The sequence below is a fragment of the Rhinoderma darwinii genome, chromosome 8 (genome assembly GCF_050947455.1).
Source record: "Rhinoderma darwinii isolate aRhiDar2 chromosome 8, aRhiDar2.hap1, whole genome shotgun sequence".
NCBI classification, from domain to species: Eukaryota; Metazoa; Chordata; class Amphibia; order Anura; family Rhinodermatidae; genus Rhinoderma; species Rhinoderma darwinii.
In genome coordinates this window covers 27257528-27329616 of record NC_134694.1, presented here as the reverse complement: position 1 = coordinate 27329616, position 72089 = coordinate 27257528, and the positions used below count along the sequence as shown (strand labels likewise).

At 43.5% G+C, this 72089-nt stretch overlaps 1 protein-coding gene across 1 annotated transcript; it reads left to right on the top strand.

Annotated features, from left to right (window-relative positions):
• The first annotated feature begins 44043 nt into the window (after positions 1-44043).
• Positions 44044-51006, top strand: PDCL (phosducin like). Its single transcript, XM_075834229.1, has 4 exons — positions 44044-44186; positions 46744-46931; positions 48435-48616; positions 50331-51006. The coding sequence occupies exons 2-4, from the start codon at positions 46778-46780 to the stop codon at positions 50877-50879; spliced, it is 885 nt and encodes a 294-aa protein (XP_075690344.1). The 5' UTR covers positions 44044-44186; positions 46744-46777; the 3' UTR covers positions 50880-51006.
• Positions 51007-72089: the final 21083 nt, after the last annotated feature.

Here is a 72089-nt window from a genome sequence, read left to right as displayed (position 1 = left end):
GAGATGAGGCTAGTCGACGTCAGTCACTGTCCAGGGTGCTGAAAGAGTTAACTGATCGGCAGTAACTCTTTCAGCACCCTCGACAGTGAATTCCGATCACCATATCGAGTAACCTGTTTAAAAAAAAAGAGGTTCGTACTTACCGAGAACTTCCCGGCCGTTGCCTTGGTGACGCGTCCTTGGTGACGCGTCCTTGGTGACGCGCCTCTCTTGACATCTGGCCCCACCTCCCTGGATGACGCGGCAGTCCATGTGACCGCTGCAACCTGTGCTTGGCTTGTGATTGGCTGCAGCTGTCACTTGGACTGAATTGTCATCCCGGGAGGTCAGACTGGAGGAAGAAGCCGGGAGTTATCGGTAAGTCAGAACTTTTTTTTTTTTTACACGTTCACGTATATTGGGATCGGAAGTCACTGTCCAGGGTGCTGAACCAGTTTAACTCTTTCAGCACCCTGGACAGTGACTGTCTCCTGCCGGGTTCGGTCCAAACGAGTTTGGCCGAACCCGGTGAAGTTCGGTTCGCTCATCTCTAAGACACTCCGTTCAGATGTTTGTAAACAGAAAAGCACGTGGTGCTTTTCTGTTTACATTCAGTTTGACAACTCTTGCGCGAATCACGCAGTTCGCACGGAAGTGCTTCCGTGCGACCTTCGTGGTTTTCCCGCACCCATTGACTTCAATGGGTGCATGATGCACGAAAAACGCACAATTATAGAACATGTCGTGAGTTTTACGCAACGCACTCGCGCTGCGCAAAAATCACGCATTGTCTGCACTGCCCCATAGAGTAATATAGGTGCGTACGACACGCGTGAAAAGCACGCGCGTCGCACGCGCGTATATTACGCTCGTGTAAATGAGGCCTTACATCTATTTCTGTATTCCATTATCCACCTACAGCCTTGACTATTTATTTGATACATTACACACGTGTGAGTCAGGAGGGTGAATGATGGGATACAGGTATTTGTGGAACGGTGTATGCATGCTCCGATGTTATTAATATTTTTTGGGAATTGGTTTGTATATGCATGTGTATGAATAACTTGTGTATATATGTATGTTTAGTAACACTTTTAATGAATAATGGTGGTCTAATGATGGATTGTTTTTGATAATAAATCAGCATAAATTTAATCGGCGGGGAAATGTAACCAACAATGATGGTGCCGAAGTTCCTATTTTCATTTGGGTTTCCTTTGAGGATATCATGGTGGAGAATTAGCTATTTAACTTATTCCATGTACGTAATTCCTCTTATACTAATTAAACTTATGTAGCGATCGTGCGCATGCGCGCTGTTACACTTACCTGTTTCAGGCCGGAAGCTGTCAGATAACGGCGGACATCGTATGTGTGCGATGCTCACAGCGGTGGACGTCATGACGCTGACTGAATGAATTGGGGGGGGTGTGCAGTGCGGCATGCGCCATTGGCCATTGCTCTTCTTAACACACTATTTAAAACTGGGTCTCAGAGCGGTTTATACACCTCCTGACGAAGGTTGCGAAACGCGCGTCGAGGTGCTTTGTTCCCAGGTGTCTGATCTCTTTACCATCATGTCCTCTACAGGTATGTTCTAATACACATGTATGTAATTATGGGGACTTTTTGATATCATGTACCATTATCTAAGCAGTATAACCAATACTCCATTTGTATCTATTATAGGTATCCTGTAGGATATCTAAACTGTATTTTGCGTAATATATATATTGCTAATTGTGAGGATTGGTATTAATAGCTAGAAGTTTGACTTAAAATGGTATGACACCTGGCTGATTTTATTGTATTGTTTTTAAATGTTGGAAGTATATACTTGTAGGGGGGTAATTTTTGTACTATGTGTACCAATAAAATTCTATTTTATAATTGAAACAGTGTGAAATCAAGATGTTTCTTTTTGCTTTAATTCCTATTTGGGTTGAAGACTCTTCCTTTGCCAGGTTGCCCTTCCCTAGGAATGTCACCAGCAAAGCTAGGTCAAGTGTGAGATTGGTGCCAGCACAAGATTGAAGCGGGCAAGGGAGCAGAAAGCCAAAAAGGCTCACATTCAGCAGCCAGACACTGCCTGACCAGTCCCGAGAGTCAAGAGTGGAGCTCGGGTGAAGTGGATACTGAGTTACAGGAAGTCATAGTCTGTCTGAGACTTCCAGACATAAGTGGCAAATCACACTCAGTCCGAAGTCATGCGCCCAAAACCACATCCGCGCTTTACCCATGTTGGCGTGTATTTGCATATGCCAGTTTTGGGGTATTTTTATTGTGATTTGCACAAAACTGCAGCAAAAAACAAACAAACATAAAACCGGAATGTGTGAATACACCCTGATCCTGGCCAGTATTTTTAGGTGGAAAATGTGGCAACACTCTCCGTGACCCAATATGGGCACAATATGGGATCACATTGCAGTTTTGCCTACAATTTGATTTATGTCCATAAATTCACCATCTGTAGCACTACCTAATGCTTATGCTCGCTTGTTTTACTTGAGGACATTCATCCAGGTTTTCTTGAGCCTCATTTGTATGCTGTGAAATTGCTCACGTACAGAAGATTGATAAAAACTGTTGTTTGGTTCAGATGAAGTCAGAAAATTATTCCATAAGTGGTAAATGATTGCCATCTAGTGGCAAAACAGTGTGAAGCAACATAGAAATGTGCAGGGAGAGGAGCTTATCGTTTTGCCATATATACGTTATTAACTTGCTTGAAACAATTTAAATATCTCAAGCGTAAACTTCCTATACTACTTCATAGGTGCTTTTGTAAGGTCAGGACATTCAAGATTTACGTTGCCTTAGTATTAGTATAATTTTGCTATAGCTGCTATACATACTGCTGTTAATTGTGTAAATGAGAAAATGTCAGAGGTGTAACCTGGTTATTTGTGGCTCATATTTGGATATTTTATTTTTATATACCTTAGTAAAGGACGTACACTACAACACATCAGTGCTAGCATCTATAGCACTCAATAAGGCTAGGTTCACACTAAAACGGTGTCAAATCTGGTATGTTGAGAAAGTAGCTGAAAATATTAGAAAACAAACAAGCGATTCACAATCCTGGTGCTATGAGATACCGTTTGTTTGGCGAGCTTCTTTAACCCGAAAAACAAGAAAACAAAAACTACTCTTCTAGGACATATCCAGCACATGTCAGGGTAGACAAATATATATATTTATTTATAGTTTAATTGGTAAGAAAAAGTGAAAACCATTCCCCAGGGTATTGCCCAAAGAGGTAATATAAACAAACATTTAAAATAGCACCCGGCCAGGTATATAATACAATTAGAATACCAACATATATATATATATATATATCACAGAAAAATATCACATAGGATCCTATATACATGTCAATAGAATCACTTGCAACATCAGATACGATAAATGACAGAACAGATGGAAAAAATTTCAGTGGGAAAGAGCAATCTCTACATGAGACTCTAGTTTGGAGATTGGCTATGAAGGTATAGGCTAATATACAAAGCTCCATAACAGTGGTGTGACTACCGCTGTAGCAGCCATATCGGCTGCTACGGGGCCCGTGGCATGAGGGGGTCCGTGGCGTCATGCCCCCCCCCCCCCCATGCTCCTCAGATACTATTGAAAGCTCCCTGCTCTGCATTTACTAGGCTATAGGGCCACGTTCAGCCTGCAGACTATCAGGCGCAGAGATGGGATCCCTGTGCAGGCCGACGTGATGATGTCACTGGATCATGCCGGCCTACGCAAGGATCCCGGCTGCGTTGATTTGCTCCGTTCATTGCAGGAACGGGGCCTTGGTGAGTATGACGTTTTTTGGTTTTATTTGTTTGGGGGTCGCTATATGGCGCTAACTACAGGAGAGGGGGGGTCGCTATATGGCGCTATCTACAGGAGGCCTGGCACTATCTGCAGACGGGGGGTGCTATATATGCGCTATCTACAGTGCAGGGGGCTGTAATGTGCTATCTATGGGGGGTTGCATGGCGCTATCTACAGGGGGAGCTGAATGGCGCTATCTACAGAGGGGGTGTATGGCGCTATCTACAGGGGGCATATGGCGCTATCTACAGGGGGGCTTTATAACACTATCTATAGGGGGGCTGTATGGCACAATCTACAGGGGAGCACTATCTACAGGGGGCACTATCTATAGGGAGAGCTGTGTGTGGCACTGAGGGGAGGGGGGACCCAGTCAAAAGTTTGGGTGTTTCCTAGTTACGCCCCTGTTCCATAACCATATAATATACCCAATCTGAATACTTATGTGTATCTTTCTTGCAATAAACTGGTTCCAAAAGGAAGTCAAGAGCAGTCCTCATAGCATAATGGACCAATGTTCTCCATTATTTAGATAAAATATATTGCAATTTATTCAAAAAAGAGGAAGAAGTAATGAGCAAGAAAAAAGTCCCGCTTATACTCATCTGTTGATGGCTTTATATTTCAATTATTCCATGCCTTTTTTCCATTTTTTATAAACAGGTTCAATGGAAAAAGGCATCGCGTCCCTCCATTGTCGTGCAGTCCGGCCTCTTGTGATTGGTTGCAGCAGTCACATGGGATGAAATGTCATCCCAGTAGACCAGCCTGGAAGAAGAACAGAAAAAAGTGTCACGATCACAACGTGGTAAGTATAAGCTTTTTTTATTCATTTTAAACCAAAAAAAGCTTCTTCTTTTTTTACAGCACACCACACCCACAGTTTAAATGGGTAAAGCGCGGGTGTGGTTTTGGGCGCATGACTTCGCACTGAGTGTTGTTTTACCACTTATGTCTGGAAGTCTCAGACAGACTATGACTTCCTGTAACTTAGTATCTACTTCCCACGAACTCCACTCTTGACTCTCGGGCCTGGGCAGGCAGTGTCCAGTTGCTGAATGTGAGCCTTTCTGGCTTTCTGCACCCTTGCCCGCTGCAATCTCGTGCTGGCACCAATCTCACACTTGACCTTGCTGTAAACCCCCACCGATCTAGCATTTATCACCTATCCGCTTCATATTATTTGCTTGTATTCCTGTATGGATTCAGGATAATAAAAAACACAGATCAGGTCAGATGCCGTTTATATATCGGTCCGAGTTCTCCCTTGAATTCAGTGCTTCTGGAAGAAAACTCGATCCATGGAACAGAACCTCACAAGTGGCCACAATACGGGTCAGTTTTGCAAACCCTATTAAGCTCGTGTGCCTTATTCTATAACGCATTAATCCAACTAAAAATGGGTATTTATTGTCCTCTCAAACACAAATTTCAAAGTTGCATGTAAGGCTTTGTTCACATCTGCGTCGGGACTCTTTTCATGGGTTCCATCGGAGCTTTAAGTCAGGGGAACTCATGAACGGAATCCGAACTGAAACAAACGGAAACCATAGGTTTCCGTTTGCATCACCATTGATTTCAATGGTTGGATCCGGTGAAAATGGTTTCTGTTTGTCACCGTTGAGAAAGGGTTCCGTCGTTTTGACGGAATCAATACCATAGTCAACTACGCTATTCATTCCGTCAAAACGACGGAACCCTTACACAACGGTGACAAATGAAAAACATATGCACCGGATACGTCACCATTGAAATAAGTGGTGATGCAAATGGAAACCTATGGTTTCCGTTTGTTTCAGTTTGGATTCTGGTTATGGATTCCCCTGACGGAAAGCTCAGACGGAAGCCGTGACCGGAGTCCCAATGCAGATGTGAACGAAGCCTAACTCAAAATCAAACTTTAGCTGGCACGCCAATATACATTTATCGAGGACCAAAGTATTTAACTGTATGCCTATGCAGTTGTATATGCCATTGACTTCCGTTTATCAACAAAAAAAAGTGCTGCGTTGTATATAAGGCCCTGACGTTGCTCAGCATCAATATGTTGTATGAGCCGCAGCATGCTCAGGGGACCCGGAGGGTAAAAACAGAGAGGAGCAGTGAGGTGAGCATCCATTTTTTTTAAATTACTTTTACTTTTACTTCAGCGAAGCAGAAAGCTAAGACTGGCATATAAAACGCCAGTAGATAATTTGGTGTGCTTTCTTTTTACAGCTCAAAACAATTGCATCTACTATCACAGTCAGCGAGTACAGGGTATATGGTGCCAGCTCTGGTGTTACTCCAGGTCACCCATGCTCTGGATGCCACTCACTGTATCGGAGCTGCTGGGTCTTACCAGATTAACGCTGATAATCACAAAACAGGGGCTTTAACTGCATCTGCTCAAGTTAGAGAGTGAAACTGCAGTGTAAACATGAAAGAAAAAATTCTAGCGCTCGAGTCCAAAATAAAAAAACTAAAAGAAAATAGAGAAGCAGAAGAAAAAAAAAAGGAAAAATACCACCAAACAAATCCAATCCTTAGCCGTCGCCAGAACGCATGCACACAAGTGGGGTCAAACATAGTCCAAAATATCTCATTACAAACTGTTATCAGCACAATAATGTAAATTAAAATTAGAACCTGAACCTTGAAGTGTTTACATGAATTTCACAATTTCTTACTATTTGATATGACACCCTTTTGCTATGATAAAAGTGTGCGCTCGAGCTGGCCTGGATGCAAAAAGTTTGTGCAAAACCTGATGATCTCTGTTATCCCTCAATGATTAGAGAATGTTCCAAAGTCTATTTTATGATGTTACTGAATGCCTCGCTTTCTGACTCTTCGACTGCCCCCATAAATGTTCAATGGGGTTGAGGTCAGATCATTGTGGGGTAAAGTTTATGAAGGTCAGCATTCCTTGCTCTTGTTTTGCCTTCAGATGGTTCTTGCACAGCTTATGGCTTTGTTCACATCTGCATCAGGGCTCCGTTCAGGGGTCCCGTCTGAGCTTTCTTCAGGGGATCCCGTGAACGGAACCCTGACTCAAACAAACGGAAACCATAGGTTTCCCTTTGCATCACCATTAATTTCAATGGTGACGGATAGCTGCCACCATACAGTATAGTGCCCCATAGATGCACCCATACAGTATAAAGCCAACACAGATGCCCACATATAGTATAATGCCCACATTAATGCCCCCATACAGTATAATGCCCACACAGATTCTCCCATGCAGTATAATGCCCATAAATATGCCCCCATGCAGTATCATGCCCATACAAATGTCCCCATGCAGTATAATGCCCAAACAAATCCCCCCATACAGCATAATGCCCCAGCGCTGAGCTATGCTGTTTCCGTAAGTCCCTTAGATCTGAATGGTAGTTACGGAAAATGAATGTGGGACCCGCATCTATCTGACATTTATGACATATCCTGTGGATATGTCATAAATGTCTCTGATGGGAAAACCCCTTTAAAAAAACATTGAAGTTGCAAAGATGCCGCAATTTTACTGCAACTTGCTGAATACGACGTGTTGCTTTAGAGCCCCAGCCTTAAAGTGGCTCTGTCACCGCATTATCAGTGCCCTCTCTCCTACATAATCTGATCGGCGCTTTGATATAGATAACAACAGTGGTTTTTATTTTGAAAAACCATCATTTCTGAGCAAGTTATGAGCTATTTTAGATTTATGCTAATTAGTTTCTTAATAGACAACTGGGCGTGTTTTTACTTTTTACCAACTGGGTGTTGTGAAGAGAAGTGTATGAGGCTGACCAATCAGTGACCAATCAGTGACCAATCAGTGACCAATCAGCGTCATACACTTCTCATTGTTCCAGCCCAGCTTCTTTCACTGCACAATCACACTGTAACAATGGCTGGAACAATGAGAAGTGTATGACGCTGATTGGTCACTGACTGGTCAGCGTCATACACTCCTCTGTACAACACCCAGTTGGTAAAAAGTAAAAACACCCCCAGTTGTCTATTAAGAAATTAATTAAAATAAATCTAAAATAGGTCATAACTTGCTCAAAAATGGTTGTTTTTCAAAATAAAAACCACTGCTGTTATCTACATTACAGCGCCGATCAGATTATGTAGGAGATAGGGCACTTATAATCTGGTGACAGAGCCTCTTTAAGCAAGCCTAAAGATTTCTGTAGTAGTTGTTGGAAACAGGATACAAGACTCAAATACAAAACAGTAAAAAATTAGTGCATATTAGAAAAAAAGTTTGTTAGATATTTGTAATGCCAGGGGAGGGGCGCTCATATTTATATATATATATATATATATATATATATATATATATATATATATATATATATATACACTACCATTCAAAAGTCTAGGGTCACTTAGAAATTTACTTATTTTTGAAAGAAAAGCACAGTTTATTTCAATGAAGATAACATTAAATTAATCAGAAATACACTCTATACATTGTTAATGTGCTAAATGACTATTCTAGCTGCAAACGTCTGGGTTTTAATGCAATATCTACATAGGTGTATAGAGGCCCATTTCCAGCAACCATCACTCCGGTGTTCTAATGGTACATTGTGTTTGCTAACTGTGTTAGAAGGCTAATGGATGATTAGAAAACACTTGAAAACCCTTGTGCAATTATGTTAGCACCGCTGTAAACAGTTTTGCTGTTTAGAGGAGCTATAAAACTGACCTTCCTTTGTGCTAGTTGAGAATCTGGAGCGTTACATTTGTGGGTTCGATTAAACTCTCCAAATGGCTAGAAAAAGAGAGCTTTCATGTGAAACTCGACAGTCTATTCTTGTTCTTAGAAGTGAAGGCTATTTCATGCGAGAAATTGCCAAGAAACTGAAGATTTCCTACAACGGTGTGTACTACTCCCTTCAGAGGACAGCACAAACAGGCTCTAACCAGAGTAGAAAGAGAAGTGGGAGGCCCCGCTGCACAACTGAGCAACAAGACAAGTACATTAGAGTCTCTAGTTTGAGAAATAGACGCCTCACAGGTCCTCAACTGGCAGCTTTATTAAATAGTACCCGCAAAACGCCAGTGTCAACGTCTACAGTGATGAGGGAGATTTGTACAAGGTAATAGGGATTTTGAATAAGGAAGGCTATAACTCCATTTTGCAACGCCATGCCATCCCCTGTGGACAGCGCTTGATTGGAGCCAATTTCATCCTACAACAGGACAATGACCCAAAGCACACCTCCAAATTATGCAAGAACTATTTAGGGAAGAAGCAGGCAGCTGGTATTCTATCTGTAATGGAGTGGCCAGCGCAGTCATCAGATCTCAACCCCATAGAGCTGTTGTGGGAGCAGCTTGACCGTATGGTACGCAAGAAGTGCCCATCAAGCCAATCCAACTTGTGGGAGGGGCTTCTGGAAGCATGGGGTGAAATTTCTCCCGATTACCTCAGCAAATTAACAGCTAGAATGCCAAAGGTCTGCAATGCTGTAATTGCTGCAAATGGAGCATTCTTTGACGAAAGCAAAGTTTGAAGGAGAAAATTATTATTTCAAATAAAAATCATTATTTCTAACCTTGTCAATGTCTTGACTATATTTTCTAGTCATTTTGCAACTCATTTGATAAATATAAGTGTGAGTTTTCATGGAAAACGCAAAATTGTCTGGGTGACCCCAAACTTTTTAACGGTAGTGTATATATACACATATATATATATATATATATATATATATATATATATATATATATATATACGGTACATATATATATATATATATATATATACATATAAATATACACTAATTCATTTTATGCTATTTTGGAATGTGACCAGTTTTTATATCTAGACACGTGTATACTTTTTTGTAGCCTTGATGCCAGAGAGCAATAGCTGCATTAGTGCTTCTAATAAAGACACTGCCCATCGTCTAACATACCGAATGTCTCGGGTGGCCAATTACCACGACATGTTGTTTTGCATCAGTGTGTTATTTCCAGATATACACGCAGTTATTATGTCTTTGTGTAAACATCTGTACCCGTGTGTTTGCCAGTAATATCTGTAGTGTCCATATTGATCCAAGTTAAGTTTCAGCAATTTATTGTTTAATTTTTGCATAATTAGAAACAATATAATTTTCCAATATATTTTTGGTATTAACTCCTCACGTTTTTTTCAAGATCTCTGTTGTAGTTCAGCAGGAACATTCATTCTTTACTTTCAGCAGATTCAATTCTGTCCATGGTCATGTGATGGACACACAGGTGCTGGAATCGTTACAGTTACAGTATGTGTATCAGAGCCATGTCTTCATTGTGGTGCAGTTTTTCGGGTGGGATGTCCGCTGTAGAAAACAGCAGGTTAAAAAAGAAAGGTTAAACTTACCCGTAGTCATGGCGACGCGTCCCTCTGATGTCTTGCTGCCCGGCCTCCTGGGATGACGTTTCCTCCCATGTGACTGCTGCAGCCTGTGATTGGAGGCCTGGGTAAGTATAACCTTTTTTTTTTCTTTTTCTTCTGAGTTGCGATTTTTGTGGCAGAATGGCAGCTTTTCCGTCGCAAAAATCGCAACATTTGCGGGTATTAAATTCAATGGGGAAAACCTGCAACAGAAAACCAGTGATTCCACAGCATAAATTGACATTCTGCAGATTAAAAAAACGTGCCGCAGGTCAATTTATGAACAGTTTTTCTGCAGTTTTTTTAAACAGTGCGTGGATGAGATTTGTTAAAAAAAAACGCCGCGAAAACCGCTTTCTCTGCCTCCTGTTGATGTCAGTGGGAGGTCAGGGACGGAAACTCCTGATGAAAGGGCATGACGCTTCTTTTTCCCTCTAATTTTTTTTTTTCCGTGTGAACAGGGCCTAAGACTGGCGTGTGAAATGACAGTTTTAATAAATCTGGGCCATAATGTCGGGAATATTTCCTGGCATATATTCATCACACCCACAGACTTTCATTATGCAAACGTAGGCCAAAAGAGTGTCCTTTTGCCATATATTAGGCAGATATACGTCTTTTTTTAACTGTATTGATAAGCATGGTCGACGACACTTCAAAGTAAACAGTGAGACATAGGGATTTTTTTTACAATTGGAGTCAGAGGCAGACGTAGGAAACTATTGAACATACAATAGTAATAGCAGGGAAAAAGGAAAAGGGAGGAAACCTCCAGCTCACCAGCTTCACACTCCTGTGTTAGATATCGCCCGGATCAGCCGCCACGGCTCGCGGCAAGAAACAATAGCAACGAAGAGAAAGGATCCAGCGATGTATAATGTAGATAAGGGAAAACTGGGTTCCCACTTTATTGGAAAATAATCCACGAACAATGACACAAAGTAACGGAAACACCAGGAGGGTAACAAGGTGGTGGAATGGCAAAAAAAGAAGAGAAGCCTACGCGTTTCAAGCACTGACTGTGCTCTTAGTCATGGCTCAGACGAATGAGCTGCTGCAAGGCGTCAAGGTAAATATATCCTGGAAAGGTGGAAGGAAGTACCTGGAACGTAACAACGCCCTCTAATATGGTAATTTAGGATCCAGGAAACTAGATCAATAAGTAGGTATGAATAAAATATAACCTGAATATAGCTAATGTACACGGAGGAAAACTAAAATAGAATATAAACGTGAATTGTATACTGTTGGTAGAAAAAATAAAAAATGAATGTATAGCTGGAATGTCCATATATTTAGCACTTGCAGAGCGTCATAAGTCGAAGTTATATATATCAGAACAGAGGAATAGAAAAATTTATATACAATGTACATAACATAAACCAATAAATATGCACAGTGAAGAAAATAATACATAACATAATAAGAAAAAAAGGAATATATAAACATATAATTTACTGACCGGAACAGTAAAGTCGGCAAATGAGAGCCATAACTGATAACAAATTTATACATTTACATAAGGATTTAAATATATTGTTTGTAATGGTATATATTACCACAGTTACTAATGACATAAATAATATTGTAACTCACATCGGCCAAAATATATAGAAATACATATAAATTGAATGAATGACATATTAATAGAAACAAAATCCATAAGGGAGATATTTATAAAGATAAAATGTAAGACATAAAAACGGAATATCTTGAGACCAAGATATTAACCACAATTGTAAAATTGTGATGAAATGGATAAACACAGACACGAAGATATCAAAAAGATGGAAATTACAAAATTCACATAAATAAATGAGTATAATCTCATAATTGGACTTTGTTTGCTAATATTAATAGAATATGGAATAAGATAATGATTTAAAGAAATGCACATAAATGCAGCAGCAGTAATGTACAGATCATAATCATAAGAAGCTAAATAATGTGAAAATATCAATAATGGAACATCAATTCTTTACGGAGGTTAAGACCATATGGAAATCTAGTATTTAAATGATAAATCCAAAATGCCTCCCGAGTTTGTAACCTGTGTTTAAGATCGCCTCCTCTATGAGTTTTAATCATTTTTTCTATAGCATATATCCGAAAATAATTGATGTTTCGATCATGACAGGAAATAAAATGCCTACTTGCGTTGGAAATATTGACTATGGCCGGATTCCTGATATAGCTAAGATGTTCTAGTATCCTCACCTTTAGTCTCCTTGTGGTACAACCCACATATTTTAGGTTGCAGTGTGAACATTCCACTATGTAGACAACATGGTCACTATTACAATTGATGTGGGTTTTAATAGGAAAACTAGTTGTATTATCACAATTTGAAAAAGTTTTGGTATTTTTGCTGAAGGTGCAAACTTTACACGGGTGAGACCCACATTTGTAGTACCCTGTGTATTGTAACCAAGTTGGAGGTTTAGTATTAGATGGCAATTGTGATGGAGACAGAATATTACCCAATGTTGGAGCTCGACGAGAGACTATATGGTACCCGTTTTTCAAAATTGATTCCAATTTGGGATCATCAAACAAAATTGGAATATATCGGTGTATCATATTACGTATTTCTTGAAATTGATTGTTATATTGTAATATAAGCGTCGGTTTGGACAAATTGTTAGTTTTTGATAGATCCCTGTTTGGGTGATGGATGGAAAGTAGATCTTTCCTGTCTTTAAGATTAACAATGGCCTGAGCCCTGTCTAGAGTCCATCTTTTATAACCTCTTTTTGTTAATTTATTAAAGATATTTGCTTGTTCTTTCAAGAAACCTTTGTTGGTAGTACAGTTTCTTTTCGCCCTGGTTAATTCACCTACAGGTATAGATGAAATAGTGTGACTAGGATGATTACTAGCGGCATGTAGGATTGTGTTACCCGAAATGGGTTTATGGAAGATCTCTGTTTGAATACTTTTACCTGCCAATCCTGTTAGTGTCAAATCCAAAAAATTTATACTGGCCGGATGATGAATATGTGTAAATGCCAAATTAAAAAGATTGGAGTTGATATATTCAAGAAATTTAGGTATGGCAGATACATCATCCTCCCAAATAATCAGGAGGTCGTCGATGTACCTGCCATACCAATGGATGTGTTGAAGAAACGGATTGTGGGCAGAAAAAAGGGTGGTTTCCTCCCACCACGCCATAACTAAATTGGCAATGGAGGGGGAAAACTTAGCACCCATGGAGACTCCTCTATTTTGAAGAAAGTAATGTCCCTCATAATTGAAGAAATTATGAGTCATAAGGAATGACAATACCTCAAGCATGAACGCTTGCAACTTGATATCATATGAACTATATTTTCCTATATGATGTTTTAGAGCTTGAATAGCTATGTGATGGGGTATAGAGGTGTATAACGCTACTACATCACAGCTTAACCAGGTATAGTTAGAATTCCATATCTTATTATCAAATATGTATAGTACATCCTTAGTGTCTCTGAGATGTCCAGGGGTGCGCTGTACCAAAGGCTGTAACAAGAAATCGAGCCACTCAGAGAGCTTCTCTGTGAGTGACCCGATACCTGAGACAATAGGACGCATGGGTGGGGGGATGATACCCTTATGAGTCTTGGGTAGTGCATATAAAATAGGAGTGACAGGATTCTTGACCGACAAATAGTTAAGTTGTTTTTGTGTTATAATTCCATCATCCAAACCCCTATTGAGTAACACAATAAGAGACTCTTGAAATTTAGAGGTAGGGTTACAATCCAATTTAATGTATGTTTCAGTGTCGCCCAATAATTCTGTTATTTGATGAACGTACACACTGCGATCCATTACAGTAACACTTCCCCCTTTATCCGACTTGCGAATAACAATCTCTCTATTGTCTTTGAGAGATTTAATCGCATTTTTTTGACTAATAGTGAGATTGTATTGTGATTTCGTTTTTCGACTATGACTGGCAATATTGTGCAATTCCCTTTCAATGATGGACTGAAATTTGTCCATCGAATCAGTTCTGGACTGAGTGGGATAATAAGTTGAATTGGATATGGGGAATTTAGTCGCCAGTGAGTCTAAAGGCAATATATTTTGTTCAGCCAGATCTACTAGATGAAGTAAGGTGACTTGCTCATCAAACATGAGTGAACGATATATGTTGTTATCTAATGGAACTATTGTATACTGTAATTCTGGGGCATATGTATGGTAGAACACTTAAAATGTGTGACGATCAGAGTTGACTTGTCCCACCAAGTGGCACAATCACCAGCTGCCATTGTACCTAGGTTTTAAAGGTACTCTGTTATATAAGGGTAGATATAGTCTCTTTTGTAGCTGAGGTATTCCTATAAGCATGGGAATACCTTGTATTGTGAAATATAAAGTTATGTATTAACTTTCCCTAAATCAAAACTTTCTCCAATAGGAAAAGCATTTACTGCGACTTTAATTGAAGAAGTTATAGAAATTTTCTAAGACACGGCAACAGGTAGGAATTCATGGAAAAGCAATATCTCCGGAAGGTAATAAAATAAGTTGCTGCTCATTAAACTTGATATTTTTTATTTTTGTTGCTCCAATAAAATTTCCTCTACATCTCTGCCTCAAACATAGGGCAGGCAGCACCATGAGGACAGAGCGCCATATTCGCTTTTTTCCCAAGTTGATGTAGCAATTTGTAAGAGGCAGCTATCTTCACTGCAATTAAAATTTTAATCAGAAGTTTGTAGCGCCGCGCATAAAAATAAATTGCAGTCATTTAGAATAGTAATTTAATCACTTTAATAGCTGACATATGTGAAAGATCTCCTCCATCGCTACAGTATGCATTGTACTGATTGTCATCATTCTCACAGATATATACCAGGAAGATCCTGCTTGTTTTGTAATTAAAATGAGCAAACTTGAAGTTAGAGTTTCTTATTTACCCGGCTAAAGTCACTCTGTGGAGCGTTTCTATTTTTAATAAAATGAGAGATAATTTGTTAATCGGTGCCTATTTTTAGGTTTAAAGTGGCCTATTTAAAGTTTTGAAAGTGATTTATTTATATATACCCATATATATATATATATATATATATATATATATATATATATATATATGTCAGTCAGTGTGTTTGGTGCACGTTAGTTTTTATTATAAAGAAAATTTACTTTTTGAGATACAGCTGCTTTATATCCTGTACACATAGCAGCTGTATTGTTCGCTGAATCCTGTACCCGTCAGTTCCACGGGACTGATGACTTCAGTGAAAGCAGGTCCTGCGTGATTCAGGATCCGTCTCTTATCCATCACATCTAAGTTCATAACTTAGTTGTGATAGATTACAGGTGGATCCTGCGTGTCAGAGACAGGCAAGACCTGCTGACATTGAACCCGTCAGTCCCGCAGACCAGATGGATTCAGGTCTTAGCGAACTATATAGCCGCTCTATATACAGAATACAGAGCAGCTGCATCTCAAAAAGTAAAAATAATTTTTAATAAAAACTAATTTGAAAGTTGCACCAAACTCACTGACTCACATTTCCTTAAAGAAAAATGAAAACAAAAAATCATTTTCAAAGGTGTACATAGCCTTTAAGTTCAGGCCTGCGTCGGAGGCTCCGTTAGGGGCCTGCGTCGGAGGCTGTCTTAGGGGCCTCCGTCGTAGATCTGGCAGGGTTTACAGGATTAAACCAGAGGCAACAGCGCAACATGCTGTGCTATTGTGTCTGGTAAAATCACGGACACCCTGACAGAAAGCCAACAGAACCTATTATAGTCAATGGGTTCCGTAGGCAACCGGCGGGTTCCGTTTTTTCCGTTATTCCCTTGTTCTGCTCCTCTGACGGAGCAGAACCACGGAATGGTTTAACGCAGGTGTGAACCTAGCCTAAGATCTTTATGGCATTTATACTATCTTTCAATGTTTGGATTAATTTTTTCCTTGCAGATTTGTAACTAGGCTTTTCTTTATTTGATACAAAGATTTATTTCGCTGCCCTGTATCTAAATACCTTTCCCATGGCTGAGTGGCTTGTTGACGTCCCCCCCTTATACCCAGCTCTAGGGGAACATGTCCTACCAACCCTTTCTTGATACACCCCTGCCTCCTTGTACTCTTTACACCACACCTCCAAAACTATATCGATAGGACAATATCTTAGAAAATCAGCTGAACTTAGAGCTCATGCACACCAGTGATTGATGCATCGACACTGTGGGTCCATATTAAAGACCTATAGTCAGGTACCTCTCTGATAAATGCTTTGAGGATAGAATAGTTCCATGAATTTATATATTCAAGCACCAAAGTAATTCAGAATAGAAACCTATTTGATAGGATTCAGCTTTCTTTAAATCGCATTTGGGCTCTACATTTCACGTATTTGTCAAGATGTGCTCCCGAAGTTTATGTTTAACGTGCCCATATGGTTCCGTTGGCAATACTTATGCCAAAAGTGTCCTTGTGTGGCAAGGCTCGCCAACAGAACTCTATTGGTGCGTTTTATGTACATGTCTGGCTTATACTCATTATAATTATTATTGGGGATATTGGGGTCCATTGTGATGAAATTTGGTGAAAATGTTCTGAATACACCAGAATTCTACTGTGAGTTATATTACATTTCAAAGAGTTGAAAAGGGAAACTCCAAGGAAAAGCCTCCTTTTTCTTCTTCCCCCAAATTCGGATTCACTTGGCTCCACCATTAAGCAGAGATATCAGATCTTCCTTCAGATCATAACAACATTACGGGACGTGGACGAGCTTGGGGTAGTGTCAATGTCCAACACATCCTCTGTATAAATCTCTGCCTAAATAACTACTTCCTCTGCTATAATGTTTATAGAGAGAATGGGAAGAACCATGACACAATTCAGTGCAAGGAACCTTCATTGTCATATTCTTGAAGAAGCACGCAGATATTTTGTGGGGTGGATTGTTTTGTTTTTGCCTGAATTTTTACTTTACCTCTATGGTCAGGCTTTGTAACTAGATTTCAAAGTAGACCGTCTATGCACCAGCTCGACATGTGTGAAAAAGTTACCCATTATCCAGTCCCAATCTGAGATAATGAGAGTCTTAACAGTACCAAACATCTCTAGCTTTCTGCTTCAAAGACATCAGAATTGAAATCTTAATCAAATATTTCACACATGAGCAGTTCCAAGAGCGGGAAAACAGATTGAGGAGCTATAAATTCTTAAATTGCAGTAACCAGCTTTTCATTTTACATCTCGCTCGGGAACAGTTCCCCTTCCAAGCTGCAAAATGCATCTGTTTTAGTTTACCACAACCTTACCAGAGATATTTAGTCATTCTAACGTGAAAATAATAATCCAAATGTTTTCTCATAAGCAATATTGTAATGACAAACTCCACAAACAACTGAATTACACACAGCTAAAGTCTTCTTACACGTTTGAAATCTAAAGGAAATCGGACTCTAAAGTACGTGAAAAGAAATTATACTAAAAAGTGAGTTGAACATAATACAGAAGCGCTCAAAATATCAAATCCCTAAAATGACCTGGGTCAGGCCTCATGCACACGTCAGTATTTAGATCAGTATTTTGCTTCAGTATTTGGAAGCCAAAACCAGGAGTGGATCGAAAACACGGAAGAGGTGCAAATCTTTCCATTATAGGTTTTCTCTGGTTATGGGCCACTCCTGATTTTGGCTTCCAAATACTAAAGCAAAATACTGACCAGATAGTGACGTGTGCATGAGGCCTTAGAGCATGCCCAGACGTGGCGGAGTTCTTGCAGATTCTGTTGCGGCTTTGCCTAAAATGGGCATTAAATTGATGCGGACTAGCCGTTGCGTATTGAGGGGAAGAGGGCTTCCCTTCTCTCTATCAGTGCAGGATAGAGAGAAGGGACAGCCCTTTCCCTAGTAAAAGTAAAATAAATTCCTACTTACCCGGCCGTTGTCTTGGTGACGCGTCCATCTTTCGCCATCCAGCCCGACCTCCCTGGATGACGCGGCAGTCCATGTGACCGCTGCAGCCTGTGATTGGCTGCAGCCGTCACTTGGACTGAAACGTCATCCTGGGAGGCCGGACTGGAGGAAGAAGCAGGGAGTTCTCGGTAAGTATGAACTTCTATTTTTTTTACAGGTTGATGTATATTGTGATCGGAAGTCACTGTCCAGGGTGCTGAAACAGTTAGGGCATGCCCACACGTGGCGGATTTCCTCCGCAACTGTCCGCAGATCTGCCCAAAATGTGCAGTAAATTGATGCAGACTAGCTGCTGCGGACTGCGGGAAAAGTGCTTCCCTTCTCTCTATCAGTGCAGGATAGAGAGAAGGGACAGCACTTTCCCTAGTGAAAGTAAACTAATTTCATACTTACCGGCCGTTGTCTTGGTGACGCGTCCCTCTTTCGGCATCCAGCCCGACCTCCCTGGATGACGCGTCAGTCCATGTGACCGCTGCAGCCTGTGATTGGCTGCAGCCGTCACTTAGACTGAAACGTCATCCTGGGCAGCCGGACTGGAGACAGAAGCAGGGAGTTCTCGGTAAGTATGAACTTCTATTTTTTTGACAGGTTGCTGTATATTGGGATCGGTAGTCACTGTCCAGGGTGCAGAAACAGTTACTGCCGATCGCTTAACTTTTTCAGCACCCTGGACAGTGACTATTTAATGACGTCTCCTAGCAACGCTCCCGTAATTACGGGAGCCCCATTGACTTCCTCAGTCTGGCTGTAGACCTAGAAATACATAGGTCCAGAAAGAAATGAAGAAATGTCATGTCAAAAAAGCAAGACGCATCCGCAGCACATATAACATTTTCATGACAGCTGCGGACTTCATTGCGGAATTTAGAATCTCCATTGAAGTCAACGGAGAAATTCCGCCATGAGTCCGCAACCAGTCCGCCACAACTCCGCAACAGCCCTAGCATGCTGCGGACACCAAATTCCGTTCCGCAGCCTATGCTCCGCAGCGGAATTTTACGCATCGTCTAAACGAACACTGCTAAATAAAAGTTGATTAACGCTGCGGAATGTCCGCTGCGGAATTCAAGAGGAATTCCGCCACGTGTGGCTTTGCCCTAACTGCCGATCGCTTAACTCTTTCAGCACCCTGGACAGTGACTATTTACTGACGTCGCCTAGCAACGCTCCCGTAATTACGGGTGCACACACGTATTCACCCGTAATTACGGGAGCCCCATTGACTTCCTCTATCTGGCTGTAGACCTAGAAATACATAGGTTCAGCCAGAATGAAGAAATGTCATGTTGGTAAAACCAATACGCTCCGCAGCACACATAACATCTGCGGACTTCATTGCGGAATTTTGACTCTCCATTGAAGTCAATGGAGAAATTCCGCAATGAGTCCGCAACAAGTACGCGACACGTCCGCCAAATTTATTATAACATACGTATAGAATAATTTGTTAATAGTTTTCTGAAAAGTATATTAATGGTGTGCCAACACTTTCTTGCACTTTTTTTTAGAGGACGCAAAGATGTCATTAGATGTTCTAAAAGATCGAAGGCCTGGGCCCTAAACAAGTAACTAGCTAATTTCCTTTACATATATGCAGGGGTGTGATTAACAACAGGTTTCCTACTCGGACTCGGTTGACAAAGGTATGCTGGTGGTGTGCAAAGTGCTCCATAGCAAATTATGAGAGAAGTCACCAACAGTGCCTCAATAACAGTTAGATAGTAAGGTAGAAAAAAGACACAGGTCCATCAAAACCCCCATGAGGTTGATGCCAACTTCCTCATTTGGGGAAAAATTCCTCCCAAATATTGGAGTCAGTATAAATCCCTGGATCAACGTCCCATCTAGTACTCATAATGTAAAGGATCTGGCAGACACAGCTTCTGTGTCGACGCCCGTGGGTAATCAGTCTGCACCTGCTCCTAGGTCTGAGAGAGTGACACGATCTTCTACCAGTCAGGCTGGGAGGCTGAGGAGTGGGAGAGCCTATCACAGCCTGGCCAGGTGGAGCTAGCTCCCGCCCTCTGTCTATTTATACCTGCATTTCCTGCTCCTCCTTTGCCTGTGATTCTTTTCTGTTTCCTGGCTCTGCTGCTCCTGCTATGATTATTGACCTTGCTTCATTTTTGACCCTGGCTTTACTGACTACGCTCCTGCTCTGCGATTTGTACCTCATGCACTCCTGGTTTGACTCGGCTCGTTCACTACTCTTGTTGCTCACTGTGTTGCCGTGGGCAACTGCCCCATTTCCCTTAGCTTCTGTGTACCCTTGTCTGTTTGTCTGTCGTGCACTTATTGAGCGTAGGGACCGTCGCCCAGTTGTACGCCGTCGCCTAGGACGTGCCATTGCAAGTAGGCAGGGACTGAGTGGCGGGTAGATTAGGGCTCACCTGTCTGTCTCCCTACCCCGTCATTACACATAAGTTGTAAAATTATATTTTTCAAGGAAGGCAATTAGGACCTTGAACTTGCCCAATGAACCAATCACCACAACATCCTAAGAGTTCCAAAGTCTCACCGCCCTTAGGGTATGTTCATGTGCAAAACGAAAAACGGCTTTAAAATACGGAGCTGTTTTTAAGGGTTTTTTAAGCATCAAACATTTTTTATGGTTTTTTTTGCGACCATTTTTGGAGCTGTTTTTTTATTGACCCAATGAACAACAGCTCCAAAAACGGCTCAAGAAGTGACATACACTTCTTTTTACGGGGCTTTTTTTTTATTTTTTTTTCAAAAGACGCTCCGTCAGAACAAAACACAGTTTTTCCCATTGAAATCAATGGGCAGATGTTTGGAGTCGTTCAGCTTCCGTATTTTTAGCCCTTTTTGCGGGCATTTACGGCCTGAAAACCAGCTGAATATAAGCCGTGTGAACATACCCTTAAAGTAAAGAATCCCTATCTATGATCATGGTGATCATAGTTGTGCCAAGCCCTTCCAAAAACTGAGCAGCACTAGCTATAGAAAGACTGAGCCACTTTGTTTGTGTCTGCACAGTATCATATAGTACTTGCTTGTTACCAGGGACAAAGCTACTGGTGTTGGCCCTATTATTTGTGTGCTGTGTGGCAGTATTTTGAGTACTCTGACAGAAATATTACAGCACTGTATGGCGGTATTATTTTGCCAACGGTAACAGTATTATTAGAATACTGTATGCTAAAATTATATAAACGGTGTATTACAGTATTAGTTAAGCACTGGTTATATGAGAACTGTATAGTAGTATCATGTGAGTTCTGTATAGCAGATACATTCGGGCCAGTAGGATTCCTGCAAAATTGCATGGTAGGGGGGTTGGGCCCCCGTTCTTTTAAGACCCAAACAACACCCCTGGCCCTGATAAAACTTTAATGCTACCGCAGCTGCATAGTAACACTACCCTGAGATTTGGGGCATAAGACCCCGTGTGCCCTGACTGTACAAACCTTATCAGACAAATGTCAGAAAGATCTAGTTACTAGGACCGCTTTGAGTTCTGCGTCTGTGCGTGCAATCCAAAGCTTATGATATCGCTGAGAGAAATACTATGAATGCAACTGCACAATGCATCACATCTGCGTCGAGCTTCCGTTCATGTTTTTTTTTGGGCAGAATCAATAGCTTAGTTAATTGCGCTATTGATTCCGCCAAAAAAAAAACGGAAACCTTACGGAACGGAGACAAACGGAAACTATTTGCAACAGAAGAATTACCATTGAAATCAATGGTAATGCAAATGGAAAGCTATGGTTTCCGTTCATCGGTTCCCGACAGAAAGGTCTAACGGAACCCATGAACGGAAGCCCGACGCAGATGTGAACGAAGCCTAAACCAGCAGATATGTTAGTTGTTTCATATACTGTATCTAAAATAAAACTCTACTTGACGCTACATAAGTATCTCTTCTGTTTTGAATAGGTGCCTACTACTTAACCCCTGTGCAAAAAAACTGTAATTTAAAGTCACATCATATTTTTCCTCCAGGCACTGAGTGTGACAACCCCATAATATATTTTGGCTAAAAAAAAAACCCTATAAATATTTATATATAGTTAAACATATACCTGCATACCCAGCATTATTTAAAAGTAATTATGTATCCTTGACCTAAATCTCACATAATGGGACTCAAGCTATCCAGGTGCTATCTCATGGTAACGTAACTGTTTTTGACACATAGATGTCAGGGGATCATTGGCAATCTTTCCAGATACTTAACATGCCAGCCATGTTGCTGTGGGAAGAAGGTATTTTCATTATTCTGAAGGTTCACAAAACTTGGCACCTGAATCTCCAGTCTGCTTACACTGCATTGCCGCAGCTGTCACAAAGGATAATGGTGTCAACCAGCAGTGAAACTGCTTTAAAAGTTACTGTTCTGCCTTGTGATGCCAAACATATGCCAAATAAATTACTTACAACACCTAAAGGGAACAAGGGTCTATTGATTTTATTATAAATGACTTGTGTTACGGACATGGTGAATGTTTTGCCTTATCATGATATTACTTAGAGAGTGCTATTTACTAATACAATTGTGCTGACGTAAGCTTTCATTAAATATATTTAGGTTCACCAAAGATGAGAAACTGGAAAAAAAGCACTTCCCTGATACACTTTTTGTATTAGGCCTCATGCACATGACCGTAGTGGTGCGCACAGGCTGTGATTTGAGGCTCGAACGGACGCGGAGTGTCACCCCCGGCCACCCGCGAATCACGAGCCGTGCACATTGCCGTGTACCTTTATTTCATCGAGCCTGGACCGCAAAATGCGTCCGTAATAAGACATGTCCTATCTTTTTGCGGTCCAGGCTCGTTGAAATGAAGGTACACGGCAATGTGCACGGCTCGTGATTCGCGGGTGGCCGCGGGTGACACTCCGTGGCCGTTCGAGCCTCAAATCACGGCCCGTGCGCACCACTACGGTCGTGTGCATGAGGCCTAATACAAAAAGTGTATTGAAATGAATGGGGTCGCAATTCACCCACAGATAATGAAAAAAATAAAAAAGAACGTTTTCATTGAGTGAAACACACCTATATAATAGGTGCTTGAGAAAGGCTCACACTGAGCTGAAACGTCGCACACGAGTGGAATAAACGGATCATTATTTTCACAAATTTGGTAGTGCTGCCTCACTTTCCTTTTTACGTATATTGAAGGGTCATTGGACTGTGACCTAAGAGGCTTGCACCCAACTTATATCCTTTTGTCCAGTGCTGCTGATATTTGCTTGACACCTATATAATAGATATTCGGCTATGCACATAACAGTGTGTATTGTACAGAAAAAAAAATCATAAATTGCACGGAGAGCTTGCAGGTCATCAGATAAGACATAAAAGTTCAATGGCAGAATGCTGGTGGAAATGTGTAATAATCAGCAATGTATAGTAATCATCTGAAACGGTGCTAAAGGAAAATACAGGCAAACCAAGAGATATATAATAGACACTTAACAGTGGATGGATCTAGGAATGGAAAGTCTCGCCAATAGTATAAAGATGTAGAGATGTGTTGTCAAATAGATCACGTAATTATGTATAGGGAATTTACCTTAAAGAGGCTCTGTCACCAGATTTTGCATCCCTATCTGCTATTGCAGCAGATCGGCGCTGCAATGTAGATTACAGTAACATTTTTATTTTTAACAAACGAGCATTTTTGGCCAAGTTATGACCATTTTTGTATTTATGCAAATGAGGCTTGCAAAAGTACAACTGGGCGTGTTGAAAAGTAAAAGTCCAACTGGGCATGTATTATGTGCGTACATCGGGGCGTTTTTACTACTTTTACTAGCTGGGCGTTCTGACGAGAAGTATCATCCACTTCTCTTCAGAATGCCCAGCTTCTGGCAGTGCAGATCTGTGTCGTCACTCACAGGTCCTGCATCGTGTCAGACGAGCGAGGACACATCGGCACCAGAGGCTACAGATGATTCTGCAGCAACATCGGCGTTTGCAGGTAAATCGATGTAGCTACTTACCTGCAAACGCTGATGCTGCTGCAGAATCAACTGTAGCCTCTGGTGCCGATGTGGCCGACACGATGCAGGACCTGTGAGTGACGTCACAGATCTGCACTGTCAGAAGCTGGGCGTTCTGAAGAGAAGTGGATGATACTTCTCGTCAGAACGCCCAGCTAGTAAAAGTAGTAAACACGCCCCGATGTACGCACATAATACACGCCCCGATGTAACACACATAATACACGCCCACTTGTACTTTTACTTTTCAACACGCCCAGTTGTACTTTTGCAAGCCTCATTTGCATAAATACAAAAATGGCCATAACTTGGCCAAAAATGCTTGTTTTTTAAAAATAAAAACGTTACTGTAATCTACATTGCAGCGCCTATCTGCTGCAATAGCAGATAGGGGTTGCAAAATCTGGTGACAGAGCCTCTTTAAGTCAATGCTGGTCCTGCGTGGCTGGCGCTGTAAGATTGGCGGGTAACCGCTGTGTGTGGCGCTACAGGGAAGTCAGAAAACCCCTCTGTTATATATCGAGCTGTGTAGTCACATGGCGTGCTTGGAACGCACATGTGAAACGCACCATAACCGGATGTTGTCATTAAGACCGGAAGTGGTCATGGCTGTATGCAACGTGCTGCTTGTAGCCTGTGTGAGTGCACATGGCTAATTTGCATATTTAAAGTCAATATTAAGGCCTTTTGGTTCCAAAATATCCAACTCTAAAATCCATTTAAGCTTTAGTCTCTTTAGGGCCCGTTCTCTGTCCCCACCTCTCCTCATTGGTGGATCAATCAACATAATCATCCGAATATTTAATTGAAGATAAAGGGTCCAACCATTGGTATTGCTTTTGTTTATTGAAGGACACTGTACGCTTGGAACTGTGAATATTCTGAATATGTCAAAAAGTGACATATTAAATGTTACGCCCGCTACCTCTCTGTGCTGTGCTACCTCTCTGTAGCATATGATTATTTATGACAGGCTTGGTCTTTTTTTTAAATGGGGGTCATCTTAATGTGAGGGGATGTAAATGGTTGTTTGTCTGGGTAGTGGTTTTCTATCTTTATTTGTCCATCCACTTTTGGATCTTAGTAGGAGGGTTATATTTAGTTGCTCATTGGTGCGACTTTTCTTCCTAATATAGGGTGATTAAATGCGAAATGGTCACATTGAATTAATCTTGATGACCAACAGTTCTATCGGGGGTGTATTGGACCATGTACACATGGCCACTTTGTGCCAGCCAGTAAAGACTGGTTTAAGGTTGATAGGTATAAAATAAAAAATAAACAATATTAAACATCTCTGGACACATAATGCCACTACATTTGGATGGTATTTGTCTGCTGCCCCCTGTGGTTTTTAACCTTATGAATAGATATAACCCCATTATGCTCAAAATAATTTTCATAGTATATCCTTCACCTTATTTAAAGAGGCTCTGTCACCAGATTATCAAATCCCTATCTCCTATTGCATGTGATCGGCGCTGCAATGTAGATAACAGTAAAGTTTTTTGTTTTTTTTAAAAAACTTTCATTTTTGGCTAAGTTATGAGCTATTTTATATATATGCAAATGAGCTTTGAAATGGACAATTGGGCGTTTTTTTTTCGTTATGTCCAACTGGGCGTGTATTGTGTTTTTAACTGGGCGTGTTTACGTGTATGACGCTGACCAATCAATGACCAGTCAGCGTCATACACTCATCTCCATTGATTTACACAGCAGCGATGTGCAGCCACATACACAGAGATTAACGTTAATCGAGTGTCCTGATAATGAATACACATGATCATCCAGCCTGGACGTCATGTGTATTCAGAATCCTGACACTTCTGACTCTTTCCTGTGAGATGCCCGCAAGCCACGCGTAATCTCGCGAGATTACGGAAGTAAACGAGATTTTGTTTCCCTTGCTGGAAATCTCAAAGAAAAGTGTCAGAAGTGTCAGGATTCTGAATACACATGACGTCCAGGCTGGATTTCATGTGTATTCATTATCAGGATACTCGATTAACGTTAATCTCTGTGTATGTGGCTGCACATCGCTGCTGTGTAAATCAATGGAGATGAGTGTATGATGCTGACTGGTCATTGATTGGTCAGCGTCATACACGTAAACACGCCCAGTTAAAAACACAATACACGCCCAGTTGGACATAACGAGAAAAAAAACGCCCAATTGTCCATTTCAAAGCTCATTTGCATATATATAAAATAGCTCATAACTTGGCCAAAAATGAACGTTTTAAAAAAAAAAAAAAAACGTTACTGTTATCTACATTGCAGCGCCGATCACATGCAATAGGAAATAGGGATTTGAGAATCTGGTGACAGAGCCTCTTTAAATGCCTTTTATTTGGTGAAATACTGGCACATGTGTTTAAAATCTGAGATCCATACTAGAGATATAAAAGCTGAACTGTTAATCCCCTTTAGGAAAGGTGACTCCCCATATTGTTTAGGTTAGCGGACAGCACGCGTATGCACAACTGGATGTGGTCTCTGTAAGCTGGTGTTAAGGGTTGCCTTGATGGACTGTGGACATGACTGCACAAGTGTGGCAGGACACGGTCCTTGTAATCTGGCATCAGAGGTTGTATACAGTGTGTATAATTTGGCATCTGAGGTTGTCTTGACAAACAGATATACATAGGGTGGTGAGAGCATACCTGGAGCGTGCGTACTGGGGATAATAAAGAGATACAGGATTGTATGGGGTAACCAAGGACACTTCTGCTCCTGGCTCACACTCTCTCTCCAGGCATGCACACTGACTAGTTGTGAACGCGGAGATACTTTAGATACAGGTTCCCTATAGTTGCTTTGAGTATATGCAGTGATCTGCTTCTATTGAATGTATTTCTTAGATGTTACCCACATTGGATATGTATGTATGAATTCAGGGGCGGACATACCGCATGTGCAGCCGGTGCAGCTGCACAAGGGCCCCGCGTGGGAAGGGGGCCCGTTCAGTGGCGTAACTACCACAGTAGCAGCCGTAGCAGCTGCTACGGGGCCCGCGGCATGGGGGGGCCCGTGTCGCCCTGACAGGCACATTACATTTTATGTACCAGGCCTGGCGGCACGGGCCCCCTCATGCCTAGTAGCATCACAACACTAGGCATGAGGGGAGGGAGGGGGCGGGGGCCCGGTGATAGCCGCCACACTGCACTACCAATCGGGAGGGAGGGGGCGGGTGCCCGGGCCCGGTGATAGCCGCTACACTGCACTGCCAATCTGGCACAGATGAATAGGACAGGACGGCGATGCTGGTGGTAGGAGGAGCGCTCAGGCAGGGGAGAGGACAGGGGGCGGTGCGACGTAAGACTTCGGGCGGCTGGACAGTACAGTCAGGACTGCCGGAGAACTCATAGGATGAGCGGAGGACAGACACAGGACGAGTGGAGGACGTGCAGACTGCAGAGGACAGGTAGATGAAGTTAAAAAGTTCATGTCAGAAGGGAGAAGTTTTTATGTAGAAAAATCTGCCTCATAATTCCTTCCGGAATTTTGAGGCATATTTTGACCTGCCGGTAGAACACTTCCCGCGTTTTTCATTGCGTTTTTTTGTGGCGTTTTTCGGCCATCGGGCCGTGGGCAGGGAAACGCAGCAAAAAACGCATTTTCTGCCTGCCATTGTTGTCAATGGGAAGTCAGAGACAGAAACGCCCGAAGAAAGGGCATTGCGCTTCTTTTTCCCGCATGCGGTTTTTACTGCTCGCAGGAAAAATTTCATGGATTTCAATGGGAGGCACTTTCTGACGTTTTTCGCGAAAAAAACCTCAGTGTGAACTCCCCCTAACACAGGGGCGTAACTACTGCTATAGCAGCCGTAGCGGCTGCTACGGGGCCGCGGCATGAGGGGGCCCGCGTCACCTGCCGGCACGGGCCCCCACCTTGGCCGGAATCTCCGCTAGCTGCCGCTATGGCTGCTACAGCGCGATGCCACGGAACACTACGGCAGAGCAGGGAGTATCTCCCCGCTCTGCCATTAAACATAAGACATGTATCCCCTATCCACAGGATAGGGGATACGTGTGTGATCGCTGGCATTGATAGGGAGAACGGGGGACCGAAAGTCCCCTGAAGTTCTCCATCACAAACCTCGGACTTCCGGGGTCTGTGTCGGCAGCTCCGTAGAAATGAATGGAGCGCCGGTCACACTTGAGCTGCGCAGACACCGGAAGTCAGAGGTGAGTGATGGAGAACTTCGGGGGACTTTCGGTCCCCCGCTCTCCCTATCAATGCCAGCGATCACACATGTATCCCCTATCCTGTGGATAGGGGATACATGTCTTTTGTCTTTTCACACTGTAGGTCGCATTTTTTTGAGTGATTGGGGGTGTATGGCGTTCCCTACAGGGGGGGGGCTGTATAGCGTTCCCTACAGGGGGGGGCTGTAAGGCGTTCCCTACAGGGGGGGCTGTATAGCGTTCCCTACAGGGGGGGCTGTATAGCGTTCCCTACAGGGGGGTCTGTATGGCGTTCCCTAAAGGGGGGTCTGTATGGCGTTCCCTACAGGGGGGGGCTGTATGACTTTCCCTACAGACCCCCCCTGTAGGGAACGCCATACAGAACCCCTGTAGATAACGCCATACAGACCCCACTGTAGATAACGCCATAAAGTCCCCCCTGTAGATAACACCATACAGCCCCCTGTAGATAACGCCATACAGCCCCCCTGTAGATAACGCCATACAGCCCCCTCTGTAGATAGCGCCATACAGTCCCCCCTGTAGATAGCGCCATACAGTCCCCCCTGTAGATAGCGCCATACAGTCCCCCCTGTAGATAGCGCCATACAGTCCCCCCTGTAGATAGCGCCATACAGTCCCCCCTGTAGATAGCGCCATACAGTCCCCCCTGTAGATAGCGCCATACAGTCCCCCCTGTAGATAGCGCCATACAGACCCCCCTGTAGATAGCGCCATACAGACCCCTCTGTAGATAGCGCCATACAGTCCCCCCTGTAGATAACGCCATACAGCCCCCTCTGTTGATAGCGCCATACAGTCCCCCCTGTAGATAACGCCATACAGCCCCCTCTGTAGATATCTTGAGATTCAGTCCTGCTTGATAGGTAACAGTGCAGTAAGCTAAGCATGATAAGATCATCTAAATTATTGCATCTCAGTTGCATGAGTGCTTTGTGTTATATTCAATGATTCAATTTAACCTAAGTCTCTAAATGTGGGCAAAGAAAATAAAAAAACTATACTCACCTCCTCCCTCGCCTCCGTTCACCCGCCGCAGCCCCCATCCTCCTGTCTCGGTCTGTGTTACAAGTGTACAAGGCTGCACTGGTGACGCGCTGCCGATGGCACGTGACCGCTGCTGCCAATAACTCCTCATTGGTGTGCTGCTGAGGACAGTAGTTCCACAGCAAATCGCTGTTGAGGGCATTGATTGGCTGCAGCGGTCATGTGCCATCGACCGCGCGTCACCACAGCAGCTTTGTAAACACAGAAAGGGATAGGGGCTGCGGAGGGGGAACGGAGGCGCCGGAGGAGGTGAGTATAGGTTTTTCATTTTCTTTGCCCACATTTAGGGACTTAGTTTAGATAAGAATTTAACCCGGAAAAAAATGTGTTACTTGTGTTCTAAACTGGTAATAAAATGTACAATATAAATCTTCCTTCATAATTTTTATTAGTAAGGTTTATTTTTATATGCATATATATGTTTAGGTAACTTTGTCGGTATTGGGGGGGGGGCGGGGGGGCCCTGGCACATTATCTGCACAGGGGCCTTTTGCAGTCTGTGTCCGCCACTGTATGAATTGGTAATATGTATTATTCACTTTTTATACTGTTTTATAAAGTTTTGTATAATATAACTCACAGGATGTGATGTCACAGCATACCTGCTATATAAATTGTGCACCTGGTCTTTGTATTTAAAGAGGCTCTGTCACCAGATTTTGCAACCCCTATCTGCTATTGCAGCAGATAGGCGCTGCAATGTAGATTACAGTAACGTTTTTATTTTTAAAAAACGAGCATTTTTGGCCAAGTTATGACCATTTTTGTATTTATGCAAATGAGGCTTGCAAAAGTCCAAGTGGGCGTGTTTAAAGTAAAAGTCCAACTGGGCGTGTATTATGTGCGTACATCGGGGCGTTTTTACTACTTTTACTAGCTGGGCGTTCTGACGAGAAGTATCATCCACTTCTCTTCACAACGCCCAGCTACTGGCAGTGCACAGACACAGCGTGTTCTCGAGAGATCACGCTGCGATGTCACTCACTTCCTGCCTCAGGTCCTGCATCGTGTCGGCCACATCGGCACCAGAGGCTACAGTTGATTCTGCAGCAGCATCAGCGTTTGCAGGTAAGTAGCTACATCGACTTAGGGTATGTTCACACGTAGTCAACAAAAACGTCTGAAAATCCAGAGCTGTTTTCAAGGGAAAACAGACCCTGCTTTTCAGACGTTTTTTTACCAACTCGCATTTTTCGCGGCGTTTTCGCTGCGTTTTTTACGTCCGTTTTTGGAGCTGTTTTCATTGGAGTCTATGAGAAAACAGCTCCAAAAACGTCCAAAGAAGTGTCCTGCACTTCTTTTGACGAGGCTGTATTTTTACATGTCGTCGTTTGACAGCTGTCAAACGACGACGCGTAAATAACAGGTCGTCTGCACAGTACGTCGGCAAACCCATTCAAATGAATGGACAGATGTTTGCCGACGTATTGTAGCCCTATTTTCAGACGTAAAACGAGGCATAATACGCCTCGTATACGTCTGAAATTTGGCCGTGTGAACATACCCTTACCTGCAAACGCTGATGCTGCTGCAGAATCAACTGTAGCCTCTGGTGCCGATGTGTCCTCGCTCGTCCGACACGATGCAGGACCTGTGAGTGACGTCACAGCGTGATCTCTCGAGAACACGCTGTGTGTCTGCACTGCCAGAAGCTGGGCGTTCTGAAGAGAAGTGGATGATACTTCTCGTCAGAACGCCCAGCTAGTAAAAGTAGTAAAAACGCCCCGATGTACGCACATAATACACGCCCACTTGGACTTTTACTTTAAACACGCCCACTTGGACTTTTGCAAGCCTCATTTGCATAAATACAAAAATGGTCATAACTTGGCCAAAAATGCTCGTTTTTTAAAAATAAAAACGTTACTGTAATCTACATTGCAGCGTCTATCTGCTGCAATAGCAGATAGGGGTTGCAAAATCTGGTGACAGAGCCTCTTTAATGCTTGAGATAGACCCTGACAGGGTTGAAACGTTGCAAGTCATGTTTTGGTGAATAAAAGGAAACAGCTTTTTTTCTACTGGAGTGCTGCAGTCTCTCTCTTTTGTATGAAACCACTACAACTCATACACTTATGCTCCTGAAAATGCACACAGTGATGTCACAGAACAGGAATAATTATTAAAGAGATATTTACATCTTATACACAGGTTATGCCATAAATGTCTGATAGATGCGGATCTCACCTCTGGGATCCACACCTATCTCCAAAATGTTCATCCCTCTACCCTGTCCTGACTGGTGCAGGCGGCTGCTGACATCCAGGCTGAGAACAAATGATGAGTTAGCTGTGATTCAGGAAACAGCCGAGCTTGCTGCAGGGCCACAGGGATCCATCTTTGTTTTACACAAAGGTGAATCCGGCTCTGGCTGGAGAAGTAGATTTCCTGATAAACTCCCTCTCGAGGTTCTCCTTGACATATGTCAACATGGCTTGGGATTCAGGCAGAGTGATAGGGTATACCCGTCCACGAGGAGGTGAAGTCTCAGGAAGCAACTCAATCGGACAGTCGTAAGGACGATGAGGAGGCAGGATCTCAGCCTCCTTCTTGCTGAAGACATCGGCATAACAGGCATACTGTGGAGGCAGACCAGGGATAGACTGAGGCACCAGAGATTGCACAGGACGAACCTGAGGCAGACAGCGGTGCAGACATCGGGATCCCCACTAAAGAATATCTCCGGAATTCCAATCGAGGACAAGACCGTGTTGGCAAAGCCATGGTAGTCCCAGCAGGATTGAATTAATAGCCTTAGGCAGAACATAGAAGGCTAATTTTTCTGAGTGTAGAACACCCACTTGAAACCTCAAAGTTTCTGTGATGGAGAGAATTGTATCTAGCAATGATTGACCATTCACTGAAGCTGCTGCTAGAGGTTTCGCCAGAAGAGTGGACACTGGTCTCTGAATGAAGTTCACAGCCGCTCTAGAGTGCAGATAAGCAGAAACAGAATGCGATTCTTCACATGAGGTGATTGTTACAGGAATTAAGGGTTTCGGAGAGAATTTTGCAGAAGGCATTGGTCCACCTAGGGTAGGCTCTCCTATCAACCCTAGGTGCTGGAGTTTCCTGGCTTCTGGAGACATTGGCGAACAATATAACCCTTGCAGCCACAGTACATACATAAGTTAGCAGAACATCTGCGCTGCCGCATCTAGTCAGACAGTCTGACTCTGTCCACCTGCATGGGTTATTCAAGCAGAAAAAGGTAGCAGGGGTCTCTGAAAATAAGGTGCCAATCTCGGAGAACCTCCTAGAAGCGCTCTCGGAACCTCATGTCAATGTGTGTCGCCAGAAGAATCAGGGCATCCAAGGGAGATCACGACCCGTCAGTTCATCCTTGACTTTACTGGCTAATCCCTGACAGAAGGTTGCCACCAAGGCCTCATTGTTCCAAGCGAGCTCGGCTGCCAGAGTATGGAACTGTATTGCGTACTCTCTTACCGTCGATACTCCTCGGCGGAGTGTCAGAAGCGAAGCAGCAGCTGAAGACGTACGGCCTGGTTCCTTAAAGACAGTACGGTGGGTTTCCAGGAAGAGCTGCAGACTAGTGGACTCCGGTCCTCCATGTTCCCAGAGGGGATTCGCCCATGCCAAGGCCTTGCCAGACAACAGGGAGACGATGAAGGCTATTTTCGTCTAGTCTGACGGAAACAGATGGAAATGTAATTTAAAGTGGATTTTACAGTGATTGAGTCTCCATCATAGCGAGGTGGAAGTGGCAACTGAATTCCGGCTCCGGAGCTGACTGGAACTATAGCTGGCTGAGGTGTAGCCGGAGCTACAGCTTGTGGAGTTGCCGGAGTAGGAACAGGGGCGATGTCCAGGCAACTGACTATGGTATTAACCGCCTGTAGCAGCTGATCCTGGTGTAATTGGAGTTGTTGCTTATCATCTTGCATCTCCGTCTTGGGTTTGACAGCGGGATCAATGGCCTGAGCAAAATGTCACTTCCACGGGGGAATGTGGACCCACTGGGCTAGTCCATGTAACAAAGTAGCTGCTGGCCAGACAAGTATATAACATTCACTGGTCAATGGTACCTTGATGGCAGGCTTTTGCCAGATTACTGGAAGCTGGCTTGTGCTGGTTTAACGGAAGGAGTCGTCACGGATACACAGGAGTCATATGGATATTGGGGTCGTCACGGACAATGGAGTCCTCATGGACACTGGGGTCGTCAGGGACACTGGACACAGATACAAAACTTGACACGGACACCGGACACAAGATGCAGGACTGGAAACAGATACTGGATAGTCACAGACACAGGTTTCAGGGAACTGGAATTTTCGCAGACTAAATCTGGGTTAGCACTAACATTGCTCAGGCACTGAGGAAGTGGGCAGAGTTCCTTAAAAAGTCCAGGGTGTGCTGCGATAGGCTGGGAGCAATATTCCTGGTGCGCTCGCTGGTTCTTAGAGAACAGGGACGACCGCGCGCACGCACCCTATAGGCATAGGCCGTGGATTAGCAGATCGTGCCAGTGTCCCTGAGCAGAGAAACGCAGGCACTTAAGACAGATAAGCTGGTGGTCGCTGGGGTAAGCGAGACATGCGGCCACCGGTTTTACACACTATCATAGCATACATACAATAGATACGAGCTACAATATGTGCAATATATTATACTGGGAGAAAGAGATATTTAGGTCTTTATTACAGCATCCTTTACAGAAAAAAATGTGATCATGAAGGTGGTCAGTTTGTATTTCTAGCATTGCCAGTATTGAAGTGCAACTTAAAAAAACACTAAATGTTGTACTATTTATAATTGACCCGTTTCTAAAATATGGATAGTTATATCACTGGAGATACCCAAGGGTAGCTCCAGTTACGTTGCACCCTGTGCCGACATAGCAGACGGGGACTACGGCTGCTAACAAAGTGATGCGGTAATAGTGGGAAGGAGGGCTTGTGGGGCTTGTGTTGAGTAGCAGCCGGAGACCCCAGGTGGAGGGTTGTCTGTGTGGATCCCAGAGGATCCCACAGAGTGTACATGGGAAGGCCTTTGCTGCGTCGAGAAGCTCCAGTAATACTGTCCCTATATGGACAGTTACATCACTGCAGATTCTCGACATATCCATTAAAGGAGGACAGTGCCGGATGCCTAACAGTGGGTTTTCCAACGTATAATTAAAACGTAGGCCAAAAACGTGATGTGAACATAGCCTTAGCTATATGAGTATGGCAAAAGACAGAAGCATAATTAGTGTCTCAATGGGGTATCCTGACCACCTCTGGGAACCCCACCTATTGAAAGAACGGGGGGCCTTGTGAGCCCTGTTCAGCAATACAACGTTGGCCCCCACTGCTCCTGTTTAATTCTGGGATGACTCATTACAAGAGCATTGGAAAAACTGTAATAATCCTAGAAAACCTCTTTAAATAGTGCCATATAATTAGAGATCAGCGGATTTTCCGAAACTCGCCACGGGTCCTATTCAAGAATAAACTCACTGCAAATCGCAAGTGCCCCGATTGTCCTTAAAACTCGTGTCTGACTCTCTGATGTCTTTTAAGACTGTATACAATCCCTTTCTAACTCTTCAACGCCACGCAAGCTTTAGTATTGTGAAAGTGACAGCAACATATATACTGTAGGTAGAGGGAGTGATAACCACAGTGCATTTATGAAAGGCGGCCTGCAAAGCATTATGGGGAAGTCCTCCTGAGGTCATGCAATCCTTTTTCTAATATATAAAATGGCGGCCAGTATTTTGCAGAGATTCGTGGGCCAGAAACCTCAAACATTTCAGATTTTGACAAATCCGAACTCTTTGGAAATCCGGACCAAATTTGTGTAGAATCGATTCGCTCATTTCTACATGTAATGCCACATAGTGCCCAAATTAATAGTGGCAATCAATAGCTAAATAGTGCTATAAAGTACCCAGATACATACTAAGGCCCCATGCGCACGGCCGGGTCCGTAATCACGGCCTGCGATTGCGGGCACGGCCGGCCACCCGCATTTTCCCATACAAATTATGAGAGCACGGCCCGTAAAATGCAAAAGAACGGACATGTTGCATAATTTTCTGAAAATTTCTACAGCATGGTCACCCAACCGTAGCGAGGGATACATGTGTGACTGGGTTGCCAACCGCCCATAAATTTTGGGTGTTTTTTCCTGCTTTCCGTAGCCTCCAGCAGAAAAAAGCACCGTCCAGGATTTTTCTGCAGTCTCCTGGAACTTTGCACTGCGCATGCGCCAAAATGTACATGCACAGTGCAAAGGAAGAGTAGGCTGCGGCCGGGCATATTTTCAGATTCTGCGGAATCTGAAAATATGCAGGCCGGCCTCTGCCAAGTGAGGTCGGTGCCGGGAGTGGACCAATCCAGTCACCTGACATGAGGTTAGGTGACTGGACTGGTCCAGTCCTGTGCCGTCACCGACCCCAGTCAAAAAAGATCCTCCGCGGCGCCGCTTCGCTTCATGACCACCTTCTCTTCCTGACGGTGAGTCGTGTCAAGCATGGTGGAGAGTGGTAGCGATAGGCTACCGCTCTCCGCACTTAGTACAAGGGAAGGGGGAGAAGGCTTTGCGGCGCTACTTACAAGGGAAGGGGGGCTATCTACAAGGGGGGGCTGTGTGTAGCTATCTAGAAGGGGGGCTGTGTGTGGCTATCTGCAAGGGGGGCTGTGTGTGGCTATCTGCAAGGGGGGCTGTGTGTGGCTATCTACAAGGGGGGCTGTGTGTGGCGCTATCTACAAGGGGGGCTGGCACTATCTACAAGGGGGGTTGTGTGTAGCTATCTGCAAGGGGGGCTGTGTGTGGTTATCTACAAGGGGGGCTGTGTGTGGCGCTATCTACAAGGGGGGGCTGCCGCTATCTATAAGGGGGCTGTGTGTGGCTATCTGCAAGGGGGGCTGTGTGTGGCTATGTGCAAGGGGGCTGTGTGTGACGCTATCTACAACGGAGGAGCTGTGTGTGGCTATCGAATCGACAAGGGCGGGCTGCGTGGAGCTATCACAAGGGTAGCTGTGTGGCTATCTACAAGCCATGAATAAGAACGCAGGCAGCGTTTGAAACGCGTAGGCTATCTACCTTTATTTCCACACTCTCAGCATTCCAGGACATCATCATTACATTGCCACCGATCCTAATTTTAATGGATACAATTAAAACTTAGAAATAGTTTCTTTTTAACAACCACAGCGCTGGATCCACCCTCTTTTTCTTCTACAAGCAGTCAGTTAGTCGTGTGCCGTCACGAGGACCCGTGCGCAGAGGACCATTCAATACAGGTCCGTTTATAAGGTGAGCTGAAGGCATCTCTCTCTCTTCTTGGCTATCTACAAGGCGGAGCTGTGTGGCTATCTACAAGGGGGAGCTGTGTGGCGCTATCTACAAGGGGGCTGTGTGGCTATCTACAAGGGGGATGTATGTGGCTATCTACAAGGCGTGGCTGTGTGGCTATCTACAAGGGAGAGCTGTGTGGCTATGTACAAGTGGGAGCTGTGTGGCGCTATCTACAAGGGAGCGCTGTGTGGCTATCTACAAGGGGGCTGTGTGGCTATCTACAAGGGGGAGCTGTGCGGCTGTCTACAAGGGGGAGCTTTGTGGCTGTCTACAAGGGGGCTGTGTGGCTATCTACAAGGGGGAGCTGTGTGGCGCTATCTACAAGGGGGAGCTGAGGGGCTATCTACAAGGGGGCTGTGTGTGGCTATCACAAGGGGAGCTGTGTGGCTATCTACAAGGGGGAGCTGTGTGGCTATCTACAAGGGGTAGCTGTGTGGTGCTATCTACAAGGGGGAGCTGTGTGGTTATCTACAAGGGGGCTGTGTGGCTATTTACAAGGGGGAGCTGTGTGGCGCTATCTACAAGGGGGAGCTGTGTGGTTATCTACAAGGGGGCTGTGTGGCTATCTACAAGGGGGAGCTGTGTGGCTGTCTACAAGGGTGGCTGTGTGTGGCTATCTGCAAGAGGGGCTGTGTGTGGCGCTATCTACAAGAGTGAGATTTGTGTGGCTATCGACACGGGGGGACTGTGTGTGGCTATCACAAGGGGAGCTGTGTGGCTATCTACAAGGGGGAGCTGTGTGGCTATCGATAAGGGGGGACTGTGTGTGGCTATCACAAGGGGAGCTGTGTGGCTCCCTACAAGGGGGAGCTGTGTGGCGCTATCTACAAGGCAGGCTGTGTGGCTTGTACAAGGGGGGATGTGTGGCTATCTACAAGGGGAGCTGTGTGGCTATGTACAAGTAGGAGCTGTGTGGCGCTATCTACAAGAGGGAGCTGTGTGGCTATCTACAAGGGGCGCTGTGTGGCGCTATCTACAAGGGGTAGCTGTATGGCTGTCTACAAGTGGGGCTGTGTGGCTATCTACAACCGGGAGCTGTGTGGCGCTATCTACAAGGGGGAGCTGTGTGGCTATCTACATTGGGGGCTGTGTGGCTATTTACAAGGGGGAGCTGTGTGGCGCTATCTACAAGGGGGAGCTGTGTGGTTATCTACAAGGGGGGCTGTGTGGCTATCTACAAGGGGGAGCTGTGTGGCTGTCTACAAGGGTGGCTGTGTGTGGCTATTTGCAAGAGGGGCTGTGTGTGGCGCTCTCTACAAGGGGGAGATGTGTGTGGCTATCGACAAGGGGGGACTGTGTGTGGCTATCACAAGGGGAGCTGTGTGGCTCCCTACAAGGGGGAGCTGTGTGGCGCTATCTACAAGGCAGGCTGTGTGGCTATCTACAAGGGGAGCTGTGTGGCTATGCACAAGTGGGAGCTGTGTGGCGCTATCTACAAGAGGGAGCTGTGTGGCTATCTACAAGGGGCGCTGTGTGGCGCTATCTACAAGGGGGAGCTGTGTGGCTGTCTACAAGTGGGGCTGTGTGGCTATCTACAAGGGGGAGCTGTGTGGCTATCTACAAGGGGGGCTGTGTGGCTATCTACAAGGGGGAGCTGTGTGGCTGTCTACAAGTGGGGCTGTGTGTGGCTATCTGCAAGGGAGGCTGTGTTTGGCTATCTACAAGGGGGGCTGTTTGTGGCGCTGTCTACAAGGGTGGGGAAAAGTGTGGCTATCGACAAGGGGGCTGTGTGTGGCTATCTACAAGGGGGGCTGTGTGTGGCGCTATCTACAAGGGGGAGCTGTGTGCCGATATCTACAAGAGGGGGCTATGTGGCCATTTACAAGGGGGAGCTGTATGGCTATCTAAAATGGGGAGCTGTGTGGCTATCTACAAGGGGGGCTGTGTGGCTATCTACAAGGGGGGCTGTGGGGCTATCTACAAGGGGGAGCTGTGTGGCTATCTACAAGGGGGAGCTGTGTGGCTAACTACAAAGGGGAGCTGTGTGGCTATCTACAAGGGGGGGCTGTGTGGTTATCTACAAGGGTGGCTGTGTGGCTATTTACAAGGAGGGCTGTGTGGCTATCTACAAGGGGGGCTGTGTGGCTATCTACAAGGTGGAGCTGAGCGGCTAACTACAAGGGGGAGCCGTGTGGCTATCTACAAGAGGGGGCTGTGTGGCTATCTGCAAGGAGGGCTGTGTGTCTATCTACAAGGATGGGCTAGATGGCTATCCACAAGGGGGAGCTGTATGACTATCTACAAGGGGGGCTGTGTGTGGTGTTATATGCAGGGGGCACGGTTACTGAGTGGGCACTTTTATTGTGTCGAGCACTGAGGGATCATTATTACCATCTGGATCACTGGATTACGAGTTTGTTTAGAGGATGGGGTATAGGAGAGGAGGATGCTGGAAAAGCGAGAAACCAACTTGTCTGTGTGTCAAATTCTGCAGAGACGAGTCATGGCTGGAATAAGTGGTCTGGGCCGGATTGAGAAAAAAAGAGAAAATGAACGACTCTAATCAGAGAAAACATCACCTAAGTTAGCAGGGGAAAGCTACAAGCGGAGCTGTGATTGGTCACTCCTAGAACACTGCACACTGCACAGGCAACGATTTTGTAATGTGTCCGTAAAAATTTTGGTCTGTCCGTGAATTTTATCTCAGTTGTCCAGAAATTTCTGAAGTGGAGGTTGGCAACCCTGATGTGTGATCGCTGGGACCCCCAGCAATAAAGAAAACGGGGGACCTTCGTTCTCCATGAGAAACCTCGGACTTCCGTGGTCTGTGTCGGCAGCTCCATAGAAATTAATGGAGTACCGGTCGAGCTTGTGCGCATGGGTGACCAGCGCTCCTATCATTTTTATTGTGCTGCCGGACGCAGACCCTGGTAGTCCGAGGTTTGTCATGGAGAACTTCGGGAGACTTTCGGTCCCCCGTTCTCCTTATCACTGGGTGTCCCAGCGATCACACATGTATCCCTTATCCTGTGGATAGGGGATACATGTCTTTTGTGGGACAAACCATAGGCTACAGGCCATCTATTTTTTGGGGGGGTTGGGGCTGTATGGCGTTATCTACAGGGGGGGGCTGTATGGTGCTATATACAGGGGGGGCTGTATGGTGCTATATACAGGGGGGCTGTATGGTGCTATATACAGGGGGCTGTATGGTGCTATATACAGGGGGCTGTATGGTGCTATATACAGGGGGGCTGTATGGTGCTATATACAGGGGGCTGTATGGTGCTATATACAGGGGGGCTGTATGGTGCTATATACAGGGGGGCTGTATGGTGCTATATACAGGGGGCTGTATGGTGCTATATACAGGGGGCTGTATGGCGCTATATACAGGGGGGCTGTATGGTGCTATATACAGGGGGGCTGTATGGTGCTATATACAGGGGGGCTGTATGGTGCTATATACAGGGGGCTGTATGGTGCTATATACAGGGGGCTGTATGGTGCTATATACAGGGGGGCTGTATGGTGCTATATACAGGGGGGCTGTATGGTGCTATATACAGGGGGGCTGTATGGTGCTATATACAGGGGGCTGTATGGTGCTATATACAGGGGGCTGTATGGCGCTATATACAGGGGGCTGTATGGTGCTATATACAGGTGGGCTGTATGGTGCTATATACAGGGGGCTGTGTATGGTGCTATCTACAGGGGGGCTGTATGTTGATATCTACAGGGGGTGCTGTGTGACGGAATCTACAGGGAGGCACTATCTACAAGGGGGGGTGGTGTGGCGCCCAGGGGACGGGGGGCCCAGTCAGAAGTTTGCTATGGGACCCAGTCTTTCCTAGTTACGCCCCGGGATAGAAATGTATGGCGACGAGCGATCGTAGTAACGAGCGCTCGTCCCCATACTAGCTCCTTGGGAAAAGAGCAAACGAGCGCCGATCAACGAGCTGTCACGTTGATCGGCATTCGTTTACACTGCCCATGTCAGGACGTGAAAGTGGACCCTTACTCTTCAGCTGCACCCAAATTCCTTTTGTTTTCCAGAAGTCTACATAGTACAGGATGTAGACAAGCTCACCTCTATACTCGCCCAACTGCAGGACCTTGAATGTTGAAGAGCAGCATCGCTGAAGCCGCACGCATCTGTCCCTGTGAGAATATTACCACTGGGCCGCACCTTAAAGAGGCTCTGTCACCAGATTTTGCAACCCCTATTGCAGCAGATAGGCGCTGCAATGTAGATAAGAGTAACGTTTTTTTTTTTTCAAAAACGAGCATTTTTGGCCAAGTTATGACCATTTTTATATTTATGCAAATGAGGCTTTCTTAAAGGGAATGTGTCGCCAGAAAAACATGTTTTTTTTTAAAAAATTAAACATTTAGTGTGTGGGTGATTAAACATTGTTCAAATTTTTTTTATTTTTTTCGCGAGTCAGGAAATATTATAAATTTTTTCTAATTTATAATACTACCCATTTTTGGTCACTAGATGGAGCTAGTTCCCAAAATTGCAGCATTGCAACATTGGGTTAAAAGCCCTCGCTCTAGTGAGCTCTCAGCATCCCCCCCTCCTTTATCCTGGCTAGTGCCGGGATAAACGAGGGGTTTGAAAGGTTTAACCTCCTACACTGTGTGTCGCCATTTTTTGAGGTAACCCACAGTGTAGTAGGTTTACATACAGTAGTAAACACACACAAACACTAACATACATTGAAATCTCTTACCTGCTCCTGCCGCCGCGGCTCCCTCCGGCCCGTCCGCTCCCTTTGCTGCCACTGTTCCATGTGCACTTGTCCGGAAGCCGCGACCGGAAGTAGTAATATTACTGTCCGGCCGCGACTTCCGGTCCACAGGAAAATGGCGCCGGACGGCGCCAATTTCGAATAGGACTGTGTGGGAGCGGCGCATGCGCAGTTCCCACACAGACGCCGTACACAGCAGTCAATGGGACGGGAGCCGTTCGTCGTCCCTATGGGACTGTGGCTGCCGTATTCCATGTCTGTGTGTGTCGTTAATCGACACACACAGAAATGGAACAAAAAATGGCAGCCCCCATAGGGAAGAAAAAGTGTAAAAATAAGAAAAAGTAAAACACAAACACACAAATGAATATAAACGTTTTTAATAAAGCACTAACATCTTTAACATATAAAAAAATAATTTGTGATGACACTGTTCCTTTAAGTACAACTGGGCGTGTTTAAAGTTAAGTCCAAGTGGGCGTGTATTGTGTATGTACATCTGGGCGTTTTTACTTGTTTTACTAGCTGGGCGTTGTGAATGGGAGTGTATGATGCTGACGAATCAGCATCATTCACTTCTCTTCGTTAACACCCAGCTTCTGGCAGTGCACAGACACAGCGTGTTCTCGAGAGATCACGCTGTGACGTCACTTCCTGCCCCAGGTCCTGCATCGTGTCGGACGAGCGAGGACACATCGGCACCAGGTGACAGAGGCTACAGTTGATTCTGCAGCAGCATCGGTGTTTGCAGGTAAGTCGATGTAGCCTCTGTCGCCGATGTGTCCTCGCTCGTCCGACACGATGCAGGACCTGGGGCAGGAAGTGACGTCACAGCGTGATCTCTCGAGAACACGCTGTGTGTCTGCACTGCCAGAAGCTGGGCGTTCTGAAGAGAAGTGGATGATACTTCTATACACAACGCCCAGCTAGTAAAAGTAGTAAAAACGCCCCGATGTACGCACATAATACACGCCCAGTTGTACTTTAGAAAGCCTCATTTACATAAATATAAAAATGGTCATAACGGCCAAAAATGCTCGTTTTTGAAAAAAAAAAACACGTTACTCTTATCTCCATTGCAGCGCCGATCTGCTGCAATAGGAGATAGGGGTTGCACAATCTGGTGACAGAGCCTCTTTAAGTATCTCAATCTTTTCGACCTACTATAACGGAAATAAAAATAAAAAGTCGGGAGCTCTCTAATGTAGTAGTCATCATATAGCAGGTGTGATCCCAAAACCTTGGCCCCTGTTCCAGTTAGGCTATAAAGGGGGCACAACTCTATGAAGTGTGTATTGGGTCAAAGTATAATTACAGAGGGTCCCAAAGACTTCAAGCTGCTGCCTAGCCGACAACGATACAAGATCCTGGTTCCTTGTCACCTGTAGATGGCAGGTACCATAGCAGCTGCTAGTTATATGTATCTCAAGGTGTTGCCATTTATAAAACGTGCAAAATCCTGCAAAAAAAAAAAAGCCCTCATACAGCTCCATTGACTAAGGGCCTGTTCACATCAGCGTTCGGTATCCGTTGATGGGTTCCGTCAGACCTTTCCGTCAGATGAACCCATCAACAGAAAGGCAAACGGAAACCATAGATTTCAATAGTAACGCTTCCGTTGCAAATGGTTTCCGTTCCATAAGGTTTCCATTGTTTTGGCAGAATCAATAGCGCAGTCGACTACGCTATTGTTTCCGCCAATCCTTATGGAATGGGGACAAACGAAAACCATTAGCAACGGAAGCGTTACCATTGAAATCTATTGTAATGCTCATGGACGCTATTGTTTCCGTTTGCCTTTCTGTTAATGGGTTCCCCTGACAGAAAGGTCTGACGGAACCTAAGGCTATGTTCACACGCTTAACAGAAAACGGCTGAAAATACGGTGCAGTTTTCAAGGGTAAACAGCCCCTGATTTTCGGCCGTTTTTTCAGCAACTTGCGGTTTTTTTCCAGCCATTTTTGGAGTTGTTTTTCTATTGAGTCAATGAGAAACGGCTCCAAAAACGGCTCAAGAAGTGACATGCAGTTTTTGTTAACAGGGCATTTTTTTTACGCGCCAAAGCGGCAGTGTAAAAAACGCACCATGGGAACAGAAGGCCGTTTTTCCCATTCAATGGGCAGATGTTTGGAGGCGTTCAGCCCCCGTATTTCTAGCAGTTTTTCAGGGCGTTTACGGCATGAAAAACGTCTGTAAATAAGCCGTGTGAACATACCCTCACACTGATGTGAACAGGCCCTAAAAATGTTATGTCTCTGGCGACACAAAACAAAAGATTTTAAAAAAGTGTTTTTAATGTGCAAAAGTAAAAAAGTTTAATACATTATATGTACCCCACATGGGTGACATAAAAAAATACAACTCGTGGCAGAAAAAACAAGCCCTCATACGGCTTAATCGACACACAAACAGTGATGGAGAAAAAACGAAATTAATCGCTGCGTCTTCAAGGCCCAAAACAGCTGCGTCCTGAAGGGGTTAAAGACTATTTGCTTCTGGGATATTTTTATTCTAGCACTGGAGCAATAAAAAGTCGTTCATAAAGCGCTCATAACCCCGCCCCCATCCCCGGGCTAGCCACGCCTCTAAGCTCCACCTACCCCACAGCTGGATCAGCCCACACTATACACCCGGCGCGGCTTCTCCTTAGTCATGTGACCGCTAGCTAACACGTGACTTCTACGTCATTCTAAGAGCAGCACGCACCCTTCCGCTCCGTGCACAGACCTACAGGCGACAGAGCTCTTCCCTTTCCAGTCCGATCACGTGACGTCCCATAAGCCCCGCCCTTCATCATCTCTTTATCTGCTTCCCGGTGTTGGCGGAGGTGATCCTGACAACGTATGTAAAGTGTCGTGTCTATTGTGCGTATATATATATATATATATATATATATAAAATATGTGTATGTGCCGCTGTGTGATGCAATGCAGTCATGTTCTGCACGCATCTATTGTCCTGTGTAGTCAGTGCAGAAGAATGAGCGCAGGTGTGAACAGAGCCTAAAAGAAGCAGCAGGGAGGCTAGTGGGGTTCTAGCGCTTAGTAGTTGTCCCCTTTACTGATTTAAAGGGCTTGTCTCATGACGAGAACCCTCTGTTTATAGGGCATGTATATGTCTTGTAACACGGCACCCGACACTGCATGAGCCCAATTCCTGCGGTTTTTCTGCACCAAATCCCGCAATGTGTGCACGTAGCCACAGACTTAGTTCACAGAGTATTTTTGGGGCTGATTTTGACGTGGAAACCATGTCTGAATCCGCACCAAAAAACACCCAAACCTCACCCCATTGATTTTAATGGGAGACAGGTGTTTTTTGTTCCCCCAGGCGGTTTTTGACTGCTCGAGGAAGAAAAAATGCATCCTGCCCTATTTTGGAGCGGTTTCCGGCCTTGGAGTCCCCATCAAGAACAATGGGAGCTAGAAAAAAAATGTGCTGCTTGTTTAAAGCGTCTTTTGGTGCGGTTTTTGACCAAAACCCGCCCGCGGTTTTTGCACTTCGTTAAAAAGAAAAGCCTAGAAAAAACCCAAACAAAAAGGCCTGAAAAATACCTGGAACAATTTTGAGGCATATTTTTTAAGGGCTACCTCCATACCGCTTTGTACTGCGGATTTTGGGCTGCGTTTTTGTTTTCCTTTTTGCATAGATTGTAAAACCACAATAGCCGGATGTTACCGTAGTGTGAAAGATTTGTAAAAAATCTAACATTTTGTATGTGAAAGTGAATGCTATTTTGGGCCCCTGTTGTTTAAAGTGTCCCCCCTCGTGCACACATCCTTGTCCTTTTATACGGCCGCCAAATATGGATCACACACGGATGACTTTTGTGCGCGGTTCATTCTTATAATGGACCATTGAATAGAATGGGCAAGACCGATCCGCAAAACCTGACCGGAACAGAACCTGCTCTGAGTTTTGCGGATCGGGAACACAGATCTGCAAAAAAACGGATGCGTGCGTGGCCACATAGAAATAAATAGGTCAGTGTGCTATCCGTTAAAAAAAATAAAAATGGATAGCACACTGAAGAAAAGAACTGATGTGTGATTGAGCCCTAACACGCAGGCTTTGTTTGTTATCTGTAACCATGGAGACACATATGTCTGCATGGAATGTCTATTCACTGTCTAAACACTTCAGTATTGTTAATGTGTTAGTATAAGACAGCACATAAGGATCTAGCAGGATCCCTATGCGCTGTGTAAGTGAATGGAGAGAAGTGTGTGACGCTGATTGGTCAGCGTCATACACTCCTCTGTACAACGCCCACTTGGTCTAAAGTAAAAACACGCCCACTTGGGCATTAAGCAACTCATTAGCATAAATCTAAAATCGCTAATAAAGTGGTGAAAACAGGTCGTTTTATTAAATAAAAAGCATTACTGTCACCTACATTACAGCGCCCATCTCCTTATGTAGGAGACAGGGCACTTATAATGTGGTGACAGAGCCTCTTTAAGGAGCAAATGTAAAGTGTTAAAAACCACTAACACAACTACTCTCACAGCAAGATTACATGTCGTAGGCCTCTGCGTCACATCTGCGTTGGGCTTCCGTTCATGGGTTCCATCAGACCTTTCCGTCAGGAGACCCGTGAACGGAAACAATAGCTTTCCGTTTGCATTACCTTTGATCTCAATGGTAACGCTTCCGTTGCGTGAGGTTTCCATTTTTTTTAATCGACTACGCTATTGTTTCCACCCAAAAAAACGGAACGGAGACAAACGGAAATCATTTGCAACGGAAGCGTTACCATTGAAATCAAAGGTAATGCAAACGGAAAGCTATGGCTTCCGTTTGGCTTTCCGTTCATGGGTCCCCCTGGCGGAAAGGTCTGACGGAACCCATGAACGGAAGCCTGACGCAGATGTGAACGAGGCCTTAAAGCACCGTTTTTTTGCGGCAGTCTGTACCTGCTCCTGGGCACACGTGGGCACTAGATATCTTTACTGCCATGTTGGCTGTGCCTACAAAGCCGGTGAATACCTTATAGACCTGTATCCTAGTAACCCGTTCTTTCCGTGCACAGATCTAATGCTTATTTATAATCTCATCCGTACGTTTGTGAGAATATGGTTAAACTGGTCATCTACAGGGCACTTCAGCTGTGTTCACTCGTTACAGTGCCAGCTTCCATAGTGGATGCCCGCTCTATCAGGCTTCTCCAGATCTTTGGCAGCTAATGGCTATAATAGATTTAGAAAAATCCTGTCATATTCGAGGCAATAAATGTGAGCATCTGGGCCGTTGTTCGGTCTCCATGGTAATTTAGCCAGGATTTGTCAGTCGTTGGCATCATCCTAATCTGTAGAGCAGTCCTGCCCCCCGTCTGTTACGTCTTCTCGATGTTCAGCATGTGTCTGTGTTGAAAGATATACATGTATTTTTATTGCAGATACCTGGTCCTTGTTATATGTGATAGCGACACAATGACGACACTGGATGATAAGCTGTTAGGGGAGAAGTGTCAGTACTACTACAGCAGCAGCAGTGATGACGAGGACAGCGAGCAGGAGCGCAAAATACAGCAAAGCACGGTCGGAGAATCCGAAGGAGGAAAGGAAGGAAGTGCAGTCAACACAGGTAATTGTACATAGAAATTCCTATGCGTTAAAATTGTGGGGTTACCAAACCACGCTGTTTCTTAATGTCTGATTTTACCTTCGTTTGCGGTCAACACCGTTGGCTTCTCAGTCGCGCCAAAATCAATCAATATTTGAGGTTTGTAAATGACCCCTCAATACGATCTGATTGAAATGTATTTTTCATCTCTAATTATGACATTTTATTATAGTGAGTGTATTAACCCCTTGCCGACATAGGACATAAAGTTACGTCATAGCCGGCCAGGGGAAGTGTGGAGCGGGTTCACAGGCTGAGCCTACCCCATACTAAGCGCTTGTCGGCTGCATGTTACTGGAACGGCACAACGCAAAGTTATAAGAAAATTGCTACAGAATTGTTGTATTATGGGGAACACAAGTATTTACTAAAACAGACATGTGGAGAGGGGACCGGTCCTCTTTAAGGGCTTATTCAGACGAACGTGATATACGTCCGTGCAACGCGCGTGATTTTCACGCGCCTCGCACGGAGCTATATAAGTCTATGGGGCCGTTCAGACCGTCAGTGATTTTGACGCGGCGTGAGTCCGCTGCGTAAAACTGACGACATGTCCTATATTTGTGCGTTTTTCGCGCATCATGCACCCATTGAAGTCAATGGGTGCGTGAAAATCACGCCCAGCAGACGGAAGCATTTCCGTGTGACTCGCGCAACAGCAGTGAAAAGTATGATTGAAAACCGAAAAGCACCACGTGCTTTTCTATTTACAAACAAACAGAGTGTCATAATGATGGCGGCTGCGCGAAAATCACGCATCATATGGTGATGACACACGGAGCTGTTAAGTGCCTTTTGCGCGCGCAAAACGCACACGCTCGTGTAAATCCGGCCTTAAAGATGAGACTTCTCTTTAAAATGTGGTAACTTGTACAGCAGGTCAATGGCACCCAATAGTGGCAATTTTTGCACCTGTCCGGTCTGTTCTAGAGTCCCACAAACCACATCTTAAGGCCTAATGCACACGAACGTGTTATACGTCCGTGCTACGCGCGTGATTTTCACGCGCGTTGCAGGGACCTATGTTAATGAATGAGACCGTTCAGACTGTGAGTGATTTTCACGCAGCGTATGTGCGCGGCGTAAAACTCACGACATGTCCTATACTTTTTTGCGCAGCACGCACCCATTGAAAGTCAATGGGTGTGGGCAAATCGCGCTCGGCACACGGAGGCACTTCCGGGTGCCGCGCGTGATTCGCGCAACAGTAGTAAAAAGAATGAATGAAAACAGAAAAGCACCTTCTGCTTTTGTTTGTAAACATAAAAACAGTGTCATAATTATGCTGGCTGCGCGAAAATCACGCAGCCACGCACCATATCCAGACGCAGCGTTTTTTGCACACGCAAAACGGACACGTTCGTGTGAATAAGGCCTAAGGAGCACCATTGCTATTTCATTGGTTTTCATCCGGTGTGTTAGGGTTGTGTTCCACTCTCACACAACTGATTGTGATTTGTTTAGGTCCAAAAGGCGTCATAAATGACTGGAGGCGCTATAAGCAGATGGAGAACGAGCAAAATGATGAGCAGAAGAGGGAACTGGAACAGCTTGTTAAAAGACTGTCTATGACCTGTAAATCTCACAATGATGAGGAGAAGGACAAACAGAAGCAGAGAGAACTTGAAGAAAAGATACACGGGAAGGTAAAATCTCTCAAATCTTCTTTATTACATGGGCTATGTTCACACTGCGTTCATGGAGCATTTCCCACCGCATTCGCCATCCATGTATAAAGACTCCTAGAAGCCTGATAGATGGGATCTTTTTGGCATCATTTGGGCTCTTATATGTTTTTGTCTGATGTGTAGGAGAGCAGTCCATTGCACTTTCTCATACAGCTGCGTACCGCAAAAAAACGTAAAGAGCGTAGTATTATTTGGTGGTCTGTGGGTAATGTATATAACTGTTTGGTATACATATATGTCAAATGCGATTTGAACTTAGCCTTACTTAGGATGGAGAAAAGACCATTGTCCGACGATTTCCACCTTCTTTAGACCTAGATGTGTGATCCATTAAAAGGAATGTGTCGCTAGAAATTTTTTTATTTAGTTATTATTTGAGTGATTACACATTGTTTTAATTTTTTCACAAGTCAGGAAATATTATAAATTAGATTCTAATTTATAACATTTCCATGTGCTGGGCACTAGAGGGAGCAGTTCCCAAAATTGCAGCATGGTCAATGTGGTAAAGCAACCTGCTTTATTCTGCAAATTTGGGGTAGACACACTCTCTAGTGTCCTCACACAATCCCCCCTCCCTTATTCTGGCTAGTGCCAGGAGAAGGAGGGGGTTTGAATCTTCAAACCTCCTACACTGTGTGCCGCCATTTTCTGAGCGACTGCACAGTGTAGGAGGATTAGATACAGGGCTCATCAAACAGTATCACATGAACATAATACACACATCACATATACGAACATAAATTACCTGCTCCTGCCGCCTCCGCTCCTATGCCTTGCGCCTTCGCTTCCTTGAACATATGGGCGGAAGCCGCGGCCGCAAGTCGTCACCTTACAGTCCGGCAGCGGCTTCCGGTCCACATGAAAATGGCGCCGGATTTCGCTCTGTGAACGAGCTTCGTTTTGGTCTGTGTGGGAGCGGTGCATGCGCCGTTCCCACACAAACGGCGTACGCTGCAGAGAATGGAACGGCTCCCGTTCGCATTCTCTATGGGGATGTATGTGCCGTATTCCATCTCTGTATGTGTCGTTAATCGACACATACAGAGATGAAAAAAAAAAAACGGCAGCCCCCATAGAGAAGTTAAAAGTAGAACACAAATAAATAAAATGTATGTTCATATCATACTAAAAGCAATATTATATAAAAAATTTTTTAACATTTCATGACACCTTCCCTTTAAAAGGCAAAGGGGGATTAGGAAATGAATTCTGATACCATAAGCCATGTGGTAACGTCTAAACCTTTATTAAATACTGTTTATGTTTTTGCCATTGCTGCTATTAATTATTGAACATACCGATGGGAATTATAGATGTGTATATTCTATTTCTAAGGCTCGGCTGAGCGTGCGTTTTTTCTCGTTGGGAGGGGGCAATAAGATGCTGCTGCCAGGCATTAAGATCGAACATGCCCAATCTATCTTTCCCCCGACATCGGCCGTTGGGTCAGGACACCTCCATACACGTCAGATGGTTGCCCGGTACCGCTGAACTCGGCGGGTTCGGACAACGTTTATCTAATGTGCATGGGCACCTTTACATTTCTGCAGTGGACAAAGGATAACTAGATAATGGTGCATTTTTTTTTTTTTACACTTGGGCCATGGGAATCTTTAACTTAAACTGATCAGATTAGTTTTAAATATTTTTGATATTTTTTATGTTTAAGATGACCGTGCAGGATTACAACATGCTGAACAAAGACGACGATCAAGACTTCTTAGAGCAATACCGAAAACAAAGAATTGAGGAGATGAAGCAGCAGCTCTGCCACCCGCTGGTTTATAAACAAGTGTTCGACATTAACAGCGGGGAGGAGTTCCTGGATACTATAGATAAAGAACACAAGAATACTGTAGTGATAATACTTATTTATGAGGACGAGATTCCGGGTGCAGAAGCTGCCAGCGGTAGCATAATCTGCCTGGCATCAGAGTACCCCGGGGTGAAGTTCTCTAGAGTAAAAAGTTCCCTTCTGGGAACCAGCAGTAAATTCACCAATAATGCTTTGCCGGCGCTGCTGGCCTACAAGGCCGGCGAGTTAATAGGCAATTTTGTTCGGATAACGGATCAGCTTGGGGAAGATTTCTTTGCGGTCGACCTGGAAGCGTTTTTGCGCGAGTTCAGCTTGTTACCGGAAAAGGATCTTCTGCGCACCTCCATTTGTAATCCGTCCATTCAGTGCTATAGTGACGACAGCGACCTAGACATAGACTGAATGATTACCGGCAGTTCGCTGCTATCCCCTGACGGATTGTATATAGATACAGCTTTGTTTATATGCTAATTTATAATAGTTTATACGATAAAATGGCTAAAATAAAGTGTAACCTGTTTTAGCAAAATGTTTTCAATCATTTATAGTTTAAGTATATAATTTATATGTCTTGAGCTTGTCACGTTCAGAATTTTGTCTAATTAAAATCAAGGAATGTGGAAGCTGTGCTGCAAGTGATAGCATAGCAAACATTTCAGGTGATTTTGCAGAATAAGCCGATATATGTTTTGTACATGAGGAATAACACTATTTCTGTCCATTATATGACTTGTATATGGCATTTAGCAGTTTTCCCCTCTGCAGGCTCTCGACTGCACTATTGATTCCGTCGTGAAAATGCAAACCTGCCGGAATGGTGACGAACGGAAACCATTAGCAATGTTTCAGTCACCGTTGATATCAATGGTGACTGAAACGGAAGCTGTGCTGTCAGTTTCACTTTCCGTTGCGGGGTTCACCTGACGGAAACCTCAGACGGAACCCCGGAACGGAAAGCGAACGCTGATGTGAACAGGCCACAACTTCTATCATGTCTTCTATACACAGCACACATAGAAGAGAATTCTAATATATATATATATATATATATATATATATCAAAACCACAAAAAAGGCCATACTCACTAGGTAGGTGGGTGGGTGAAAACCCGTTCCCATCAGGACGCAGACGGGTCAAAGAATGCTGCAGAAGGAGTGTGCATTAAATAGTGATAGCCCCTCCCACTAGTCTTGAGGGGAGTGGCGGACTAAGTGCTCAAAGGTGTGCGATAAATGTGTGTCAGTGTAGTGCTAGGGTGTGAATGGATGGTAAAAAATAAATATGTATGTATGAAAGTGTCAGAACTGTGTAATAATGTAATAAAAATAAATAAAATAAATGTGATGAATAGGGGTCAGTGCTGTGAATAGTACATGGGGTGTCAGTACTATGTGTAATACGTGGAGGGATAATGTGCTGGTCGTCAGGCATGGCGTATCTTGCCGAATAACAGCCTATTTGTAACGCCGCTAGTGTTAGCTAAAGCGGGCTGCTCTGCATTCCAAACCAAACGCCAGCACATCATGCCCTCCCAGCATATAAGACCCGGCTGCGTCCTGAAAAAAAGTGTAGTATACGTAGTAAGAAATATCCATGAAACATGGGGTATTAGTTGTTATTTTGGCCAAAATACGCAAAGCTCGCAACCCAACGTCAAGGGTCCCCAGTGCCTTGCGAGTCCCTAACCAGAACTTTTCGTTCCTAATTTAAAAACACAAACAGAAAAAATGGGACATAAATATCAAAACCACAAAAAAGGCCATACTCACTAGGTAGGTGGGTGGGTGAAAACCCGTTCCCATCAGGACGCAGACGGGTCAAAGAATGCTGCAGAAGGAGTGTGCATTAAATAGTGATAGCCCCTCCCACTAGTCTTGAGGGGAGTGGCGGACTAAGTGCTCAAAGGTGTGCGATAAATGAGTGTCAGTGTAGTGCTAGGGTGTGAATGGATGGTAAAAAATAAATATGTATGTATGAAAGTGTCAGAACTGTGTAATAATGTAATAAAAATAAATAAAATAAATGTGATGAATAGGGGTCAGTGCTGTGAATAGTACATGGGGTGTCAGTACTATGTGTAATACGTGGAGGGATAATGTGCTGGTCGTCAGGCATGGCGTATCTTGCCGAATAACAGCCTATTTGTAACGCCGCTAGTGTTAGCTAAAGCGGGCTGCTCTGCATTCCAAACCAAACGCCAGCACATCATGCCCTCCCAGCATATAAGACCCGGCTGCGTCCTGAAAAAAAGTGTAGTATACGTAGTAAGAAATATCCATGAAACATGGGGTATTAGTTGTTATTTTGGCCAAAATACGCAAAGCTCGCAACCCAACGTCAAGGGTCCCCAGTGCCTTGCGAGTCCCTAACCAGAACTTATATATATATATAGCAAACAAGAAGGCAGCAGCACTCACATAAGAATAATCGACCAGGTGCCCAGCAAAACGTCCCGATCCTCGGACGTATAGTAATATATAGAAGAAGAAAATTTGCAGCACTCCAACATGAAAAAAGTGGTGGTTTATTCAATCCAAAACAACAGCAACGTTTCAATCCTACAATAGGATCTTTATCAAGCCTAGTGACACATCTATTCAACAAACTTATATATGGTTGAGACTGTTTTACATAATTGGCCTCATTATAATACAATAAAGTGCAAAGTGTATGAAAACATACATAATACATGGTGTACGGTATCATCATAAAAATAAACATGATACAGAAAATACAGAAGTGTATATGTGACATCGTGAGTAACAATACATAATATCAAAAACATTAAAAACAACTGATTACATCATAATCATTTATGCAGCAGTGGTGTAAAATCTATCGTCATATCGTCACTCACCAATCAGAACTTCAGATTTAACTAGTCAGTCATTGGTATATGTGTTCGTAAGAGTGTATTGCAGCAATCAGCTGCAGCCCTCGTGGTGATTAAAGTTTGACACATCAGTGTAATCCCCCGAGGCGGAAGTGTATCATCATTCAGCAGCAGAGAGCATCGATCGCATCCATATGATGTAATGCGTGTCAATGCGTTCCACTGAACTGACCCGTATATAACGGCATCATAGGTTGCTAAGCAACTGTTGTAACTCTGTCATGGATACCTATTGACAAGGCTATGTCAGTCAAGAAGTCAATAATTGCAAAAAAATGCAAGAATATTAGTCAATGCTCCTCATGGTAAGTGATAGAGATATTAAGGATATCCAACAGTAACTTTATATCAGTTTTTTAAAGACGATCCACACGTGGGTGCAAAGATCTCTGTTCACAATCAAGTATCCAGAACGATCTTGTTCCCGGAGTTATGGGACCAAATAGCCACGTCTTCACGTGTCTAGGATGTCACATTACCCTCCTCCGTGTAACGGACCCAGATTGTCACATCAGTGACATAGTATCTCATAAAGCATAAGGCATAAAAAAATAAAAAATATATGAGAATCCTTCTCACTTTTCTTACAAAGGCCTATAATATCTCTATATCACTTTAAAACCAAATAGGAGACTAGAAAAAATTCAACAAATAATAAACATATTTTATTGATATAATAAGACTTAATGAATTGAACACAGCCCCGTCAGATATCGTAGCACAGTAACATTACTATTTGAAAAAAATCAATCAAAGAAGTTCCGAAATTCTGTTGGGAGTGGTATTCCAATCTAAAAAAATACAAAAAATAAAATTTTTAATATTTATCAAACATTGACAGTAAATGAGAAATATAGATATTGATGTTAATGTGTCAACAATCATCATACCGAAGAGGACATCTAAAGGACCCAAGGAAAAAGAACATGAGGACATCATAAGGCTATTCTATCTACAACGAATTCTACATTAAGCCCACAAGGTTTTAAGGTGTTCAATAAAAATATCCATCTCAATTCTTTTTTGTGTAAAGCCAGATGGCGATCACCGCCAAATTGTGATGGAGGAACATGGTCCAGGATCATGAATGTTAGATCCCTTTCATTGTGACCATATTCCGAAAAATGTTTAGCCACAGGTAAGTCAAGTTTCTTTTTGTGTATAGAGAAACGATGATTGTTTAGACGAGTTTTAAAGGTACAGGTGGTTTCACCCACATATAGGAGGCCACAGGGACACCATAGCACATATATGACCCAGACATAAGTGGACCATTATTCAATACATCTATGTGTCCAAAGCTATTGCTGATTATTGGCCAATGTCTATTCATAATCCTGGAAATATCTCCACTTTTGTCATTATAAGTTGAGATAAATGGAATGCGTTTCCGCTTTCCATATACTAACGGTTTTTTAGACTGTAGAGGTTACCCTAAATCATTACTGTGGACACATAGAAAGAAGATTGATAATATAGCGAGGGACAGTTTGCTACAGTCTAAAAAACCGTTAGTATATGGAAAGCGGAAACGCATTCCATTTATCTCAACTTATAATGACAAAAGTGGAGATATTTCCAGGATTATGAATAGACATTGGCCAATAATCAGCAATAGCTTTGGACACATAGATGTATTGAATAATGGTCCACTTATGTCTTATAGACGCTCACAAAATCTTCGAGATAGACTGGTGAAAACCAGAATGCCAGAACATAAGAAAGCGGCACAACCTATCTTTAAACCACTAAAACCGGGCAATATCCCATGTTACAGATGTGTCAATTGTGCCTTGATGTGCAAAGGGGAATTTTTTAGACATCCAGTGACTGGACAACAGTTTAAAATTAAACACAATTTCACCTGTGACTCAGACTGGGTCATATATGTGCTATGGTGTCCCTGTGGCCTCCTATATGTGGGTGAAACCACCTGTACCTTTAAGGGTATGTTCACACGGCGGGGGTCCGTAACGGCTGAAATTACGGGGATGTTTCAGCCTGAAAACATCCCCGTAATTTCAGCCGTACCGGCATGTGCAGGCGCTTGAACGCCGCGTCAATTACGGCCGTAATTAGCGCTGCTATTCATTGGAGTCAATGAATAGCGGCTCCAATTACGGCCAAAGAAGTGACAGGTCACTTCTTCTACGCGGGCGTCTATTTACGCGCCGTCATTTGACAGCGGCGCGTAAATATACGCCTCGTGTGAACAGACAAACGTCTGCCCATTGCTTTCAATGGGCAGATGTTTGTCAGCGCTATTGAGGCGCTATTTTCAGACGTAATTCGGGGCAAAAACGCCCGAATTACGTCCGTAAATAGGCCGTGTGAACATACCCTAAAACTCGTCTAAACAATCATCGTTTCTCTATACGCAAAAAGAAGCTTGACTTACCTGTGGCTAAACATTTTTCGGAATATGGTCACAATGAAAGGGATCTAACATTCATGATCCTGGACCATGTTCCTCCATCACAATTTGGCGGTGATCGCCATCTGGCTTTACACAAAAAAGAATTGAGATGGATATTTTTATTGAACACCTTAAAACCTTGTGGGCTTAATGTAGAATTCGTTGTAGATAGAATAGCCTTATGATGTCCTCATGCTCTTTTTCCTTGGGTCCTTTAGATGTCCTCTTCGGTATGATGATTGTTGACACATTAACATCAATATCTATATTTCTCATTTACTGTCAATGTTTGATAAATACTAAAAATTTTATTTTTTGTATTTTTTTAGATTGGAATACCACTCCCAACAGAATTTCGGAACTTCTTTGATTGATTTTTTTCAAATAGTAATGTTACTGTGCTACGATATCTGACGGGGCTGTGTTCAATTCATTAAGTCTTATTATATCAATAAAATATGTTTATTATTTGTTGAATTTTTTCTAGTCTCCTATTTGGTTTTAAAGTGATATAGAGATATTATAAGTCTTTGTAAGAAAAGTGAGAAGGATTCTCATATATTTTTTATTTTTTTATGCCTTATGCTTTATGAGATACTATGTCACTGATGTGACAATCTGGGTCCGTTACACGGAGGAGGGTAATGTGACATCCTAGACACGTGAAGACGTGGCTATGTGGTCCCATAACTCCGGGAACAAGATCGTTCTGGATACTTGATTGTGAACAGAGATCTTTGCACCCACGTGTGGATCGTCTTTAAAAAACTGATATAAAGTTACTGTTGGATATCCTTAATATCTCTATCACTTACCATGAGGAGCATTGACTAATATTCTTGCATTTTTTTGCAATTATTGACTTCTTGACTGACATAGCCTTGTCAATAGGTATCCATGACAGAGTTACAACAGTTGCTTAGCAACCTATGATGCCGTTATATACGGGTCAGTTCAGTGGAACGCATTGACACGCATTACATCATATGGATGCGATCGATGCTCTCTGCTGCTGAATGATGATACACTTCCGCCTCGGGGGATTACACTGATGTGTCAAACTTTAATCACCACGAGGGCTGCAGCTGATTGCTGCAATACACTCTTACGAACACATATACCAATGACTGACTAGTTAAATCTGAAGTTCTGATTGGTGAGTGACGATATGACGATAGATTTTACACCACTGCTGCATAAATGATTATGATGTAATCAGTTGTTTTTAATGTTTTTGATATTATGTATTGTTACTCACGATGTCACATACACACTTCTGTATTTTCTGTATCATGTTTATTTTTATGATGATACCGTACACCATGTATTATGTATGTTTTCATACACTTTGCACTTTATTGTATTATAATGAGGCCAATTATGTAAAACAGTCTCAACCATATATAAGTTTGTTGAATAGATGTGTCACTAGGCTTGATAAAGATCCTATTGTAGGATTGAAACGTTGCTGTTGTTTTGGATTGAATAAACCACCACTTTTTTCATGTTGGAGTGCTGCAAATTTTCTTCTTATATATATATATATATATATATCTCTTCTCCACCCAAGTTCATCTTGAGAATCCTTTTAATAAATAACGCCTCATTCATGCAGCAGAGCCATGTGCATGAAGACTTCACAGTTCTGTCGCCAGATCATTCCTCTCCTAGAAGTAATACTTCTAGCGAAAAAATACCTCTATTGAAGCATCCATAATGTCTAATTACGTATAAGTCCAGCAGAAAAAAACCTTCTGTATGAAATCTGGGGCGTACAGTGGTTCATCCTGGTCCCAGAGAGTGGCGTATTACAGGTCTGTAAATGAGAGCTGTAATATTTCTGTGTGCGTGAGCTCGAAGAGAAATGTGATGTATTAATTTCAACATCACGTGGAACTTAAAGGGGTTGTCTCATCACTGACCACCTCTGTAATCTGGGAACTGGCCGTGGAAGAGGAGATGTGGTGTTACTTACTGGCTGTCTAGATGGACAGCTCAAGTTCATCAGTGCGAGAACCACTGCTTGACCACTCTGGCTCATAGAGTAGGGTCTGGAGCTGGGGACCCACCTTTATGACCTCTATAGACCCTAATAGGGCATATCGAGAGGGGCTGCTCTATTAACATTAATATGGGTTGAACATGAAATTCAGTCTCATTGGTATGGAAAGGTTAAACAACCATCACGTAACCGGTACCAAGATCATGGAAATCCTATAAAAGGAGTTCCAATGCATTAATTGCCTTAGTTATTGAGGGAGTCCTTTGGGACTCCATTTCTCGTGTCAATGGCTTAGTAGTATGTCTCCGGGGGAACTGAATGAGAAAGGTATGTTTTATTTGAATTGTTTGTTACTTGCCTGATGACTGTTTTATATAATATAATTTCCTTCCTATGTGTTGGTTTTATTATACATATTCATTACAGCCAATCATAAGTTAATCTGTACGTTAAAGAAAGGGAAACCCACAATGGTCACTGAAATAACTTGAAACTGAAAAAAGTAATAATACATTTTAATTTACTCAAAATCAACTAATGTAAATCAGACATTGCTTTTGAATTGTGGTTCAAGAGAAAAATACAAAAAAACACTAATGAAACTGGCCTGGACAAAAATGATGGTACCCTTAACTTAAACAGAACCTTTCACCTGCCCATACTTGTCGTCCTTGTCTGCCGAGAGCTGAAGAGTGAGAGCGTGCACGCACAGCTCCAAGCTGCGTGTGCCCACGCTCTTGCTGTGACCCTGTCCGTAGCTGATTGGACAGTGTCACAGCCATAGTAACGCCCCCTTGCCAATTACACGCCCTATTGACCGTTCAGGGGGTTATTTTAATATTGGGCGTCAAATATAACGGCACCCATATCTAAATAACGGAGTAGGATAGGAAAAAAAGTGCCCCAGGGATTGTACAGCCCGGCAATCACTGCAAACAAACGATTTCTGTAAGGCTGGGTTCACACGAGCATGTTCGGTCTGTAAAGGACGGAATGTATTTCGGCTGCAAGTACCGGACCGAACACACCGCAGGGAGCCGGGCTCCTAGCATCATACTTATGTACGACGCTAGGAGTCCCTGCCTTGCTGCAGGACAACTGTCCTGTACTGTAATCATGTTCTCAGTACGGGACAGTAGTTCCACAGAGAGGCAGGGACTCCTAGCTTCGTACATAACTATGATGCTAGGAGCCCGGCTCCCTGCACTGTGTTCGGTCCGGGACTTGCGGCCGAAATATGTTCCGTACGCTCCAGCTGTCACAGGTTTGAAAGGTTCCTTCTCCAGACTACATGATGTCCGCTTGTCAAGTGAGAGAACAGCAGGAACCGCGCATGTGCGTTCCCGGCTGTAGAACAGAGCAGCTCATACAGGGCAAATCACTAATGACGTGTCGTATACCAGGGAGAAACTTTGAACAGTTTGACCACGTAATAGGTATACGGCTGGTAAACACAGCGGGCAAAGAGAGTGACATCACCAGACATGTGCCCCATGGCAGCATCGGGAAACGGGGCTAATTTTGATACAGTAAGTACATTACTAATGTAATCCCGTTCCCAGGTTAAAAGAACTGACACATAACTTTTAACTCGAAAAACCCCTTTAAGTTAAGGTTACCGTCATTTTTGTCCAGGCCAGTTTCAATTATTTTTTTATTCTGTTGAACCACAAAGCAATGTCTGATTTACATTAGTTGATTTTCAGTAAATTCTGATTTTATTACTTTTGTCGGTTGCAAGTTATTTCAGTGACCATTGTGGGTTTTCCTTTCTTGAACGGTACCAACAATATTGTCCACGACTGTATTTCTGTATCTAAAAGAGACTACATCCTATTTCTCAGCCACAAAAGGACTACTAGTCTGGGTTGTCTTGTGCTTCCTTTTTCCTGTGTCAACTATCCCTGGCAACCAGTCACTGTGACACAATGTTCCTATCCCTCTTTACTTGTGCTGATTGATTCCGTGTGTAGGGCTGATCACTACAGAGGTAAGATTTTGCACCTTTTTATTGTTTCACTGTTGAAAACAAGTGTGTGCCAAAAATACCACCATTTAATAGAAATGTGTATATGTCTAATGCATGTAATTTACATTAATGGTCTGTGGGTGGTCTCACTCAATGATTGACAGACTTACCTATGACAGCAGGCATACATATTTGTCAATCACTGTGTAGGACCGCCCACTGGACTCCTAAGCCGATAGAACAGGGATTTAAATCAATAAAATACATGTTATACGGAAAAGTATTCCCCCCCCCCCCAAACTATATATTAATCTGTTTTGATCTATAATGTGCTTACTACATATTGAGGAGCATGTTCAAATTTACAGATTCCCTTTGAAATGATGGTGCTCATGGTAAATTTAAATTAGTATCTGAACTAACCTTTCCTCAAATCCCATGGAGCATAATGATGTTTTAACGAATTAAAAAATGCTTATGTATTTTAGGGAAGAACTATGTTCTTTAGCTTTTGACTTAAGCCTTTTTCAGACAGCTGTAATGCACCCATGTTTTTGCGTCCATATTACGGTCCCAAACTGCCCCCCACCCCATGGTTCAAGTGAACTTTACTTCGATCATCATAGAACTGTCTGAATGAGGCCTTAGTCTAAATGATCTGTTTTTTTCCTTGAAAAGGGTTGATTCCATATGAAAGCTTTTTCAATAATTCCACGTGTGGCAGTGAAGTGTCCACGTTTTTCATCACACTTCTAATATGCAAATTATTTGATGAAACTGAAGTAATATTCCTGGTTATTTGCATTCACCCTGTCGGCACATAATCCGACTTTGATCTTAGTAATTGATTAGCAAATATTATTCAAAAATTCTAAGTTCAGTATGCAAATGCTAATACTCAGGGTATGTTCACATGCAGTGTTTTCAGGCGTATTTCGGGGCGTTGTCCATCTGTCGGTTGAAATCAATGGGAAAAATAGCATTTAGTTCATACGGGGCGTCTTTATGCCGCTGTTTTAAAAAAACGGAGCCTGAAAAGATGCTCCGTAAAAAGTAGCATGTCACTTCTTGAGGCGTTTTTTGGAGCTGATTTTTCATTGAACACTGAAAAACGCCTGAAAAGAAGCCTCTAAAGAAGCTCCAAATTAAAATAAGCTTAAAGAGGCTCTGTCACCAGATTTTGCAACCCCTATCTGCTATTGTAGCAGATCGGCGCTGCAATGTAGATTACAGTAACGTTTTTATTTTTAAAAAACGAGAATTTTTGGCCAAGTTATGACCATTTTTGTAATTATGCAAATGAGGCTTGCAAAAGTCCAAGTGGGTGTGTTTAAAGTAAAAGTACAACTGGGCGTGTATTATGTGCGTACATCGGGGCGTTTTTAATACTTTCACTAGCTGGGTGCTCTGAAGAGAAGTAACATCCTCTTCTCTTCAGAACGCCCAGCTTCTGACAGTACAGATCTGTGACGTCACTCACAGGTCCTGCATCGTGTCGGCACCAGAGGCTACAGTTGATTCTGCAGCAGCATCAGCGTTTGCAGGTAAGTCGATCTTACCTGCAAACGCTGATGCTGCTGCAGAATCAACTGTAGCCTCTGGTGCCGATGTGGCCGTCACGATGCAGGACCTGTGAGTGACGTCACAGATCTGCACTGCCAGAAGCTGGGCGTTCTGAAGAGAAGAGGATGTTACTTCTCTTCAGAGCGCCCAGCTAGTGAAAGTATTAAAAACGCCCCGATGTACGCACATAATACACGCCCACTTGGACTTTTAAACACACCCACTTGGACTTTTGCAAGCCTCATTTGCATAATTACAAAAATGGTCATAACTTGGCCAAAAATGCTCGTTTTTTAAAAATAAAAACGTTACTGTAATCTACATTGCAGCGCCTATCTGCTGCAATAGCAGATAGGGGTTGCAAAATCTGGTGACAGAGCCTCTTTAATTTTCAGCTTCAAAAACGCCTGAAAATCAGAGGCTGATTTCTCTGAAAACAGCTCCGCATTTTCAGACGTTCTTTGTTAAGCGTGTGAACATACCCTTACGATGCTTTTATCATCGCTCATCAAGGCACCCATGGGAGGAGACCGCCCATCACAGGACAAGAAAACCTGAGGAGATAACAATGTTCACACCCCCTCCACACCTCCGTTTCAGGTTTCTTGTCCTCCGGATAGGTTATCCTGGGGAGCTTCTGCACCCATTGGAGATATGTATCTAATTTTCTAATATATCTCACACACTGGGCTGAGGACTGGAAGCTGGAATGAATTTGCCTTCCTTTCCTGGTATGATATAAGTTGTTGTAAAACGCAGCCTATGTACCTAGTCCGCTTCCCTGTGTGCTGCCTCCTTTCTGTGCATGTCTGCTGCGGCTGGGTCGGGCAGCATTCTTGTCCATCGACTCTTCCCTTGATGGAAAGAGGAGTGGTAAACGCGCTGTGGGCCGGAAGAATTCTCAGTGTGGGCTGGACAATGTCTGAGATGCGTCTCAGGCACTTCCGGTGGCGTCTGACGTCACTTCTGGTGACTGGTCACTTCCGGTTTTGCTGACATCACTTCCGCCGGCAGCTGATGTCACTTCCGGTGTTGTCTGATGTCACTTCTGGTGACTGGTCACCTCCGGTTTTGCTCACATCACTTCCGGTAGTGTCTGACATGCTTTTAACAGGAGGGAGGAATCACAGTACTGATGGGTGCTATATAAATAATCAGCAGGGAGGCAGCCAGCTCCTGCAGATCCTCTGCAAAAACTAGGTTTTCCGCCTGTAATTACTGTGAGCTGTAAAACCAGAGACCTCACAGTGGTGAATCACCATGTCTGATACGGATGATGTCCATTCAAGAAGCGCTGATCCATCAGAAGACCCCAGGCCTCAGAGTCCAGTATTTGACCTGTGGGATGATGGCATCCACTGAACATTTAGTAAGATGCATTTTCCATTATCTTAATGATTTTCTTTCCCTTATGTTTTTAGAGACTACTAAAGTGGTTAAGAAGTCCAGCTCTAGTAAAGCCAGGACTTGTGGAATCTGTAAAAATACTTCTCAAAATCATCCTCTTACTCTAAACCCCTTTGTCAAGTCTGAATGGATAGGGTCATTGAGCAGGCGCCTTCTTTAATAGACAGTATCAAACAAGTTGTGAAGGATGAAGTGGCTTCCTCATTGGAAGCTTTCAAGAGGAAGAGTTGTCAGGCTAGTGCCTTGGGTGCACCCTCTGCTCCCTTTAGTGCTGATGACTCCGGCTCAGCTTCAGATGAGGGCGAAGTAGCCCCTGGATCAGACTCCTCTAATGAAGAACAGTCTGGTAGTACCTCCTTCCAGGTAGAAGATACCGAACAAATGTTAAAAGCAGTTTGGGCAACAATGGGGTTAGAAAATGTCTGGGAATCTAGGTCCGTGTCAGATTTAATGTTTGAAGAATCAGTTCCTAGACAGAAGAGGGTATTTCCGGTACATCTGAATGTGAAAGCGCTCATTGACAGAGAATGGAAAAATCCCGACAAAGTTCTTCATTCCTTCCTCCACAAAAAGGAAATATCCCTTTTGGTGAAAGGGACTCTGGTACTTGGGATAAGGCCCTTAGTGTGGACGCCCCAGTAGCTAAAGTGTAGAGAAAAAGGGTCTTCCCCTTTGAAGATTTGGGGAGTTTAGGGGATGCCCTGGATAGAAAAGCAGATGCATACCTTAGAAGGTACTGGGAATCTGTGGCAAGTAGCCTTAGACCTAGCATTGCTGCTACTTGTGTGGTTAGGTCTATGAAGGTCTGGTTGGGGCAATTAGAGATACACCTAAAAGATAAGACCCCCAAGAGAACAAATGCTTGCCTCTCTCCCTTCCTTTGTAAAGGCTGCAGACTTTTTGGCAGATGCATCGGCTGGTGCAGTAAAATTATCAGCTGTTTATCACCTAGATCACCTGACTGGGGGAAAAAAACAGTAATCGCCTTGTTCTGTATTCAAATGACTGTAAAATCATCTCTTATTTGCATGATGTTATCTGCCAGACTTTTGTGTATTTAACTAATAGATGGAGGTGAACATTTGATGCAAATGACAGACAACACCTGGCACATTATAAATCTCCCACAGTGTTTTCCAAAGAAAGCTGCAGTTCTTCACTATGCAGCCAGCAGGTAGCGCTAGGCGATATATATATATATATATATATATATATATATCTCTGTTTGCATCTACTATGATGTACCGTAATATTTAGCATTAAACTGCCGAAAATGTATCGTCAACAAGAGTGTTAAAGTATTACATTTGCTTGCACACATTTAAGTTCTTGGAAGTGCTGGACACGTTGGCGATAGTCTATTATCACACATATGTTCTCGCCCCTCGGATGTTAAGTATATAACACCTGAGAATTTAAGTAATCTCCATTCAACAGATGTTCTTATACATTATATACAAAGAGAACATGTTTATCTACTGAGACATACACACATGCTGTATACTGAACATATTTGGTTTCTGGTGTAAAATCTACGTATAAAGGCTGTTTTGGTCTGAAATCATTGGTTTTAGGTAGCATGTTACAGCTCTGGAGATTATATTAGTAGTGGTGTGATTCTAGTAATGCTGCGTCTATATTGTGATATTCATTCTTGTAGCCCCCACCGTCAACACTGTCAGGAGCATAGCTATAGCCATACTGGTCACTCTGAGGGTTAAGAGGGCCCATTGGGGTTCAGGAAAGCTATTCGTAAATGGATCGGACAGGAACCACACTAGTTGTTCAACACGAAATATAACTTAGTGGAGGGAGAGGTCCCTGTGGGAGTGCCCTCCTCTTGGACTGGTTGCAACAGAGTATGTGTTCGACCATTCGATTGTGTCCTATCTGCGCCTCCTTGGGTCACGGTGGAGCTACCTACTACCTCGGAGTCTCCAAGTGGTGAAAACTACGCCCTACAACTTCGGGCTGCACCACATACTCAGGTTGGCTTCCACCCTCTTGCTACACTATATGGACAAAAGTATTAGAACATATCGCTTAATCATTGAAGTATTTCATTCAGTCGAATTGCCACAGGTCTATAAAATCCAACACCTCCCCATGCAGTCTGTCATTACAAATATTTGTGAAAGAATGGGGCGTTGTAAAGAGCTCACTGAATTCCAGCGTGTTTCTGTAATAGAATGTCACCATTGCGAGAAGCCAGTTAGTGAAATCTCTTCCCTCCTAGATATTCCACGATCTACTGCAGTATTATTACGAAGCAGAAGCCTTAAGGGATCTCCGCAATGAAGTGTCAGACCATGTAAAGTTACAGAGCAGGGTCACCGAGTGCGGAGGCACATAGTGCATAAAAATTACCAACACTCTGCTGACTGAATAACTGCAGAGTTCCAAACCTCCTCTGGCATTAACATCTGTACAAAAACTGTGCGCCAGGAGCTTCATGGCATGGGTTTCTATGGCCGAGCACCTGCATGCCAGCCTTACATCACCAAGCACAATGCCAAGTGTCAGATGGAGTGGTGTAAAGCAGCCGCCACCGGACTCTGGAGCAGAGGAAACGTGTTCTATAGAGTGACAAATCACGCTTCTCTATCTGGCAGTCTGATGAACAAGTCTGGGTTTGGCGAATGCCAGGAGAACGTTACCTGCCTGACTGCATTGTGCCAACTGTAAAGTTTGGTATAGGAGGGATAATGCTATGGGGTTATTTTTCAGGTGTTGGGCTAGGCCATTTAGGTCAAATGAAGTGAAATCCTAATGCTTCAGCAGACCAAGACATTTTGGACACTTTTATATGCTTCCAACTTTGTGGAAACAGTTTGGTGAAGGCCCTTTTCTGTTCCGGCAATGACTGTGCCCCAGTGCACAAAGCAAGGTCCATAAAGGCATGGTTTGGTGAGGAAGAACTTGACTGGCCCACACACCGCACTGACCTCAACACCTTTTGGGATGAACTAGAACAGAGATTGGCACCAGGCCCTCTCGTCCAACATCAGTGTCTGACCTCACAAATGCTCTTGTGGATGAATGGGCAAAAAGTCCCACAGACACCCCCCAAAATTGTGTAGAATGTCTTCCCAGGAGAGTGGAAACTGTTTTAGCTGCAAAAGTGGGACCAAATCCGTATTAATGCCTTTGGATTTTAGAATAGGATGTAAAAAAATCTTCTGCAGGTGTAATGTGTAGATACTGAAATACTTTTGTCCTGTGCTCTTCGCAACAGGTCTTTTTTAGATGTATCACAGTTTTACTAAGGGTATGTGCACACACACTAATTACGTCCGTAAGTGACGGACGTATTTCGGCCGCAAGTCCCGGACCGAACACAGTGCAGGGAGCCGGGCTCCTAGCATCATACTTATGTACGATGCTAGAAGTCCCTGCCTCACTGCAGGACAACTGTCCCATACTGAAAACATTATTACAGTACGGGACAGTTGTCCTGCAGCGAGGCAGGGACTCCTAGCGTCGTACATAACTATGATGCTAGGAGCCCGGCTCCCTGCACTGTGTTCGGTCCGGGACTTGCGTCCGAAATACGTCCGTCAATTACGGACGTAATTAGTGTGTGTGCACATACCCTAAGAGTCAATGACCAGTACTGGGTACTATGGAGGCCTTAATTCCTCACAGTAAACAGAAGAGGTCAGACAATAACGTAGATTACTGGGAATGACAAAAAATATCCTGGGAAGGGGCCCGCCTCAGTTTGAGAAGCACTCCTCTAGACAATGCAAGGGTCACGTCTTGTATAAATTCATATTAAGGGAGATCAAAACTGTCAATGTTTTTTTGCTGTCAACATGTATTATGTTTTCAGGCGTTTCACTACACTTGCAGCTTTTTAGCCAATCACAGAAGTAGGACTGTTTATTTATCATGTGATTGGCTAATATCTACTGTGTGCTCCTAGAGGAATAAATACCGCCAGTAGTCATTGCAGGGTTTGGCAAGAAAAATCGTAAGGCTGGGTTTACACAGAGTTTTTTGCAGGCAGAAAATCTGCCTCAAAATTCCATTTGCAATTTTGAGGCAGATTTTGCTCTACGTGCACGCCGTTTTTCGCCCGCGGCCATTGAGCGCCGATGGGCAAAAACGCAGCGAAATACGCTTTCTCTGCCTCCCATTGATGTCAATGGGAGGTAACAGATGTAAACGCCTGAAGATAGGGCATGTCGCTTCTTTTTCCCACGAGACGGTTTTTCTGCTCGCGGGAAAAAAACGCCTCCGTCTCCCATTGAAATCAATGGAAGGCTTTTTTTGGAGCGTTTTCCGACTTGTTTCCGTGTCAAAAAACGTGTAAAAAAACTCAGTGTGAACTGACCCTAAGGCCTGCTCTATGCCCTAGATCTGCTGAACCGGTCTAAAGCGTGACTTACATGGCCAACCATAAATATCGCTGATCGACGATATAACAAGTCAATTAGCACTCGTTAACGGGTCCTTTTACATACGCCGATGCTTTACTCTATGGCGTCGGACGATGGTTAATACGATCGTTTGGTTCCTATCAGTTTGCATATTTTTGGTCAGCACATCCCCTGTTTACACGGAGAGATGTGCTGTAAACAACAATGATTTTATAGGCTTCATAAATGAGATCACTTGCGTTTGGTCGTATGTCGACTGGTCACTGTCCTGTGTATGTGGACCAACAATAGGGAACGAGCCTTCATAACAACGCTTGTTTGGCAGATTATTGGCCCTTTAGTCCTAGCCCAAGTTCTTCTCTGCACCATTTATTAAGCTAGAAGTATACGGCTAAAGAGGCTCTGTCACCAGATTTTGCAACCCCTATCTGCTATTGCAGCAGATCGGCGCTGCAATGTAGATTACAGTAACGTTTTTATTTTTAAAAAACGAGCATTTTTGGCCAAGTTATGACCATTTTCGTATTTATGCAAATGAGGCTTGCAAAAGTACAACTGGGCGTGTTGAAAAGTAAAAGTACAACTGGGCGTGTATTATGTGCGTACATCGGGGCGTGTTTACTACTTTTACTAGCTGGGCTTTCTGAAGAGAAGTATCATCCACTTCTCTTCAGAACGCCCAGCTTCTGGCAGTGCAGATCTGTGACGTCACTCACAGGTCCTGCATCGTGTCGGCACCAGAGGCTACAGCTGATTCTGCAGCAGCATCAGCATTTGCAGGTAAGTAGCTACATCGACTTACCTGCAAACGCCGATGCTGCTGCAGAATCATCTGTAGCCTCTGGTGCCGACACGATGCAGGACCTGTGAGTGACGTCACAGATCTGCACTGCCAGAAGCTGGGCGTTGTGAAGAGAAGTTGATGACACTTCTGTACACAACGCCCAGCTAGTAAAAGTAGTAAACACGCCCCGATGTACACACATAATACACGCCCAGTTGTACTTTTACTTTTCAACACGCCCAGTTGTACTTTTGCAAGCCTCATTTGCATAAATACCAAAATGGTCATAACTTGGCCAAAAATGCTCGTTTTTTAAAAATAAAAACGTTACTGTAATTTACATTGCAGCGCCTATCTGCTGCAATAGCAGATAGGGGTTGCAAAATCTGGTGACAGAGCCTCTTAAGCTTAATAGACTACAAGTGATGGCTGAAAGCCACGGAATGAACTTTACTATTTTGTAGAAATTGATCTTCAAGGATTCTAAAAGTTCAATATGATATATGAATTGATCTACTGTCATATTCATGTGATCCGCCAAGGGAACTGCCAGAAAATATCTGTAGAACCAAACTAAAGAAACATTAGACTAGGTTTGCCTAATTGTTAGCAGTGTTCTAAACATCCATGAAAAGGACTTTTATTCAAATCACTGGAAAAGGGAAGTTAAGGTCTTTTGTAAAAATGCAAAGGCCTGACAGTTTTTGATAGTGTGCAACATTCAACTTTTCACACACTATACATTATAGACACTTGAAACATGAAAACTGGAATAATGCATTACAAACACATGGATTGTGTGAAAAAAACAAATATAGAATCGGGGATGACTAAAACATTCCAATAATTCATTCGTTGATAAGCCTTCATAAATAGTAAAAATATCACAAAAAGTCCCCAGTGAGCACCGAGGCTTCCAATCCATCTTCTTTTCCTTTGTAGGCATATTTTTTGTTGAACCTCATGAAAGCAAGGACAAGTTCAATAACATCTACTCAATCTCACACATTCAGTAATGCTATGCTGTATGGCCACAGTTATTTTAACCCTCTGACATCTAGCTATTTGGGCCAGAGACAGGTAAAATAAAACCACTGTGGGCAACCAGTTGTCCGACAGTGGGCAACCATTGCTTCTATATGTTAGGGCAAATAAAAAATTTATTTGGGTCACGCTAACACCAGCCAATAGGAACCAGTGTTTAGTAGTGTATGTGTAGTCGTCCGGTTCACAAGGGCCAGGTTTGTATAGGTGCTTCCTTGCCAGAATAACCCCTGGTATTTCCACAGTAATAAGTTGACAGGGCCGTATTAGAGATTTTAGATGGCATACTTTTACACAACCGTATTTTGGCTCACAATAAAAGGGGTTTTCCAGTCCTAAGAAATTGATGAATAACTATATAGATACAGACCAAACGATAAACGTTTCCAATAAACGTCCACACATATCAAAAGAAGGATAAAGAATGAATACCCATAACTGTACGTGTGGACATGTCACACATCCAAAAAGGAGAAAATACAACAAGTACACATTTGTACCTTGTAATAATAACAATACTTTATTGAAATGCACATAAAAACATGTTGGCCATCAGGACCTAAAATAGGACAAACAATTAAAACTCATGGATGTGGAGAACACTAAGGCTATTGCAAATGAAATATACTCAGAATGGTAAAAGATCTGAATATATAGAAGGTAACTCAGGAAGGCATGCTAAAGATAAAGAAATCCAAAAACCACAACTAAGAAATTGATGGCCTATCCTCAGGATAGGCCATCGATACCTGATTGATGGGGGCTGACTCCCGGGCACCTCGGCTAATCAGCTGGTATTACAGCCTTCACCCATTCACTTCTGAGGTTGTGCAGAAATGCACAATTGTGACGTGTAATGTACAGTGCTGCATTGCTCCAAGTCAACTCTATGCGCAATATGGTTGCCTAATGAGGATGAACGTTAGGAGAATTTTCGGGGTGCATGTACGTGCAATAGAATACAAAGAACCTCTTATGTTGTAAAAGAGGAAGAAGCTATGTTGACTCTAAGATGAGACGATGTTTCTTCTTCTTTTACAATACAAGAAGTTCTTTGTGTTCCTTTGGATGGATGTGCACCCAATAATTTTCATTTTGTTCAGCCTCTTATGAAACGTGATCGATGGGGGTTTGACCCTCGAGTAAGTGCTGTGGACCCATCATTGTTTACACAGGCAAAGCGGCTCATCCATATAGGCAGTTGTGTCTTTCACTGCAACTCGGTCCCATTAAGGGTGAACGGGACTGAGACACAACGCCAGGCACAGACCCACCCATATGTATGTCACTGTAAACAATGAAAGGACTGGGCACTTCTGCCAATTGGTGGGGCCGGACCCGTACAGATCAAACATTATATGGTACTGTTATGGTGCTACATGGTACTGTTAATTGAATTTGAAATAAAAGACAGCCTCTGTATCTTCCATCGACGTGGTAATTATAAATGAGAAAATCAAATCGCCCCAAATTTCCCTGCAGCCGGTCAGAAGACACAGGCTGTTTTACATAGTTACATAGTTGTTAAGGTTGAAAAAAGACACAGGTCCATCAAGTCCAACCTATAATCCTACCGTGTTAATCCAGAGGAAGGCAAAGCCCCCATGAGGTTGATGCCAATTGCCTCATTAGGATAAAAATTTCTCCCTGACTCCAAATATGGCAATCAGAATAAATCCCTGGATCAACGTCCCATCTCCAGAATCTAGTACTCCTAACCTGTAATATTGTATTTTTCAAGAAAGGCATCAAGGCCCTTCTTGAACTTGTATTGTCCACTTATATATTTGTATATTTTAGTGTTTTTAAGGCGGTGCTGCACTTCTTGCAGGGTTAAAGGGAACCTGTCACTAGCATTTCACCTATTAAACCAGCAATACCTGGGTAAAGTGGGTGAAAAATCTTTTTTTATATAACCTATAATTATTTTCTAAGTCGGCTATGCACCTTTTAGTATTCAGTTTTTTAGTGTTCCCACGCCGTATGCTAATGAGAATAAGTCATATCTTCATTTGAAAAGAGTAAAATCTTCATTCCTCTCGCCTTTCCGAGTTAACCCCGCCTCCTCACTTTTGATTGACAGCTCCTTGCCTTCCCCCAGCACACACGAAATCCAACACTTGTGCATCGACGTCCTGTTCTGGTGCGTGCACATAGTGGACACCATAGCGGCGCATGCGCAGTAACTAGATTTGAGGCCCGGACAAAGCAGGAAAGGGTATCGGGCCATACATGACGGGCGCATGCGCGCTGTCTCAGACGATGTTTTGCCATTCAGGGCGGCAGGTTTTCAGCGGTGGGCGGGCATAAGAAGAGTAACGAAAAAGACTGACGGATTATTACCATAAAAGGCGCAAAATGTTTGCAGACCGTTATTTACGGTCAGAGGAGGAGTTTAGGTGAGGGAATAACAGCAATGAACTTTTGACAGCAGCGGCCGGTGAGGAGGGCTGGAATGCTGGTGACAGGTTCCCTTTGACAGGTGACATTTAATGGAGAATTTACTTTATCCCTAATCATGTCGTCTGACTTTGGATTTTCCTGTGTAACTACAATAGACAAAAAGGCGTTTAATAGATTGGACTTTTCCTCCTCCTCCACCATTACGCCCAGATTATTTTTGAGCAGGCCGACAGGCCGACACTTTCAGTTTTCAGTTTCTTATTATTTATGTATTTGAAAAATATTTTGGGGTTATTTCCACTTTCTTTGACAACTTGTCTCTCTATTTCAATATTTGCTGCCTTTATTTGTCTGTTACACAACTTATTATTTCTTTATAATTATTTAATGCCACGTCACTACTGTCTTGCTTTAGTAGTTTGAATGTTTTCTTTTTATCATTTATTGCCCCCCTTACTGTTTTATTTAACCACATCGGTTTCATCCTGTTTCTAGCTTGTTTATTCCCATAAGATATATATTTTTCATAGGAAGTATTTAAGAGGCTTTTAAAAATGTTCTATTTAGTTTGTGTATTTTTAATTTTGAGGACATTGTCCCAGTTTATGCCCTTAAGGTCATCCCTTAGCCCATGAAAATTGGCTTTTCTGGCCTTTTTGGTGTTTTTGTAGGTACTCTACCAAACATCTTATTAAAGGATACATGAAAACTTATTATGTTGTGGTCACTATTACCTAGGTGACCCCCA

Coding starts and splice junctions, on each gene's coding strand:
- PDCL (XM_075834229.1), top strand. CDS start 46,778: ATGACGACACTGGATGATAAGCTGTTAGGGGAGAAGTGTCAGTACTAC. Junction 46,932..48,434: donor AGGAAGTGCAGTCAACACAG/GTAATTGTACAT, acceptor TGATTTGTTTAG/GTCCAAAAGGCGTCATAAAT. Junction 48,617..50,330: donor AAGAAAAGATACACGGGAAG/GTAAAATCTCTC, acceptor TTTATGTTTAAG/ATGACCGTGCAGGATTACAA.